This window comes from Elephantulus edwardii, unplaced genomic scaffold, assembly GCF_000299155.1.
Source record: "Elephantulus edwardii isolate Elephantulus edwardi_28Jun2011 unplaced genomic scaffold, EleEdw1.0 scaffold00094, whole genome shotgun sequence".
NCBI lineage: Eukaryota > Metazoa > Chordata > Mammalia > Macroscelidea > Macroscelididae > Elephantulus > Elephantulus edwardii.
Genome location: NW_006399844.1, coordinates 12278407 through 12348046, shown reverse-complemented (window position 1 = coordinate 12348046; position 69640 = coordinate 12278407). Strand labels below are relative to the sequence as shown.

General features: G+C 51.1%; 3 protein-coding genes across 4 annotated transcripts in view; 2 read left to right on the top strand and 1 right to left on the bottom strand.

The window, feature by feature from the left end:
* Positions 1-9866: 9866 nt before the first annotated feature.
* On the top strand, positions 9867-25381 carry MNT (MAX network transcriptional repressor). Its single transcript, XM_006891035.1, has 6 exons — positions 9867-10291; positions 15381-15960; positions 16594-16635; positions 16816-16927; positions 24180-24372; positions 24549-25381. Exons 1-6 carry the CDS (start codon positions 10219-10221, stop codon positions 25304-25306), a joined length of 1758 nt encoding a protein of 585 aa, XP_006891097.1. The 5' UTR covers positions 9867-10218; the 3' UTR covers positions 25307-25381.
* A 6548-nt stretch (positions 25382-31929) lies between these two features.
* Positions 31930-63607, bottom strand: SGSM2 (small G protein signaling modulator 2). Of its 2 annotated transcripts, XM_006891033.1 has the most exons (24): positions 63551-63607; positions 59614-59689; positions 48549-48711; positions 48123-48284; positions 47808-47875; positions 47563-47708; positions 47148-47282; positions 46517-46641; positions 46086-46153; positions 45708-45868; positions 45437-45563; positions 43759-43893; positions 39785-39938; positions 38570-38634; positions 38338-38483; positions 37777-37905; positions 37439-37621; positions 34536-34913; positions 34151-34275; positions 33591-33673; positions 33360-33469; positions 32865-32961; positions 32207-32374; positions 31930-32018 (listed from the first exon to the last, which is right to left on the bottom strand). In XM_006891033.1, exons 1-24 carry the CDS (start codon positions 63605-63607, stop codon positions 31930-31932), a joined length of 3150 nt encoding a protein of 1049 aa, XP_006891095.1. The 2 variants fall into 2 exon arrangements, with proteins under 2 accessions (XP_006891095.1, XP_006891096.1); XM_006891034.1 differs by lacking the exon at positions 43759-43893.
* A 4319-nt stretch (positions 63608-67926) lies between these two features.
* Positions 67927-69640, top strand: part of TSR1 (TSR1, 20S rRNA accumulation, homolog (S. cerevisiae)) — a 9786-nt gene continuing 8072 nt past the window's right edge. Inside the window, exons 1-4 of the mRNA XM_006891032.1 lie at positions 67927-68023; positions 68218-68321; positions 68584-68803; positions 68903-69037. Coding sequence (XP_006891094.1) covers positions 67927-68023; positions 68218-68321; positions 68584-68803; positions 68903-69037 — 556 coding nt within the window. The remainder of the gene's footprint in view (positions 68024-68217; positions 68322-68583; positions 68804-68902; positions 69038-69640) is intronic.

The window sequence follows — 69640 nt, the reverse complement described above, 5'->3', positions numbered from 1 at the left end:
CAAAGCATCAAAGAGTAGGCTTTCTTCAAGGGAAGGGAAGGTTCATGGATGCTCATTGTGAGCCAGGGAACAACGTAAGAGACCAGAAAGCACAGATAGACTTGGTAGAATTGGTTTCTATATGATGTTCTGAAAAGAGAAAAAAACTATATAAATTTAAGTTTTCTAACCCCTGAAGAAGGGGAGCAGCAAGCAGAGATGGCAGCTCATAGGATTTGGTTTAGATTCCAGTTCCACTTCTAACTTCCAATTTTACTAAGCCTTGGTTTTGCTCATATACAGTGTGAAAAATACTTATTTCACAGATTCCGAGTAACAGTTGAATCAGAAAAGTATTAAAATACTTGAAAGAATTTGTATACAGAATAGCCGTCTCAGTTTACACATACCTTCTTTATTTTAACGTCTGGTCAGAAAATTTTCTACTCAAACAAATGCCTTGAGTATTTGCTAGCAGGCAGAGAATTCTACCTTTTGACCAAGAGCTAAACGCAAACTTGCGTATTATAAAGGAGGGGCAAGGAGTCAATGTTGATTGGCCAGCTTCTACAGACGAGATTGTCCTGTTTCACATAACCCTGTGAGGAGTTGCTGGCCTGGTATGATAACCAACAGAAATGGAATCCCTCTAACTTGTACCCAGGTTATTCACAAGTCTCAGAAATTGAACTCTTCTTCAAGAATTCAAGATTATGTTCTTACACCAAATCTCAAGAATCTTTGCTACATTTAGGATGAAAATGGACTTCAAGTCACAGTTTGATTCACTTCTACCTAAGGAAACTTCAATTATATGACACAGAAAAGAATTCAGCCTATATTAAGCAACTTCACAATTTAACACTTTAGTATTTTCTAGTTTTGATGACTGAGCAAGATTTAGTAAGTGAAATTATGCATAATTAGTTCTTCATTTATGCCACCAAATCTTCACTTGATTTTGATTTGGCAGTAATGCAGATAATTAAGTAGTTAATGAAACCACAAAATATCTAGTGAAAGCACATGTTGGACCAGAATCAATGTAAAATAACTGATAATTAGCTAATGACTCTGACAATACATAATTGTATAATAATGGAAGGGAGATGTTTTAAATAGAGTGCTCCAAGTATTTCACTTATAGAACACCACAAAACTGATAGGCTTTTGCATTTACTGGATATTGTCAGAAAATCAGCAAGTGAGTCGGCTAGGTAGGTGTCTGGACTGGTGTAAAACGGGGAAAAGAAAAGGCTGCCTGCCATCTGTTGGAGACATTTAGGGAGTGTGGCCCAGGAATTCAGAAGCAACACAGAGCCAGGAAATCCCCAGCTGGGGGACTTGGCTGCCTCCAGCCTTTGGGGGAATGGCAGCTCGTGCTGTTGCTGCTGTCCAAAAAGAAGGCTATCCAGAGCTCAGGACAGAGCCAGGAGCCCTGCTGGGACAGAGTGGGGCAGCCAGGGGCCTGTTCCCATAGGTTTGTGAGTGGAGACGTGGCTCTCACTGGTATGACACAGAATCCTTATCTCAGGACCTATCTGTCCCAGGTTTCTTGCCTTCAGGGCTAATTGTGGGTATATTTCAGGGAGCTCTGGACAAACACAGATAATGCTTTTATTCCCCAAAGGCAAGTATTCCACCTTGCCCTTAGGGACCAAGAAAGAATTGTGAGTAAAAGTTTGTGTTTCAACTCAAAGTAAGTAGCTCTTACTCAATTCCTGCTGGTTATTGCCATGCAAACAGTAAGAGTCCAGTGTAATAGCAGAACATCCATTCAATTTCTACATGTACAGTTCAGTGACATTGATTACATTCTTCAAATTGTACAACAATGCTTACCTTCCTTGTTCAAATTGTTCCTGTCCCAAAGTTTCCTATCTAAGCTTTCAAATTGCTGTTAACAGTTTGAACCCATATTGATAGTTCTTCAGTGAACATACTAGTTAAGCTAAAGTGTTTAAGAGAAGTTCATCCAACTTCCTTGGCTCTAGAATGTTGAGTCCATGAGAATTTCAATTTCTGTTCTGCATTTTCTCCACTTTGATCAAGTGTCTCCTGTAGAATCTTTGGTCAGTACTACTTAGTTGGGCACCTGTTCTTAATACAGGGGAGAGAGTTACTCCATTTCCTCCTCCCATTCCCAACTGTTCTTCCTCTGTTGCTCCAGATAAATAGAAACAAATTACTGTATCTTGGATGTCTGTTTGCAAGCTTCCAGGTACTACTCAGTGAAGGAGGAGACAGAACAGAAGCGCTGTCAACACTGCAGTAGGCCAGGTAACTGATATCCCAGGAAACGATAATCCTACACCTCTGAACCAAGAAACAGCCCTATAAGGTGTTAGGTTTTACATGAGAAACTTCAGCAATCCTACTGTGTGTGTGTGTGTGTGTGTGTGTGTGTGTGTGTGTGTACACCATCAAATTGGGTCTGACTAGTACAGGAGGAGCTTGCCCCTCCTCCAGCAGAGCATCTGGTGGATTTGAACCACACACCTTTGGGATTGTAATGCAGCTTCTTGTCATTAGGCCACCAGAGCTCCCTCAGCAATCCTACTCTTAATGTGATTATTTTTTTCCATTGCAGGTCTTTGGTTTTTGTTTGGGAGGGAAGGCCAGAAATCAAGGTTTTATGATAAACTGACTTGTAAATCCTAGAAACTCACTAAATATTTTATTTCAAATACTTGTTGGGTCACCAGTTTATGAATATCCCTTCTGCTGCTGTTCCCTCCTTTCTTAACTCTTTTGTCTAAGCTCCAGTCTGGTTACTGCCCACCCCCATCCACTTCTTAGGGCATTCTTCTTCCTCAACTTTAAGTAGACAATCTCAAGGATTCTAATACACATGGACCCAATCTGTTCACTTTCTCCACTTCTGGGTGACCTCATCTACTACTCATTCATACATTCAAGAGACCGTGCATTCCGGACCTCTCTGGAACTTCCAGAGCCTTCATGCCAAATCACCCCTGGGACATCTCCACCAGGATCTGAACCATGCAAAACTCTGTTTCCTGCTTATCTTCCCGTATTCTTGATTCCCAAATGACAAAATTCTTTTTGCAGAATCAGAACTGACTCATGGCTCACCCACGCTGTAAATCACATAGGGAAATTGCTCATTTTGGTCCCAGGGCAGCTAGAGTATGGATTTGAACCTCCTGCCTGAGGGTTGGCAACACTACTCTTTACTAGAGCTCTTACCCAAGGCAAATCCTTCACTAAATCGGATAAATTCCACCCTTAGAAACATCATCCAAATCCAGTCCACCTCATACTCCCTTCATGTTTCTCATCTGGACCAGAGGATGCTGTTTTGTGGGGGATCTTCGGGGTTAAGTAGCAGAGGAAGCAGATTTCGATGCTCTGGAGAGGAAAGGGGTGAAGAAACCTGCTTGGGGGTGAAATGGAAACATTTCAAAAAAAAAGCTAAAATGGGAAATAGACACAGAGACAAAGTTAGTTGAGATAAACAAATATGAGGTATCCAATAATGGGATGCTCTTCCTAATAAAGCAAAGCCTAACATCCCACACCCTTTCCCCATTTAATTTCATAAAAGAGATGCATTTTTCATTATAAAATAAAAACTAGAATTCCACTACTCAATTGAAGTCATCTTACATTTTGTTGTCTTAGTATTTATTGATATCTACATTTTTAAGCAGCAACTACAATCATATTGTGCATCTATTGTTTTGTAATCTTTTCCCTCTACCCAGTACATTGTGGTAGCTTTTTTCTGGTAAGACCTGTATGTTTCACAAAACAATCCACAGTGCCCAAAGACAATGACTTGATATTCATTAACGGCTTTGCTTTCATCACATTTTATGTTGTGAGTATCACTTTACTAAAGTAATTGCTTCCAGTTAGAAATTTAGGTTCTGATTATGCTGTAGTTAAGCAATGCTTCGGTGACTATTCCTGCATAAAAACATTCATGCATTTCTTTTACTGCTTTAGGATAAATTTGTGGAATTACTGAATTGGGGGATATTACTTTTAAAGGCTTTTATAATATGAATCATCAGTTTGCCTACTAACAGGCTTAAACAGTTAAATTTCTTTGAGTGCCTTTTCTTACCCCACCTTTGATAGCTCTGGGAAGCTAATTACTAAAAATTCTTTCTATAAGTTGATCAGGAATTATTTCATTGTTTGAATTTTACTATAGTATTGGCAAGATCAAACATTTATAAATGTATAGATCTAAAAAAATACATGTTTATTGTTGATCTTCTGTGTTTACTTTTCTATCCAGATGCTCTTACCAAATTGCAAGGGCATATGTTGCCAGTATTTCTCTTCATGTGTCATTTACCTTCTGTTATCCATGGTGGAGTTTCTTTTTACAGTTAGGGACTTCTATAGAATCTAGGTAATCACAATATTGTACAGTGCCTTTTTTTATCTTCTTAAGTTTGCCCTTTTTACTAGAAAACTTACCATTCTTGACAGCTAAAAATTATTTACCTGCATTTTATTGTGGCTATTTTGGGGGTGGCTTTTTATGTTTAACACTTTACGTTAGTGTATAGTGTGGGGTTAAGGTCCTAACTGTGCATGACAAGTGGCTTGGAGTGGTCACAGAGTAAGTAATTCTTCAGAGAGAGGACTGCTGAGCTCCAGCACTCCCAGCAAGGTGTCTGAAGAGAAGTGGAGCAGGTTGGGTACTGGGGTCAGGGTAGTGTACTAACTCAGACTCCAGGACTGGCATATTGTTCTTATGCTCTGAAGAGGGTCTCCAGCACTGCTTGTTAGACTCCTGGTTGCTCCAGGAGCTATTACAGTAAAGATCTGACTGTGCCCACTGATCTGAGCTCTGAATTTCACTCCAGATCCTCCAGCTAGAACGCCCAGCAGGCTACTGCTGGGGACTGTTATTGGGGGCATCAGCTACTAGCACAGGCAGCAGATTCTTTGGGTTTGGAGGCTTGATTCTGCAGCCTTGCTTTCAGTTATGTGAGTTGGCTTGTACTGCTAGGACAGCAGACCTTAATACTGATTGTATTCCAACGCTTCTGCCCCCATCACGAGTGGCCTGTCCCTCCGCTATCATCCAGCTGGCTCTTAACTCCCAAAGCCAGACTCTGTCTCTCTTTACTGGTAATTTCTGCCTGCCTGATTCCCAGTACTTTCCTAACATCACCTGTCCTTTATTCCCTTTGGGGTATATCTCCAGTAGTGGATTTGCTGGGTCAAATGGTACCTCTATTTGCAGCTTTTTGAGAAAATGTCATACCGCCTTCCACAGGGGTTGCACCATTTTACACTCCCACCAACAATGAATAAGGGTTCCAGTTTCTCCACAACCTCGCCAGCATTTGTTACTTGCTGTTCTGTTAAATTTTGCTATTTTGACTGGGGTGAGATATCTCATAGTTGTATCCTTTTTTCCCCAGAAATAGCTCAAGTCCTCATCCTTTCCCTTTTACTTTTCCATTTTAAGCAGCCCCCTCCTTCCCAAGTTCCCAGCCCACTGTCCTCCTCAGTCTCCACTTCTCTAGCCGCATGGTCTGGCAAGCTAGCTTCTTTGGTTTCTCAAAAAGCCTCGGAATGTAACTCCTCCCTTTCTGCATGTGAACTGCCTGCCTTTCTTTACTTATTACTCACTGTCCACATCTAGGGTGTTTGTCTGAGTAAAGATCTGTCCCTTTCCCTAGTCAGCTTTACAAGTTGGACAAAGGGAACTACACAGGCCCAATTAGAAGTCTGATTTCTCAGAGTTGCCTGGGGCAGTCGAGTGTCCTCTGAGGTCATTTGAGATCCTGTATCCCAAGTCGTCTTCTCTTCCTGTGCCACCTCAGTCATCTGCTAAGCTTATTTACTGGGAACAACTAAACAAAGTTAATGACTAGTACCTATCAGGAGGGGAGACGTCTTCTACTCATCACCGCAAGGACTCTAGACCCCTTGCTAATAGCACTTAAACTGTCCTAGACAGCAGAGGACAGGCAGCTTTGTAAAGTAGACACCCTCTCTTGGTAGGCTAGACTGGGTGACCTCAGCTCTTCCAGCTATGACACTGTTGGTGGCAGTGAAGAAGGGAAAACAAGCTAGAACTTGATTTTACCTGTAGGCCTCTCACAACAACTACCTGGGGATGGGAGAGGTGAGTTTTTGTGGAAACTTCCGGTTCTGTGGAGTCGTCTTCACTGGGGACTGATTGGGATCACTATAGGATGTTGCAGGCAGCACTTCATTCTGTTGGATATGAATTTGGACCAACTTGATGGCAGCTGACAATGTAGACTACTTCTGCCCAAATAATAACGATCCTTTTCTTATTTAGACAGGGCTTGTCAAGATTCAAGGTCATCTTAAATCCATTTAATTTGGTTTTTTTATTATAAAAATATCTGGGAAGCCAGCTTTCTAAAAGGATACTATTGATACCCTGTGGTTCTCTGTAATTCTATTTGTTCTCATGCTGCATCTAGCATGGTGGTTGAGAGCAAAAGTAACCTTTCACCTAGCTCTGTTTACCAAAGGTTGCCTGGCCTTGGCTACTAGGATTCCCAGCCCAGTGCCTCACACATGTCAGGCACACAATAAATATTTGTTAAATGAATGTTGCCTGTTGTGTCCCTGCATGTCACAGTCATCTGTCTTCCCTTCCTTCCACAGCTCACAGTCTCCCTTTGGTCTTGTTTTCCTTTTGATAGATGAAAAACTTCATAAAACCACGTGTAAAAGATGAGAAGTCAGGCCTGAAGGAAAAGATGCCTTCTGGGATCCAGAGCAAATATAAGATAGTCTCACTTGGGGAACTTCTCTTGCTCAGTGTATTAAACATGGGGGGAGTGAGATTTGAGATTGGAATTAGGGTGCTCAAGACTTGAGATAGAGACTAGAAATCCTTTCCTGAGAAGGCCCACAATACCAATACACCCAATGCTACAGAGCACCCAGAAGCCATAAAAAACTTCAGAAGCCACTTTTTGGATTATTCCCAAAACATGTGCTAACCTTTCTGCTGAAACATTAAAAAGACTTCTGTCTCTTTCCCTTGAGTGAATGAAAACAATGGCCAGCTTTTTCCCCAGACCCACCCCCTTGGATCAAGAAGCTGAAATTAAAGTGAAAACATTGCATAGCACTATTTATCCCTTCTTCACCTTCATCCTCACCTTTTATATACTCCACCCACTCCACCCCATCCATCCCCAACTGGGAAAATCTTGGTTTATGAGAAATTGTTTGGTCACTTCCAGGCTCCAGTAAGCACTGATAGGCCCAGAACAAGCTTCCTTTTAAAACTTGCTTTTGCCTAGAATCCCCTGGCTGCTGTCCCCACATGACCCAAATAAACAGATGATCATGTGAAGCCACTAAGGCTGTTTGTTTTAAATAGCAAGCATCTCCACTAAGCTCTAGAGCAGATGGGATATTGGGGCAAGAGGGAGGCAGGCATTGGAGTCTTTCACCCCACTTTTATCTCGTGCTTCTCCATCCCTGAAAGAAAGGTTTCTTTAGAATTCTTTCAGAGATGTACCTACTTAATAGGCTTGGGCTTGTCCCTGACCAGAAGGGTTAAATTGGGCTTCAGCCTCCAGAAGAGAGTCCAGGACTATATGTGGACCTTTACCACTTGAGGAAAGCAGAACCTCACGGCCCACCTGCCTAAAGCTACAGTGCTGACCCCTGATTGATGATAGTGAGCACCTTGGGGTCACAGTTACGCATACTGTAGTGTCCCCCAGCCACCACCACCTCTAGGAGTGAAGAGGAGGCAGGGCCCAACCACAATGGCGGAAGGAGGCGGGCCATTTTAAAAGGCAATAAAAGTACCTGCACAGATCCAGCCTTTTCCCAAGAAAAGGGTATTCAATTGGAAAAGACCTGGGCTTTCCTGCCCCTTCACTTTCCTTCTCTTATAAAAAGCAAAGGTAAAGGTAATGGCATCTGGGGCAATTGTTTTGTGTTAATCGCCTCTTCATGCTCAGCTGCCCACTCACTGGGGCATTAGATCTTCCAGAATACAGTTTCTAAGCTGGTACTGGCAAGTAACACTCCTTTTCCATTTAGCAGATTTCCTGATTTTGAAGATCCGTGCAGCTTTTCTTTCCTTGGGAAGCACTATGCGCACAAAGAAAAGAAGAAACCCAGCAAACATCTGTGTTAGCTTTCTATGCATCTGGCTCTTTGCTAAAGGAGAAATAAGCATCTACTCCTGTGAGGGCCCAGTGGAAGTGGACTGGCAGGTGGCCTGCCGCTCATATGTCCTTATCAGGCCTGCTTTGTCTGTGTGATGGTGAAAATCCAGTCCATGGATCCTGAGCCCATTAGCATCACCCCACTTGGCGTAAGCGAAGCAAAGGACTCTGCTGTCCTCTGCTTTCGGGGACTTGAATTACGGAAGACTGGGTGTGCAGAATGGGAAGCCCTCTGAAATGTGTGCCTCCTGGCTTGAGCCCTGGATACCACCCATGGAACTTGTGTGGCTTATTGACAGTGCAACTGGGTTTTAAGTGAAGGAGTTAACAATGATAACCCTTTCAGTATGAACAGCCTGACATTCCTCATTGGCTTTTTTCTAATTTGAGGCCCTACACAGAACTGACTCCAAAGACTCCCCAGTGAAACCTTTAGCAGGACAGAGCCCCTCCCTACCCAAAGACATCAGTGCTGGCCACTCTTGACGTTATCCTCATCTACTGGCTAGTATATTAAGTGACCTTAGACAAGTCCCTTCTCTGATTAATTTGCTTTTCTGTAAAATGAGATGATTTGGGGAAGCTAGTTTTCGATTGTACCTCGCCAGCAAACACTAGCGCCAAGAGGTGAGAAAGCCCGCCTTCCCCGCAAACACGGGAAAAGGCAGCGCGGCCTCACTGGCTCAGACGTTGAGAGGGCCGAGCTTCCGCCCTCCACGTTGTTGTTCCCGATTTGGGCCACGCCCCCTTGGCCTGGGCATTGGACGCGTTACCTTAACTGTCCCCGCCCGGGCCCCAGAGCAAAGGGCAATCTATATGATGACACAGCCAGATTCTCCACTCTGATCAGACACAAATGGGCAACGATAAGAGTTCAGGAGAATAAAAGAGGGGAAACTTAGTTTTAAAGGGAAGGTGTCGAACAGTAAAAGGTTGGAAGAGGCAAAATAGTGGGATTCCCTTCTTGGCGTCTTGCCCTCAGCTCATCCAGAGGTTCCATCCGTACCCACAAATGTAATCCTGCAGACACTGGCCCTTTAAACAGAAGGCTGGCGGCGCGGGGTGTCCATGTGGAGCAGCTCCATGCCGTGTTGTCCTGCCCGCCCATTGGCCCACGGCCCGGTGACGTACCCTAATAGGATGCGAACGCACTGCGGGGGGAGGAACGGTGACAAAACATGGAAACGGAACGCCACTCCGCTTTCTGTCTGTTCTCTGGCTGCCTCCAGTCGTCAGCTCCGCCCAGGGGTGGATCCCAGGGGAATTGCGACAGCCAGGAGGTTGCGGGACTTGGGTCACGTGTGGGGAACAGAGACCCAGGGAGTCAAACCAGTTTTTACCATCCTAAGGCTTCCCTGACCTAAAATTATATGAGCTAATTTAAGCCTTATATTTTTCACTCTTCTTCCCAAAAAAGACATATCTCGATGTGACCCAAACACTCACCCCTAGCTCAACCAGTGGATTGCAGGCGAGGCGGGAAAGCGGAAATAGTGCGCGCGAACCCAGCTCGATCCTTCCCCACCCAGGCCACGTGTGCGCGCGCCGTCTGTAGTGGGCGGAACCAGCCCACGCAGGACCCCGCCCCTCCGTGAGACGCCGCGGCCCGGCGGGCGGGGGCTCCGGTCCGGGCTTTGGCTGCGGCCCCGGTGTAGTAGCGGGGGCGGCGGCCGGGGGCAGCGCGGCTCCTTCCCTTGTTGTGTGTGTCGGTGCCTCCTCGCCATCTTGTTGCAAAGCCCTTTCTTGTCGGCGGGACTCCCGGGGGCTGCAGGGCGGGAGGCAATCGGAAGGGAGGAAGAGAGGGAGGGAAAAGAAGGAGGTAGTGCCGCCCTTTTTTTTTTTTTTTAACATCACATTTTAAAAATTTGCGAATTTATATTTTGCAAATATTTTGGGAGACATTGACTTTTCCGTCCGTTGCTCCTCTGTTCCTCCCTGCGGAGTGCGCTGCGCAGCCCAGCCCTGTCGCCCACCGGAGGTGATCCCTCCCTCCTGACTGCCCGCCAGTCTGACCTGTGCCTGGCTCGCGGGCCGCAGCCTCGGCCCCGGCGCGCCCCCGGCAGCTCTCGGCGCGATGAGCATTGAGACTCTACTGGAGGCGGCCCGCTTCCTGGAATGGCAAGCACAGCAACAACAGAGAGCACGTGGTAAGCAGCCGGACTGGGCCCCCGAGGCACTGGGGAAGAGGAGGCGAGCGGCCCTGGCCCCCTAACTCATACAAAACTGCGGGCAGGACACCTCCCTGGCGATTTGCGAAGCCGGGCTTCCTGCAAGAGTCGCCGCCCGGAGAGAAGTGATGTGGGCAGTGAAATTAATTAATGAATTCATTAACATGCAGCTAGGGGTCCGACTCCTGCGGGCGCCACCCTAGTTGCCTGCCACCCATTTTCGCCTTCCGTAGGGGGTTCCTTTCGTGTGAGCTCTCGGCGCTGAGGATGTGTGAGCAGGAGAGGGGGGTGAGGAATGGTGTTTGGGGGGAAGCGGTGGCAGAGCCGCGTGTGCGTGCGTGTGTGCACGGGGAAGTGTGATGTGAGCCTGAGGGAGCTCGGATGAACGGATGTGTACACGGGCGTGCGTGTAGTGCACACGAGTGGGCGTGTGTGTAACAAAGTGGGGGTGGGAATTACTCTACGCGGAGCAGCTCCCCGGCTTCCCTGGCCCTGGGGGGATGGTTTGGGGAACGCTCCCGGCAGATCTACGCGCCGCTTGGGGCGGAGGCGGCCTTTGCAGAATGAAATGACATCGCGTGTCTTATGATCCTGGCCAGCCCAGCCTGACCCCGCCTCCCAGAGCCGGGCTGGATCGTGCGTCGGGTTTGGGTGAGAACTGGACGGATTGGATGTATGCGAACGGGCCCGCAAGTCGTAAGGGACGGCCTTCGGGCCCCCCTCGCTGTGTCCCGCTTTAGCCGGTGCGGAATGTGGCGTGTCTGCGCGTTCCAAACCCGCTCTGGGCTGGAATGTTGCGTGTATCTGCGTTCCAAGCCTGTTGGTTACACCGGGTGGTGACGTGGACCGGCCCCGCCCCCGACCACGTGCACGGGGGACACTCCCGCTGGGGACAGCGCAGCCCAGCCCATCCTGCTGCCTCGCGCTCAGCCGGGGGCGGGGCCTGGGCGGGGCTGGCAGGGGCCCCTGATCCGGGTTGGGCCCGGGCCGGGGCCCTGGCCATCCTCCCTGGGAGGGCCTTTGCCCCGGGAGAGAGGAATCTAACTCACCTGTCGATTCTCGCACTAACCTGTTTTTTTGTCTTGGGGTGAGCGAAACCATCAGAATCGCAGGGCGAGAAGACATTTAGAGTTTACATATTCTCATTGACCCCCAAAATTTTCGCACCAGAAACTTCTGGTAACCCCCCCCCAGCCATATTGCCTGGCGAGTTAAGCGGCGCAGAGACAAACTTTGGCGTTCCTTCTTGAAGGGGAAGAAGGGAAGAGTATTTCGAATACCTCCTATCCCCCCTGCGCCCTTGGTGGTGGCCCCGAGCTTCAGGGCGCAGCAGGAATGGGGACTCCGGGGAAGTTTGTTTTTCTGACTGCTGCGAAGCCATCAGCTTGTGTGTTCAGTAGCTAGAGACTCCTTCCCCCTCTTACCCACTGAAACCCCTCAGCCAGGTTGGCTGCGGTAAAGCTAGTGCTTCGCCCTCCTTTCCTTTCTCTGCCTATTGTTGCTTCGATGATGAGTCATGCAGGAGGTAGTAGTGTGTGTTGTGTGCGCGCGCGCGCGCGCCTGCAGCGTGTACAGCCGCCGCGGCGACGGGCGGGGGAGGGGAAGAGACGGCGGGCAAGGGGCGGGGGAGCTGCAGGTCCGCGGGCCTAGTCTGGCCGACCTGCCTCTCAAGGTCAAGTGTCACTTCAGTGACAGAAAACCTTGATGCATGGGTTTTACGGAACTGATGGGCCCAGACGTCCACCCGCACATCCCTTCCTCTTGTCTTCGGGGTCCAGAGCGATGTGGGCAGGGCTGATGGGGACCGGAAATGCCCTGTTTGCTTGCCGGGTGCAACGACAGTGCACACGATTTTTACCTGTTCTGGTCCTACTGTGCATAAGGCAGTGTGCTAGCTATTGCGCAGTCGATGATGGACCACTACAGGGACGGGGGTGGGGGGGAACCTCACTGTCATCCTTCACACCTTTCCCTAAATAAGAAGGCCAGAACTGACCTGGTAAGCAGTTGATCCTGTACCACACTCTAAAGGCTCCTGGTAATATTCAAACCCCCACCCCTCAGGACGTGGGGCAAGTTCACTGGGCCCACCTTCTTGGTAGTAGGGAAGGAAGATTTAGGGGTGAGTTGGTTCTAGAAAGCCAAGCCTATTCCAGAAACTCACACTGCAAGTGGCCAGATCTAGCCTCAGTATTTAATCACCAGAATTCATTTTCTTACCTCTGTTGAGATTCTGCTCCTTGTGGGAAGAATGAGAAGGGAGGTAGTTAAGTAAATATGCTACCAAAACGGCTTCCCTGGGGTACTTACAGAGGACCAACTCTGAACTGAGGTTCTTAGGTACGTCCCCCACAACCTCTGAGAGTCATTTTCCTGACCTTGTCCAGCCAGTTTGTTCATATGATGACCCTGAGAATGTGTGTACACGTGAGTGTATATGTTCAAACTGGAGAGGACAGGGACAGTTCATCCTGGTGGTCAGCAGGAGGCCCAGGCCTGGCCAGTCCCAGCATTCCAAGAGGTGGCATAAGTAGGCAGAGCTGGCAAGAATGTCCAGAAAGTCCTGACCCAAGTCCAGATGTGGGCCTGCCTTATGCTAAGATCCTTTTGTTACTTGAAGGGGAGGGTCCACATGTTGGACATACTGGGACAACATGATGCAACTTCTTCAGCCCCCTAGCCCTGCATGGGCCCTGAGAGAAGACTTCCTGACTTGGGAAGGCTGAGGGGAGCATGGTACTCCTGTTCTCTGTAGCTACATAGAGTCCTGGACCTGGCCATGCATTCTGAAACAATCTCGGAGCAAGGCCCAGGGAAGGTGTCAGAATATGTGTGTGTCTGTGTGTAAGGAAGAGCTCTAAAGAGCCTAAACAGATTGCTCCTGGCAGAGTCCCTCCCCTCCCATTTACTTCCCTCTTCTCTACTGCCAGGAGAGGTGATGAATCAAAGGTGGTGGGCAGTGCTCAGGAAGCCTTGGTAGACAGTTCTAGGTTGTGATACCTCCTCTTCGTCACCAATCAAGCTGTTCCACACTGGTTCAGGTGTGATAGTTTTGCTACCCACCTGGGCCCTTCCTAGCACCTGGCTCTGGAAGAGAGGCAGTAGGTGAGAAGGAGTTTGCCATCTGCCTAGTGTGCTCTGAAATTAAAGTACAGGAGAACTGAGGTTTGCCTTCCATCTGAGTGCCCCAGGTGCCAGACCTTGGGGCCCTTCGTCTTGCCTGTGGAGAGTGAACCCTTGTCCCAGAGCCAGTGAGAGTTCAGGTCCTGATCAATCCATGGTGGGAGGTGGGGCTGTTTTGGGTTTGTTTTTGTTTTTTGGTTTTTTTTTTATTTTTATTTTTATTTTGTGTACGTGTACCGTCAAATCAGATCTGACTGGTACAGGAGGATATTGCGCCTCCTTCTCCGGCAGAGCGTCTGGTGGCTGTTTTGGGTTTTGAACTAAGAAGCTTTGCCTTGCAGGGGAGGGAGAGCAGATGGGAATGTGTCTCAGTCTGGGCCTGAGACAGGCTCATAGCTGAAACTCTACAGACTTCTTTCTCTAGCATAGTTTGTGGAGAGTTGGAGCGCACAGCTGGTTTTCTCAGGGGCAGTAATATAAGCCACTTTTGGTGGTGAGAGGCCCAGGAGAGCCAATGAGGCCTTCTTTATCTGGAGGCAGAGGCTCCTACTGACCAGTCCAGTGTCTGAACTTTAGTAGCTGGGAAACCATTCAGTGCTTCCCCCTGTCACACTTCCCCCTCTACTTCCTCCTCCACTACTTCTCCCCTGCCGAGGAGGGAGGGGCCTGGAGCTTGCCTCCCTCCTACTGAAATTGTTGATTGGCCACAGGGACCAAAGCCTCAGGTTTTCTGGGGCCCCAGAGCAAGATGGGACTGTAGGGGGTTGATGCTTTCCTCCCCAGAGCAGATTGGCTCCTCCCCATGTAGGGTGGCGTGTTTGGGGTGTGTCTCTGGCCAGTACTGTCAGCTGTTAGTCAGCCTGTGGTGTATCCAGGGCAGGAAGGGAGGGCTGCTTGTCCAGCCAGCTCCCTGATGGTGGTGGAGCAGCAGCCACTCCCCAGCCCAGCCCTAATACCCAAGGGAACCGGAATGGTGGGCGTGAGAGGACAGGGTGGGTATAAGCTTCCTGGCAATGGAGAGGGGCATCAGGAAGGGCACTGTCCCCGTCTGGGTTCTCAGCCTGCTCCCAGACACGCCTCACCTTCCTGCTAGACTTGTAGAAGAAATGCTAAAGGGATGGGGTTGCAAGCTTACCTAAACTTTTTCAAGGGTTAAGACCCACAGAACGAGTAAGTATGTTTGTTATGTTGTCCCTGAGGAAACCAGAGACGCTGGGACTTAAAGTTTTGGGCATAATATCCTAATCTGAGAAATGAAAGCTGGGGTGGGATTTTTGTGGGATTCCAGAGGGGCACCAGGTTTGCAAATGTGGGCACAACAAGTAGAGGGGATGAAGCCAGGCTATCAAGACACTTGATTAGATCTAGCCCTGTGACTTGCTATGTGGCCTCAACAGATCACTTTGCCTCTCTGACCATCATTTTACCCCTGTGAAGAGAAAGTACTGCCTGTCCTCCAGGTGCTTGGGGAATAATGTTGAAGGCCTTCCCTGCCGGCTAATATCCAGACCCAGCAATGTGATACTCCAATCTGTCTCTGCCCACTTCTGCAGCCTCATTTCTTACCCCAGCCGCCTCACAGCCCACTTGCCCATGGTCTTCCAGGCTTATGATCATCAGCATTCAGGTTGCCTGCCCCAAGCATTCTCTGATAGCTCCTGCTGTGTTCCCACAGCCCTCTTTCCTGCCCCCACTACAGATGAGGTTGCTTTCCCCTTACCCCTGCTGCCACCACGCAGGCTATTAAGCTCTCCAAAGATCTGTTTTAATTTGTTCACTGTTGTGTCCTAGAGCTTCACTGGGCCCACTGAATTGTGGGTGAGTATGTGTGGAGTTCCAGGCTGAGGACACTGAGCATCCACTAGACAGGGCCAGGGGACAAGGGAAACTGGGGCCCTGAACCTTGGGAGCCTGCTTAGACCTGCCTTGTGTTCTCTCTGCATAGAGGAGCAGGAGCGGCTTCGCTTGGAACGGGAACGGGAGCAGGAGCAGAAGAAAGCCAGCAGTCTGGCCAGGCTGGCCCATACCCTCCCCGTGGATGAGCCCCGCATTGAGGCGCCACCCTTGCCTCTGTCGCCGCCAGCACCCCCTCCAGCACCCCCACCACCACTTGCCACCCCCACCCCATTAACTGTCATCCCCATCCCTGTAGTGACCAATTCCCCACAGCCATTGCCCCCACCTCCACCACTGCCCCCTACAGCTCAGTCTCTACCCCTGGCACCTCGACAGCCAGCACTGGTCAGCACCCCTGGACTCAGCATTAAAGAGCCTGCCCCTCTGCCCACCAGGCCACAGGTGCCCACTTCTGCCCCCCTACTGCCAGATTCGAAGACCACTGTTCCGCCCACTGGGAGCCCTAAACCGTTGCAGCCCCTCCCTACTCCCATCCTGACCATTGCACCACATCCAGGGGTCCAACCTCAGCTGGCCCCCCAGCAGCCACCTACATCCACACTTGGGACCCTGAAGTTGGCACCTGCTGAAGAAGTGAAATCCAATGAACAAAAGAAGAGGCCAGGGGGGTGAGTGAGGTGGGGCAGGGTGGGGACCAGTGAGTTGGAGTGAGCTATCCACTCTGTAGGCTGAGTATGAAAGAGATGCTAACCTCCCTGACAGCTAGCCTTTCTGAGGCCTTCTCTCTCCCCAGCCTATAATGCCCTCTGGTGTGTGGACAGGCTCACTGTGCGCGCGCGCACACACACACACACACACACACACACACACACACGCACACGCGCGCGCCCCCGCGCCCCCCCCCCCAGAATAGCACTTTTCCTCTGTCATTCTCAAACTTTTGAATTCATCTGTATTTCTTGATCACCAGAAGCTAGGCCTGTGGCCTTTTCAGGCCTGTAGACAGAGCATTGGTTACTGTTGTGGAGTAGAAGGCTGTGTGTGTCCACAGACTACTCCCCTAGAACTCTTCCGCCTCTTCACTTGCGCATGGGTGGGATGGGGACTAACAGAGTTGTGGGTTATGAATGTAGGTGTGCCCTGCAGGAGGGGTCCATGGCACCAACAGTCATCTATCTCCCTTTGCTTATTTATAGAGAATGTAGTGGGCAGCCTGTGATGTTTTGGGCGGGGGCTAAGGAGTAGGAAGGCCGCTTGATTGAGCCCTCCACCCCTGAGTCTCCTGTCTGTCTGGGTTTCAGGATCGGCACCAGAGAAGTCCACAACAAACTGGAGAAGAACAGGTGTGTGAGAGAGAGAGAGGGGGGCTGAGACTTTGGGCCCACCCTTCTCCATCCTGGGACTTGGTCTACCCCTGGCCGTCTACCTACCACCACTCCCTTTGGGCTTTCCTTTTTTCACCCCTAGTCCTCACCTAAACCATCTCCCTCACAAACCAACCTAAACCAGTTCCCTCTCCCCAGGAGGGCCCATCTAAAGGAATGCTTTGAGACCCTGAAACGCAACATTCCTAATGTGGACGACAAGAAGACTTCGAATCTGAGCGTGCTGCGGACAGCGCTGCGGTACATCCAGGTATGGGAGAGAGGAGGGAAGCAGGGGCCAGAAGAGGGTGGGCCAGGCCAGGCCAGGGTAGTGGTGGCGGCCTGAGCGCCTGCTTCCTCCCCACCTCCACCCGCCCTCCTTCACTGGCTGCGTCCCCGCCCCGCCCTCCCGCTCCCCAGCCGGCTCCCCCGCCCGCCTCCACGCGGGCGCTGAGCACATGGCCCAGCTGACGTCAGCGGGGCTCCCTGCCCAGGAGGAGGCAGAAGGAAGAAGGGCGCGCGCTCGCGCTGGGGAGGGTGGTGGTGCGTCCGTCGTCGTCGTCCCCCCCCCCCCGCCGCTCCGCGAAGCGCATCCCCCCCTTTGACGCCCCCCCCATCCCTCCTACCCCCGCCATCTGCACGTTCCTGCATCCCCGGTGTCCCAAGGTGGAAGCGCACTGCAGCCTGGTTCACTGTAAAACCCGGTGCCTGGATCGCGCTCTGTCCTTGCGGATACCGGGTGTGAATTATGTCGCGGTCTTGGGCGCCGCCGCCCCGCCCGCGGTGCCTGTGCGGGAACCCACTTCAGCCTAGTGTCTGTCTGTTGCGTGGTTAGCGATTGGCACGGCCAAGGGGGAGGGTACGGAGCCCACAGGGAACCCTTTAGGTGTAAGCTCAGGTTGTATTCCTGAACCCCTCCCCCTGCTTTTACCAAGGGGAGATTAAGCTTCTGCCGGTGAACACATTGGGGTGCTGAACTGGGATTAGGGGAACGGATTAGGCCAGAGAAGGTTGAGAGGGTGCTTGTCGATGACAAACAGCTCTGGGGTCACACAACCTTAAAAGATGACGCTTGCCTTGTGCCTGGCTTTCTTAGAAAAGCTGCTTTTATTTTATCGGGTCCGCTTGGCAGTGTGTCCCCTCCCTTTGGACACTGGCTCCCCGCTGCAGTATTGGGGGGGCGCTTGCCAGATAAGACAGTTGCCATGACGGCTCTGAGTTTCGGTTTCCCTGGAAACCAGTGGAGGGTTCCGCATGCCGCGGAGTCTGTGGGGGATGGGGCCAGTGGCCACGCTCTGCTGCCGAGGAGGACGGGGAGCTGTTGGCAGAATGGGAGGAACTTAGGTCTCCCTGCCCAACTGGGGCGGGATGAGCATTGGGGTCTCTCTGTCGGCCCACTTGGGAAGCTTTGGAGGGCTCGACCATCTCCCATGGGAAGGGCTGGCAAGGGAGGTGCGATGGGCCCCAGAGCCAATAGCGGGGCGCCACCCCTCCCCGCCAGCCTCAGCTGTGGGGTCACAGCCCTGAGGTAACCGGAGCCTGACTTGTTGAGGGGCGGGGGCACTGTTTCGCGACTGTTCCCAGCCGGCGGGCCCCGCCCCTCCTCTCCCGACTGCTCGCGCCCTTCTGCCCGCCCTCCCTGGCGAGTGGCTGGGGCTGGCACGCCTCCAGGCTGCTTCCCGGTACTTGGAAGGGGCGGAGCCAGAATTACTGATTGGCTGGCTCCGACGTGGAGGCGGGCGATCCTGAGTGCTTGGAGAGAGGGTGCGGCCAAGGGGGAGTGACGCAGCAAACCCAGGTCCGCGTGGGTGCGCGCGTGCTTCGGAGGGGCGGGGCCTTTCTTGCGGCTGGCAGGGAGCTGGCGCGGGGCGGGGGAGGGGAGGCGGCTACCCGGGAGACCTAGAGAGGCTGGGAAGGCTTGTTCCAGAGATGCATTTGCAGAACTTGGGCTTGGGTACAGTTTGCTGGTCCCGTCAGTCACGCCACTCGAGATCAGATCACTGTCTACATATTGTGACATCTCTGAATACTCATTTTCTCTTTTGTAAAGTTAAATAGGGGTTAAAATTGTAGGTAATAGTATCTTCTTCATAGGGATGCTAGATTTAGGTCGTATTATTTCTCTACTCAGTACTGGCACTAACTTAATGTCACTGTGTGCTGTCAGTGGGAGCCAACTCATAGCTAATCCTATAAACCAGTAAATCGAATGATTGCCCAGCTTTCTCCCACAGAGTAGCTGCTGGATTTGAACTGTGTGACACTGTTGGCAGCACAGTTCCTTACGACGAAGCCACCAGAGCTCTCCCTGCATTAACAACAGTTAATGTTGAAAGACAGTTATCATTTGATGGCAGGTTTCACTTTATATAAACACATATTTTGGGAGGAGAGCACTTGCTTAATGGGTAGATTTGACATCAGAAATAGACTACTGGAACCAGTAGAATAAACTGAAATGAGTAGGAAGCAGGATGAGCTCCAGGCTGTCCTGCCCCTGTCTGATAGTGGAAAAAAATTCTGCTGCTAATTCATGCAGCCCTGTAACTGCTCCATGACCTTTTCTTGGCTATAATCCTTACATAAGTATAGATATAAACTGGGTTTTTTTTCTCCTGGTTTTTGGGTTCAAACCAGCACACTTGTGGTTAAATAGATGAAAGCAAATGCTTTACATCAACCAAGGACCTTGGGAATGGAGATTGAAGCTATAGAATGATTCACAAGGCTTTCTCCAAATCCTTAACTTTTACTGTTCTGTATCCTTTTCGTTTGTTTTGTTAGCCAGGTGCTGTGTCTGACTCCTGAGGATAAAGTGGAGAGCAGCAAGTTAAAAAATGGGACTCTTGGGGGAGCTCTGGTGGCCTAGTGGCAAGAAGCTGCATGGCAATCCCAGAGATATGCGGTTCCAATCCACCAGATGCTCTGCCGGAGAAGGAGGGGCAGTCTCCTCCTGTACCAGTCAGATCCGATTTGACAGTACAGACACACACACAAAATTTAATAAAAATGAAAAAAAAAGAAGGCAATACTAAATAAAAGATAGCAAAGTATGTTAAGGAAAAAAAAAGGGACTCTTCCCTCACAGCTTCATGGTTGTGGTCTTGGGGGCCAGATTATAAAGTCAGCCTGCAGAGGGTTATGACATTAGGGCAGAGTTGTGCTTCATGGGGAGTAAGGGAAAGCATTTGCTGAGGAAAGAACATTTTGAGCTGAGACTGAAGGATGAGTTTGAGTGAACTAGGCCAAGTGGAAGACAGAGGGTTATGTGCAGGCCAGTGTTTCTCCAGTGGGATGGACTAGGAAAATAAAAGACTGTCACATAGGCTGCCAGCACAAGAGGGGCAGTGGTCCACTGGACAGTAGTTGAAAGGTGGTGCAGTGAGTCCACGTAGGGTTGTGTATACTGAGGGCTCTGGCTGTGAGCTGTGGAGATACTGTAATTTTCACCCTGACTCCAGAGTGGCTGGAGGTGGAACAGAATTTATAGAAAGCCACAAGGAAGAGGACAGATGAGCAGGTGAAGTAGCGAGTCTCAAACTGTGTCCACACAGTTAGAGAAAGGAAACAAAATGAAGCAGTGCAGACTACAAGTAGACTCTGGGACAATTTTTTGGGAGCTCCTATGCCTCTGCAGGACTGAGCTAGGTGAGAAAAGGGATTTGGGTCCCTGATGCTCTTTCTCTTCTCCCTGATCTACAAGCAGGTAAAATTCAAGGCAGCTGCTTCTAGGCCCCTGAAACCAGGTGTCAATGAGGGCTGTCTTGTCACAGGCCCTGCTATTGATGTGGCCCCACCTGGATATCATTTCTAGCCCTGGCCTCCCAGGGAAAGAGCCAGGTAAGAAGGCTGGCAGGTATGTGTAAGTGCACTACTTGCTGGAGGAGGGTCTGTCTGACCATCTTCCTGGCAGCGGTATGGGAAGAAGCAGATTAAACTTGGAGTCAGATACTAGGAGATGCTGTGACCTATAGCTGAAGGCTTAAAACCTCTCTCACTGATAAGGTCAGAAATGTAAGGAGTTCAGGGGTTGTAGCAGGGGAGCATGGGGCCATTGGGGGTGGTTGGTGTGTGGGTGAAGACAGGCTCCAGAAGGGTGGGCAGCAGTCATGAAAGGCTGCTGCAGAAGTACCCCTTGTAAATGGAACCAAAGAAACCCCAGTATAACAAGTTACTGTGGTTTTCTCTGGAGTGAAAGGCAGACAGGTGAAGATAGAATGAACAGGAAGCACCTTCCTTCCTCCCAAATCAGTTTCTCCACTGGAACCAAGTACACATTGTGCACAGCTCTGTCCTGGCCACTAGGAGGGTTGGAAGATAGAAAATAAACTGTTCTCTGGCTTCACAAATAGGGCTGTACAAGAACCATGTGTGTGGAAGTGGGAAGACAAAGTTCATACAAGTGAAATACTTAAATGACAGTGTAACAGTTTTCAACTAAATACTCAGATGAATGGTTGAGTGCCTGCAGGGTCTGGAAGGCAGGAGTAGTTTGAATGTGGTAAGAGGTGGGTGGGAAAGTCTGGAGGAAGTTGAGACATCAGTTGTGGTCTTAACAGAGTGAACAGAAGAGCCCTGAAGGGGTGAGAGACTTGGGAGCAGGAGGCCCATCAGTACTGACACAGCCAGCCATCTCAACCTCCTTGGTCCAGGGAGAAGCCAACAGATGATTCGATTCATGTGACTTAATAGAGTGTTGATATCAGGAGGTTATGAAGGCATGAAAAGATGTTTGGTGAGGAGCTGAATTAGGGTGTGAATTGGCTCTTTGGAGCTTTTCAGGCATTGTGTGCCCCCCCAAAATAGCCACTTGCTTAGACCATGATTGTCAATATAATGTAATTACCTTGTTGTTGTTTGTTGTTGTTATGTGCCGTCGAGTCGCTTGCGACTTATAGCGACCCTATGTACAAAAGCCCTAAACGCTTCTCTGTCCTGTGACAGTCACACTGTCTCTGACACTCCCATCCCGATTATCCCAGTCACTGAATCAATCCACCTCATAGAGGGCCTTCCCCCCTCCTGCGCTGTCCCTCCACCCTCCCAAGCATGATGTCCCTCTCCAAGGACCGGTCCCTCCTTACAACGTGTCCAAAGTATGTTAGACGAAGCCTCAGAATCCTTGCCTCCAAGGAGCCACCCGGTTTAACCTTTCCAGGATGAATCTGTTTGTGTTCCTAGCAGTCCATAGTGTTCTCAGTACTCTTCTCCAGCACCACAGCTCAAAGGCATCAATTCTCCTTCTATCCTCCTTGGTCATTGTCCAACTCTTTGATGCATAACAAGTGATTGCGAAGACCATGGCCTGTATCAGACGCACCTTAGTCTCCAGAGAGACACCATTGCTCTTCAGTACTTTGGAGAGGTCCCTAACAGCAGACTTTCCCATGGCAATGCACGTAAACCAAAGCTGTGTACAATCTCAATCTCTTCACCATCCATCCTGATGCTGCCAATTGGTCCAGTGGTGAGAATCTTTGTCTTCTTGACATTGAGCCTCAATGTATATTGGAGGGTGCAGTCCTTGACCCTCTGCAGCAGGTGCTTCAGGTCCTCTTCAGTTTCAGCAAGCAGGGTAATTACCTTATGGGATATAAATCCTAATCTCATTGATGTTAGTGAGGCTGGTGTAGAAGCAGCTTTGTAATGATGTAATCATCCTTCGTGATGTAATCAGCCAATCAGTTGTAAAAAGGATAAGATGGAGCACCCTTAATCAGGTCACATCCCTGATCAGATGAAAGGGAAGTTTCCCTGGGGTGTGGCCTATAAAAGCCTTCTCTCTCACAAGGGGGAACTTAAGAAGAGAGGGGGGCAGTCAGTAACACAAGAACAGAAGAGCCAGGAGTGGAGTCCAGCAGTTCCCTTAGAGGAAGGTCCCCGTGCGGGGACACTCCTTGACACTGAGGAAGGCCAGACATAAGGAGCGCTAGGCCTACAGATGCTGAAGGGAACAAAGATCGACTTCCAGAATGCTTTTCCTTTGAGCCAGCACCCGAATTTAAACTTGTCTCCTAAACTGTGAGAAACAAGCTTCTATTTGTTAAAGTCATCCATTTATGGTATCTCTGTTATAGCAGCACTTGTTAAGGGAGGCATAAGAGACTTAGACCTCCTATGGGATCCTGTGGTGCAACAGTTACGGGTGAGCTGCTAACAGAAAACTCATCTCGCAGTTCTGATTCTTCAGAGGAAAGACCCAGCAAACTACTTCTATAAATGATGTGTACTGTCGAGTCGGAACCGACCCATAGCTGGTGGTTTTTCAGAGGCAGTTAATCATATGGGAGGAAGTTTCCCATCCTTCTCCGGTGGAGCAGCTGATGGGTTTGAACTGCCTAAAAAAACTCTTTCACAGGGGGTCACTGTGAGTAAAAAATTGACCCTGTTTGCATGGGTTTGGATTTATGGCAGGCCTGTCCCCATGGGTCTCTCATAGTGTTCCATGTCAGAGCGAGCTGTAGCCTGGCCTCCTTTCTTACAGGCAGCAGGCACTGAAGCAGGTTGCACAGTGGAAAGGAAAAAGGAAAATTGACTCAGTGGTACTCATCAACATAGAAGGTGTAGCACTCTGTCTACAGAAGAGCGCAGCGTGAGAGGACTTGAGGCACAGAGGAGTCAAGGGGAGATGGCCATGGAGTTGAGGGTCCCCTTCTGAGGTTCTTAGGGAAATGAGCACTGTTGGCTCTTGATGAGGGGCTGCCTGGACCTCATGGGGAGGAAGAGAAGACAAAGCATGTACTGTCAGGCCACCCAAGAGTCCTAGCTCTTCAGTAAGTGCCACTCAGTAAGGTACAGGTGCAGAGAAGTAGGGTGTACTCTCAAGGGCTTGGAGCATGTGGGGGCAGCAGTCACAGTGCAAGGAAGAGAGGGGAGGGGGCAGTGAGAAAGCAAAGTTGAAAAGTGCATCTTGTGGAAATTGAGAGAAAATGTGGAACTCGGTGTCTCCTGGGGGAAAGGACCTCTCGGCATGGAGATAACATGGAGAGGTGTCTCTAGGGACAGTGAAGTTACCAGGGAGACAGCGATGAGGTGGAGAGAAAGGCAGGATCATCTGAGGCTGCTGTGGAGTGGGCTCTGTGGAGGGTGGTTGAGCAGAATCGTGGGAGTGGGGGCACCTTTTACCATTCTGTCTTCTTGGAAATGCAGGTAGCGGTTCCAGGAGGGTGGTTGGGGCAGAATATGTGAAAGCCTCACAGCCCAGAGTTGATGTGGGGGGATTGGGAGTGACTCCATCCCATACATAGGTCCAAGTAAGCTAGATCTGTGTTTCCTCTCAACCATTTTGCCCGAGAACCCCCAAATTTGCTGAGCTGCTAGTCCTCACAGGCTGAGGCTATGCCTGGAGGCAGGTGTGGTTTCCAGGAGCCCCCTATAGTCATCTAGCCTCATGGTCACTGCAGTTCTGTTCCTCTGGGTTGGGTGTCTGAAGGAGAGAGCCATGGGGAGGCGACTGAGATACCATGGACCCCACGGCTGCTGCTGCTGAAAGTATCCTTGTCCTCCTCTGTGCTGTCCCCTAGTCCTTGAAGAGGAAGGAGAAAGAGTATGAGCACGAGATGGAGCGGCTGGCCCGGGAGAAGATCGCTACGCAGCAGCGGCTGACAGATCTCAAGCATGAGCTGAGCCAGTGGATGGACGTGCTGGAGATCGACCGTGTACTGCGGCAGACAGGCCAGCCTGAGGATGACCAGGCTTCCACCTCCACCGCCTCAGGTGAGCTGGGCCCCGGCCCCTGCAGGGAGCCACACCCCCCAAGCCCAGGCCTCGGTCTGCTGGAAAACATGCCCCTCCCTGGCCACCCTAGAAATGTTCCAAAATGCCTAGGGTCATCTGTTCTCCAGCACCTTTTGACCTATTCCGTTCTCCTTGTCTGTGTCTCCCTTTCACAGAGGGTGAGGACAACATAGACGAGGAGATGGAGGAAGACAGGGCAAACCTGGGCCCCCCCAAGCTGAGCCATCGGCCCCAGCCGGAGCTGCTCAAGTCGGCCCTTCCGTTGCCCAGCACCGCGCCCCCACCCGCTCCCCCTCACCCACACCCTCATCCCGTAGCCCTCTCTCCTGCCCATCTCCCTGTGCAGCAGCAGCCACAACAGAAGACCCCTTTGGCAGCCCCTCCGCCCCCACCAGCTGCCCCCACCCAGACACTGGTGCCAGCCCCCGCCCACTTGCTGGCCTCTGCTGGAGGCAGCTCCACGGTCATTGCCCACACGGCCACCACCCATGCCTCAGTCATCCAGACTGTGAACCATGTTCTCCAGGGGCCAGGGGGCAAGCACATTGCCCATATCGCCCCCTCAGCCCCTAGTCCTGCTGTCCAGCTGGCACCCGCCACACCCCCCATCGGCCACATCACAGTGCACCCTGCCACCCTTAACCACGTGGCCCACCTCGGCTCCCAGCTGCCCCTGTATCCACAGCCTGTGGCGGTCAGCCAGCCTGTGGCGGTCAGCCACATCGCCCACACCCTCTCGCACCAGCAGGTGAACGGCACCGCCGGGTTAGGACCCCCAGCCACTGTCATGGCCAAGCCGGCTGTGGGGGCACAGGTGGTGCATCATCCCCAGCTGGTGGGCCAAACAGTGCTCAACCCTGTGACCATGGTCACCATGCCCTCCTTCCCGGTCAGCACACTGAAGCTGGCCTGAAGGTGAAGCCACTCAGAGGCCCCCAGTGGGGGCGGGGAGGGGGCCCTAGCCCCCACTCTCCCACCCACCAGCTCCACACATTCCAGCCTTGCCCAGGCCCACCCCACCCACACCCACCCCCAGGCCTCATAGGGGAAGGGGGTGACAAGACTCTGAGCCAGGGGAAAGAGGGGCCGCCCCAGGGAGCTGGACACAGGGCTCGGGGCTCCCCACTGCACTCGGACTTGATAGACTGATGAGAGAGATGCTGGTGAGCGTGCCGCCTGGCCGGCCTGGTGCCAGCTTCAGTTCCGTTCTGCCTCCCCACCCTGTCCTTCAAAATCAGCACGATGTGGACGTCGTGTTCTCCCAACTTCTCCCTGCATTCCTTCCCATCGTCCTGTGCTGCTGCTATGCTGACTGGTGAGGGGGCCAGTGTCCTGGGCCCTCCCCGAGGCTCATTGTTCTCTTCCCAGGCCTTTGACGGGAAGCAGGGGAGCAGAATTTAACCCAGAAGCCTGGATTTTGAGGCCCTGTCTGAGCGCACGTGTCAGGCCTCCCAGAAGTTTTTGGTCTGGGCATTCCACCCAGCCTGGGGCTGTGACCCAGCACAGCCACCGGTCCAAAGTGGTGGTCACTGATAAACCAAGCCCCACGCCGTAGCCAAGCTTCCGGCACCTGTCACTGAGAGTAAGAAGAGAAGGGGTGCTGACTCACTCCCCCTTCTTCCCCGGCCTTTGCTCAGCCTTATACTCCCTCCCCAAAGGATGGTGGGCCTGGGTATTTTGGTGCCTCTGCAACCTAAAAGACTTGAGTCAGCTTTTGGTCTTAGTCCTGGGAGCCTTGCTGCCCCACTGTCAAGGCATCTGACAGTAAAGTACAGAGGTTCTGCCAAAGCCCTGAACCCCTTCCCCTGTGGGCCCTGGAGGCCAGTAGGGAAGGGAACACCTGAGCTGTGGCTTTTAACTGCTGCCAGGGCTCCCCTTCCAACCTGTCTTCACCCCTCCTTTCTCCCTAATGCCCCATCTCTGGTGGGCTGTTTGTGTATCCTCCTGGTGAAGGGACAGTGGACCTTGCCTCCTCCAGAGGTGGCCAAGTGCAGCAGGAGTAGGGGCCTGTGTGTGGCAGTGCCGCTTCTCATCTCTGCTTTGGCTTTTTTATGTGGGTATTTATTACAAGTGGCCTTGTGTCAGACACACTCAGTCACACATGCACACTCAGCTCCCCCATGGACATTTCGGTGTGAGTTGGAAGTTAGCGTCCGTGAGTGGGCTGCCTTGCCTTGGCAAGGTGAGGGGCAGGACCGGAGGGGAGCGAGTGAGTGGTGGTCCTGAAGGCACCACTGTGGCCAGTAGAATATGGGATAAGTTCTCCCTTGAAATTACTCCATAGATACCTAAGTTCCCGGTCCTGGAGACCTCCCAGGGGACTAGTGCGGTTCTTTTTCATTGGTTTGCTTGGGCAAGGGATGGCTTACCCGCTGTTGGCCATTGAGGCCTCTGGCAGAAGGAGGCCAAGGCCCCACGGCCAGCCCAGGGCAGTAATCCCACCGCACCAGCTCGCTGCCTTCCTGTAGCTGCAGCTACCTTCACACACCTGACACTTAGGTTCTTGGGGGAGCTGGGGGACAGTTCTCCGGTGTGGTGACCATAAGAAAAGCAAGAGATGAGGCAGGACTGCCGCCCAGGGAACAGAAGCACTGGCGAACCCCCACAACTCCCTGCACCCCAGGCCCGTTCCAGAACTGAACTGTTGTGCCAGCCCCTCGGGCCTGCACAGATACCTCATCCGCCCCCACCCTACCCTCATCCCCTTCCAGGCCCCCCCCCCCCCCCCGTTGTGGGGCCTCTTAATCTAGTGCCGAATGACTATGTCCAGATTGGTGAAGATGGGTGTTGTTGCTGTTTTTGTTGTTTGTGAACGCTGTGACACCATGTGCCCAAGAGGGCCACCACTGCCCAGCCCTTCCTCCCCACTCCCCATCCTTCGGGACCACATCTGTCCTCCGCTCTGTGGGACCGCCTGCCCCTTCCCTCCCTCGCGCAACGCCCTCCCAGCCTGGGGACGCACAGACACATCTTACCTCTCATGCGTGTTTTACTTTTTGATGTTCAGAGTGACTCACTGGCTGGGGGTCTTTACCTCTGGGACAGGGGGAGGCTGTTTCCTTGGGGGGGCCAAAGAAGGGCAGGGAATGCCTGGAGGGTAGCTAGGGGGGATCTCATACTCCTGTTCCCTCCAGGAGCTGCTGCCTCTTTCCCCGTCCCAAGGTCTCACCCTCCCCTCTTCAAAGAGGTGGCCCTTGTTTACAGTGAGGACTCAATCACTGTGTCTCCGTTTCCTGAAACTATAAACTGTAGTGACCCCAGACTGTAGAGATTTTTATGTGTTTGGATACATCTGCTGCGTGGGGGGGGGAAACCTACAAAAACCCTAATTTTGTACATAATGTATTTTTACTATTGAACTGTACTCTAGTGGCTGTTCATGCTCCAAGACTTTAGGTATTGAGACATGAATACTATCCATGTAATAAGCACTTGCCTGGAATAAAATATAAAATGAAATAAACCTGCACTGAAACCTGAGATAGGAGTTACCAGCCTGCACCTTCTGGGTCATTTGTTACCAGGGGAGGAGGTGAGGTCTTAAGGGAAAGTTGAGTGGTAGGAGATGGCCTTTAATAACTTATGCAGGTCAATTTCAAGAAGGATCCCAACATTCTACTTGTCTTTATGATTGTTGTGCAACACTTTATTCTTCCTCAAGCCTTTTATAAACATTTTATGTCATCTCTTAACAGCACAGTGAAGTAATAAATATGCCAAGAACTAGCCCAATTTTAGCAAACAAGGAGTGTGTGGTTCCCTGGGACTTGGAGTCAGGACAGTTCTTCCCAGGAGGGTTGACCACCTCCAGCTGGGGGCCTGTGGTGGGTGCAGTGAGGAGGCCCTGAAGGGAAGAAAGCTCCAGTGGGAAATAGACGGGGGTTTTCCTCAGGGTTTGAGCAGAGGACAAGAGACTTCCCGAGCAGGTTGTGCTCCTGTGTTGATCATTATGAAACTCCTTTTAGGGGAAGGAACAAGGAAGCTGGAAGAGGCAGGTCAGTGGCATGCAGTCAGCTGAGTCTGGAAAACCCTTGCCCCTACTCTCTCTTCTCCCACAGCCCCGGAGGCCAGCAGGCTGGCTGAGGAGCGGTAAGGGAAGTGAGATCAGGCAGCATGTCAGCCAGACTGGTTTAAGTTGGCCTCACCTTTGTGAGTCCCTCACAGCACCTCCCTGACTCAGCTGCAGCTCGGGACCTAGGAGCTGACCAACTCCTCTTCCTGGGGTGAGTCTAGGGAAGGCTTTACTCTAGAGAAAGGGAGCAGCAGGCAGGAAAGCCTTGGGGTCCTGTCCCCTGAGGGAGATACAGCTTCTCACTGCTTTGGCTTTTTTTGTGTGTGAAACTCAGCCGCTCTGGCCATTGTCCCCCAGCACTGCTGCCCCTTTCACTTGTGAGATGCTTGCGCCCTCTGCCGGCCGCTCCAGGAAACTGCCGATCACTACCCGCGAGCGGCCCCACTTTGCTGTTAGATAGATACAAGGTGAAGCCCATATGACAAAGAAATACTGAGGGGTGCTATTTTCTTGGCTGTGATCTTTATGGAAGTAGATGGTCAGGTCTTTCTCCTGCAGGATGATTGGGTGGGTTTGAAACGACAATTTACGGTCAGTAGATGAACACTTAATTATTGCACTACCAGGACTCACTCACTCTAGCCCTTTTCAAGGGAAGGACTTGCATATCCTCATGACTCATAACCAGGTGCTGGTGAATTGGCATCTTCATCTAGACCTGGCTGTGGCTGTCATAACCTAGTATCATTGAAGAGTAGACAAGCTTCGCTTCCCTACATACGAAGAACAGTTCCCTCTGCTCAACTGGAACCTGTAAAAGAGGCCTCCCTGGTAAGGTGACAACAGCAAAGGCCCAAGTGTAAATTCAGGTGTTTCCACTTTCCAGCTCCTGCCCCGTGAAAAGGCCCTTGGACGGCACAGATGGCTTGCTTCACTAACTTCCTGGTCTGAATACATCTAGTAAGCCAGGAAGAAAGGCCTGCCAATCGGCTTCCATAAAGGCTGTGGTGAGATGCTGTTGCGGTAGTAACCGCCATGCAACAGAAAGAATCGCTGCTGGGTTTGAGCCTCTCACTACAGCCACTGCATCAACTCATCTCAAGGATCTTCCTCCTCATCACTTGACCAAGCATAATGTCCGCCTCCAGGGACTGGTTTGTCCTCTGGAAAGGTTATAGTCAAGAAAGCCCCATGGAGCAGTTCTGCTCTACAACCTAAGGTGTCTCAATGAGGCACATCCTGGCTCTGTGGAAGAGGAAAATTTACTTTCTAAGGCCATGCGTTAACCTGAGGTGGAATTTACAGCCTTTTGCTATCTCTTCCTACCCACATCCGACTGCTCCCTTCCTCTAGTGGACTCATTAGCCCGTGGGATTCTCTCTGGTCCTCCAGGTCTAGTTAATTCAAAGGTCCTGCACGAAACAACCCTCCTGGGGGATCAGGGGATGTGTGAACAAACTGGGTCACCACAGGCTAGTTCATCCAGGCCTTGCCTCAGTCTCTCAAGTGGAAAAACTGGCAGGGAATTGGTAGCACCAGGCAACAGTCAGCTGATGAGGAGCAAATTCCCTTGTAGGAGTTGTCGCCTGGCTCCAGAGCTCCCTGTCAACTGGTCAGTGGGCAGCTGTGGGCTACCAGTCAGACCCTTCCCACACCTTGGCCTAAATCCTCTCTGGTCCAGCAAGGCTTGACCCCTTCTGACTCTAGTACTCTGCACCCCCAACCTGAGGAGACACCTCAACAGTAGAGTTTAGCGGGTGGCATCTGAAGGGCAGAGGATGAGGAGGGTGGGGGATGTCCCACCACTGGCTGGAGAGTCCTGGTCAAGCCTGAAGCTCACAGCTCAGGTAAGATGGGCAGACGAGGGGGAAGGCTACAGGGGAGGCCCACATTTTGGTTCACCCAGAGACTAGAGAGACCACTGGCTAGTCTGAGGAAGGCCCATGATTTGGAGTGAGGTCACACATTGGGCTCTGCTTGCTACATCAGTCCGAGGGAAACGTCACTTCTCTTTCCCCCATCCTTGCCTTTTGGGGGTGGCCCTTGCCTCTGACTCAGGCTCACAGGATTCCCGGCACACAGTTACACGCTGTCCGTTACACGCTGTCCGTTACAGCTCCCATGCAGCCCCCAGAGCCTCACAACATTTGCCAAATGCTGTTTTTATTTGTCTGTTACACTGAAGAGTATAGTTTCTGAGCCAAAAAACATACATACTCTGCTCCTCACAAAACCAGAGTCACTAAGGCAGGCACACAGTGGCCACTCATATTTGGGGGAGGCCAAGGAGTCAGGATGACAGATGGGCAATGGGGTGGGCTGACCCCCAAAAAGGCCGTGCAGTGCCCAGGACAGGGGGCCTGGAGGCTGGGAGGGCTGTGCTGGATGCAAAAGGGCTGCTGGGCCTTTTCCATTCTCAGGTGCAGGTGACGGCTGGGCTGGCCACAGCCCCTGGCATTCGGGGCCTCGGGGCCTCGGGGCCTCAGGGTAAGGCCCAGCCTTTGTGTTGGGGTGGAAGGGGACAGAGTAACATAGCAAGCAGCATGCCTAGGCCTGGGGTCAGAGGCTGGACCCTTCCTAGCACCCCAGGAGTAAGGCTCCTCTAAGGGGGTTTCTGGTAAGGGTCCCTGGGCCTTGCAGAGGTCTGAGAAGCGAGCCAAAGGCAGAACCAGCCCTGCTTCCCACCAGGGACAAGCAGAGAGACCCAGGCGCCCCTGCTTTCCTCAGCCCCAGGGACACACAGATGCCTGGGCGAGGTGATGGGCCTGTCCCTGAGAGGAGACTGTCAGGCTCACTTCCCTACGGAACCATCCTGCCCTCCTGCTCCCACCACCTTCCAGATCACCCAGGTGGCAAAGTGTCACTTCAGTTTCCAGGGATGCAGCTAATGCATACAGCACAGGCAGAGTGGCAGAAGTACAGATGCACATAGGTGCACTGTACAGGTGGCAGAGTGCATGGGGTCACCCCCAGTGGCCAAAGGCAGTGGCAGTGCTGCTGAGGTGGCTGCACCCACCTAGGGCTGCAGGGCTGGGCCTAGAATCCAGCCCAGGTATCCTGTGCCCAGGAAAAGTAGGGGCAGTGGTTCTAAGCCACCCATTGGGCTGATGTGTGCCATGCTGGGCCCACACTAGGGTGGCCGTGGGAGTATGGCACAGAGCCCCTGCTCCCTAGCTAGGAGGCCCTGTGCATACGCAGCCCTTGCTAACTCCATAGGAGCCCAGATGACTAAGTAGAGTCAACAGGATGGTCCAGGCTATGGCTGCAAGGGCAGTGGACGTTGTCCCAGGTGTCCCCCAAGACAGCAGCTCCCTGAGGCCAAGCCCTCCCTATCCCAGCCCTGATCTGAGTGCATTCTGGTCCCAGCTTGCCCAGCAGAACCAGCGCTGCCCAGACACGGGTCCCAGGTTCACCATCACTTTGTTAGGAACACGGTCGGGCAGGCAGGGTCAGCTGGGGGTTGGGCCGTCTTGGCCAGGATGCTCCTGCCCCTTTCCCTCCTGGGGTCCATGGGTCTGCAGCCCTCATTTGTTGTCTATGAGCATCTGCACCTTGTAGACGAGGTCCCTGGCAATCCGCAGGATCTCCTGAGCATCATGCCGTTCAGCACGTTCTGAGGGAAACACAAAGGACTGTAAGAGGCCTGGGGGGACGACAGCAGGCTGACCACTCTGGCCTGTCCCCACCTGCTGCAGTCCTGACACCCTGCTACAAGGAAGGGGCCTGCGCCCCTTAAGAAGTCCTCCGAACCCCCCAGCTCCAGACTAGGAGTGCTAAAACGTGGCAGGAAGCAGCCTGTACCATTGAAGAACTTGATGATGTCAGTGAAGTCCATGTTGTTGTCGCGGATGATTTCACGGTAGGCCTCCACCAAGGCCAGGGCGATGAACGGGACAAAGTGCTCGGAGGAGATGTGTCGGGCAGCCCATATCACCTCCCACACGGCAAACACATCCTCATACAGCAGCTCTGGGGACAGCCAAGGGGCTAGGGTCAAGTCTGAGCCTGGCCACCCACAGTCCTCCACAGGACTCCAGGGGCCAAGGCCTAGGTTCTCGCCTTGATGCACATGGTTCGCCCCCATTGCACACAGCCAGATTCGAGTGGGTTTCCCCACCCTGGCCCAAGCCCCCCTCCCCTCCTGCTGACACTCAGCAGACCACGTGCTCCCCACCTCACTGGAGCAGCTCGGCTTGTCAGGGCCACATACCCTGGTGTTCAGGTGAGGTTCTGTGTGGACAAAGTCCTGAGAAACACTGCCTTCGGGCAGTACTTCTCAAGCCTGACTGTACTTTAGAATCACCAGGAAAGCTTTTGAAAACTGATGCTCAGGTTAGTAAGTCAGGGGTTGGGGAACTCTCTAGGTGATTCTAAAATGTGGTTCTGGTTGAGAATCAGCAAGTGCCTTCAGAGAAGGAAGACTCCACTGCCCGACCCCACAATCCAGCCCACCTCTTACCTCTCTTAAAATCTAGCAGGAACCATCGGTAGCAGAAGTAGAAGTGGGTGTAGTCTCCATTCTGATGCATCAGTTCAAACAGCTCTGAGTCCAGGATCTGTGTGGAGGCAGAAGGGAAGGGCTGCAGGGGTGCCACCTCTCCCCACAGCCCTTCACCTCCACACAGGAAGAGCTAGACCCCAGAGCCCGGCTGGTAACCTCTCTGTATCCTGGGCCTGACTGCCTGGTGCCTGCGTTCTCTCCCCCTCCAGTGCCCTGGGTGGGGCCACACTCTGCTGCCTGGTCCATTTCTCTGGGCATCTGATGTCTTCATCTCCCCAGCCATCACTAGAACTCTCATCGGCATGAATGTTCACATGCACATATTTCTCACAAACGTGTGCACACATGCGCGTGTGCTTTAACAGATATGCACCTACGTAAAGGGTATCCTTGTGGATGAAGAACAAACCCCATAGCGCTGGCTGACACACCCCCAGCAGCTGGCAACCTCACCTGGATGAGGGTGCGCATGTTGGCAAAGTGGCTGTCCATGGCACCCCCGTTGGGGAAATTCTGGCTCATCCTCTTCATGAGATGGCTGAAGCAGCTGTAGGCCAGCTGGTCTGAATGGAGACAGGAGTCACGTCAGCAGGGAGAGACACTGGCCCCTCAGGGCGGACTTCTTCCCATGGTGGGCACCCTGCTCTGGGGGTTGGGCCAAGGCCCCCCTAACCCATCCCTCACCATTGTCGAGGATGACCAGGAGAGGCGCCAGCAGGTCGCACATGCCCTGCACATAGCCCACGTCCAGGTGCTCCCACACGTAGCTGAAATGCCAGCAGAGTTATGGGACAGCCCCAGCCTCCTCTCTCCCCTAGGCCCTTTGGGATAGGCTGAGGGGGAGTGTAGGGGGGAAGCCCTAGAGCAGCCTGCTCCCCAGAAACCAGCCTTTCCACAGCCCTGACATACTTCCTCTGGTCCTTACAGTGAGAGGACATTGTGTACAACCCACATCGCCTCCTCCAGGCCTCAGGGACTTGGAGAGAGAGGTGATCAGAAGGCCAACATAATGGGCTTGCTGGGGTAGGGTAACCCCCAAGTGAGGGACATGGTTTCCTGAAGAAGGGGAGCAGGTGTGGGGGTAACAGGAAGGACAAAGTGGTTTAGACAGAGGGACAAATACAGGCACAGACGCCTTGCAGTGGTGGGGTGGGGGCTCTAACATATTACACAGAAGTGGCAGCAGGGGTGTGGGACAGGCCTGCCTCTCCCCACACCTGCCCAGCCCCGCCCCACGGGGGCACCTGCACATGATGTCTCTCAGCCGCTCAAGGTTGGGTGGTGTGAAGTACCAATAGTTGCGGTCGCATCTCTGCACATCCTTGTCTATGCGGTGCAGGTTTAAGGCCACGGTGTCTAGTAATTCTATCTGGAAGAGCAGAGGACTCTCAGAGGTGGGACAGTCCAGCCCCTTCAAAGCTGGGGGCAGGGGACGAGGCCCAAATAAAGGAATGCTGGGAAGAGACTCAAAGAATGGAGTCCTCTGGGGATGCTGAGAGGGCTTCAGCTCCCCTTCCTGCTCCGTCAGTATAGCCCCCCCCTTTCCCCCCGAAGCCCTTGCCCCTGAGCCTGGGATTTCCAGGGAGGCCTTCAGGCCAGCTGAGAACAGCACCTAGACCGTCCACGTACAGTGTAGGCAGCAGCGCACACGGCTGCCAGCTCCTCCCCCGCCTCCACCAGCTCGCAGGGCTGCAAGGCCTTCTGGCTGGAATCCTGGGGCTCGGAGAAAGCCATGGGGACTGGCCGGTCAGAGCCTTCCTCCCTGCTGCCATCATCCTCTTCAAAGCCCACACTCTGCCCCTCGTCAATGCTGGACTGGATGCCCGAGGCCACGGAGTAGTTGCGTGAGGATGGCAGTCCTGAATCCGGCGAGTCAAACTCCACTGACTGCTGCTCCACCATGGCAGTACCAGGGGTCCCTGCTCCCGGCTCCTGCTCGGTCTTGGGCACCGAACCTTCATGGCCCTGGGGTCCTGGGGGCTCCAGTTCATCCACAGAAATAAACACCTGGTGGGTGACACAGGTGGGGGGCTCACACCTGCACTCCAGTGCCTTCTCCAGCTTCCTGCCTCCTCCGAGGATCAGAATGGTGCTGTTCTCTCCACCCCACACACTCCCCTCTGAACTCGGGCTCTGGGCAAACATGAAGGTACTAGTTTTGACCCTATCTGAGGTCCTCCTCTCCTCAAGCGTCTTCCTGGAGTACGAGGACAATTGCAAGGGGCATACAGGGGGAATTGCAGGACTGGACACTTAACTTGGTGGCCAGTCTGAGTTAAGTCTTAGTCTACCAACTCCTCAAGTCCCATATTGCCTCAGCCTGGCAACATTTCATCATTGATATCCCGGTGTGGCTATAAGAACACTACTGGTTCAGTGATTAAACACTGGGCTAACTGAAATGCCACGTAGTTCAAATCCACAAGAGACAGAGGAGGTGGTCCGCTCTGTAAAGGTTTACAGCCTGGGATACCCAGTGGAACAGTTCGACTCTGCTCTCGAGGGCTGCCGTAAATCAGAATCAACTCCACAGCCACGGCTTTGGTTTCAGTTTGGGATGCAGCTAATGGGGCATGTAGGGGAAGGGGCAGCTGGTGGTTTTATAAAAAAAAGAAGAAGTTTATTCCTTATATGCAATACTGAATGCTCAGCAGAACAAAGCAGGGAACTCCTGGAACAAGTACCTAATTATTGGCATCTGTTTCAGACAAGCTGAAAAGAGGAAGTAAAGAGAAGCCTGTTTTTCTCATTGGAAATACTCTACCACATGGGCAATCACAGATCACTAGAGAGGTTTGCAGGCTGCTCTCTCCTCTCCTTTTATTCTAGTAGGGACCTCTGGTGGCCCAGTGGTAAGAAGCTGCACTACCAATCCTAAGGCATAGGATTCACATCCATTAGCTGCTCTTGCCAGAGGAAGATGGGGCGTCTCCTCCCACGCAATGTACTACCTCTGAAAACCGGCTGGAAGGTCAGCTGTGAGTCAGTTCTAACTTGATGGCATACACCAACTTTTTTTTACTTGGACTATGTAAGGAAGTCTATGTACGAACAGTGCTCAGGCTGTTCATTCATAGGGTCGCTATGAGTCGTCTACGACTCAACAGCACCAAACAACAACAACATGTAAGGAAAAGGATGCCAGAAGCAGTTTGCACTTTGAATAAAAAGTCTGAAGTGCTGGGTTAGTCAGAGGTAAAATCGCAGCTCTGAGGCACCGGAGAGCTTGGTGCGGTGAGGAGAAATTCTGTTGTCCTTGAGCTGGGCAGCTGGGGCATCTGAGCAGACTCAAGTTTTTACAGGATGCAATGTCAGAAAGACAGTGCAAGAGGCTGAGCATGAATAGAGGGTTGATAAAAGGCACACAGAGAGGGAGAGTGTGCCCTGGAGGTTATATTTGAGTCTTGCTTCAACTTGTATTTTCTATAAAGATTAGCAAGGATTTATTGATGTTAACAACATATAAAAGAAAGTCCTTAAAAATGAAATTTCTTAGAACAATCAACTAAACAAGATCAAGAGGGCAGCATTTGGCCAGGGATAGAAAGCCCAGAGGACAGGAAGAGAGAGAAGGACAAATGGAAATGCAGGGAGGTAAAGGGACAGTGCTGTCTCAGTGCAGGGATTGTAATTAATGTCACAAAACATAATGTACATGAGGGAGCTCTGGTGGCCTAGTGGCAAGAAGCTGCACTGCAATCCCAGAGGTGCGTGGTTCGAATCCACCAGACTCTCTGCTGGAGAAGGAGGGGCAATCTCCTCCTGTCCCAGTCAGATCCGATTTGACAGTGCATACACCCACACACACACACACACACACAAAATAATAAATAAAATAAACAAAACATAATGTATATAAATTGTTGAGTGGAAAACCAATTTTCTCGGCAAACTTTCACTTAAAACACAATTTTAAAAGATTTCTTATCACTGCAGCTTGGTCCAACCAGTCATAGTTCAGAAATTGCTGCAGAGCCTAAAGGAGGGGTGATACCAGGAAGAACTACCCAGGTCCGAAGTGGCCTCGCACAGCCAATCCCAGAAGTTCATATGATCCTAAAAGCAGCACTGTGGGGAGAGCGCCTTTGAGAGTAGCCCACAATGGGACTTTGCTGGGAGCTCCCTTGTTTTCTGGTCAACAGTTCTAGGTGACGTCTCTAGAATCTGAGGACACTTGAGCTGAAAGGGAAACTGAGGCTCAGAGAAAAAACTTGTCCAGAGATGCCTGTCTTGTAGATGGAGCATCTAAGAGTGGGACTGCTTCTTGCCTTGAGGTTTCTGTAGAGGTGAAAAGACTTCTCTAAACCTCTACAAGTCCTTATTTTCCTGCTAATTTATAGAAACAACCTAAACCTATAAACACATACAATTATCATCAATGTCTGTGTAACGTGTCCTTCTCAACACATGCCCACACTCGGTGCTACAGTCACTGCACTTTTCAGTTAATGAGAGGGGGACATGCCGAGCCACTGTGAGCACTTGGCACTCTGAGTCACATGCTGCCCCCACCCCACCCATGGGCTCCTCACGTCATTGCTGATGGTGGAGTCCCGGTGGATGAGGCGCTGCACGTGGCTGTCGATGCTGCTGCCTGAGGAGAACTTGGCCAGTGTGGTGGGGTGGGCCTCCCGCTCCCGCTGCCTCACCACCACCTCACAGGCTTTCCACTCCGCCAGCACGCGCTGGTACCTGGCCGCCACCACTGTGTCCACCTGCATTCAGATCATACCGTGACCACAGGGGGCTGGGCAGCTGGAGGTGATGGGAACACTCTGTTCACATCTTCCTCTCTCACGTTTCTCTCTGGGTGTGAGGGGATTCCTCTGGTTTCCTCCTCACACACTCTCATGCGAACCGGCTTCCCTACCTGTTCCATCTCTTTTTTGCTCATGCCAAACTTGTAGTGGCCAAGCAGGAAGGGCCAGACGTCCTTGCGGATTTCATGTTCCACTCCTCCATAGTATACCTGCCGCAGCAGCTCCAGCTCCTTGTAGTTCTAAGGGACCCAGGAAGCAAATGTTACAACCCCTGACTGCCGTGGAGATCCAGGCCTGGGGAGGGTGCCCCACCCACTCTGCCAAGGCTGAGACATGTCCAGCTGTGTGCCCCAGATGAGAGTGGGATGACATCTATGTCATCTCTCCTTCCCTAAAGGGCAGGAAACTGAGCCCAGAAAGATGCAGATTTTCCTAAGAGCACAGAGCAGCATTGAGAAGCACACTTTCCAGCCCAGCACCTCTCAAACAGATCCAGGGCCTGCGTCACCCCGTGGACACAGGTCCTGACCAGTTAACCCTCTGCTCTCTCAGTTTACCCCCAGTACACAGCCAGTGCGAGCTGCTATTCCTGTAGTCTCTCTGTACTCACCACTGCCTACCCCAGCCCTTCCACCTGGCCCTGGCCCTGGCCCCACCACCACAAGGTGCACCTTTTTATCCTTCTGGTATTTGCTCCATACATCCTTGGTGAGGCCCCCAGAAGCCCCTGGGGGCCGATCAGGTGGGATGATGTTGTGGTGCACCAGCGCTGACAGGTGGGTCCGGACCGTGGACAGGTGACGGCAGTACGCCAGCCCTGTAGTAGAGATCCAGGAAGCCATGGTCGCCGTGCCTCCCCTCACCAGTCCCCCAGCTCTGGCTGTCCTCTCACCCCATACTCACAGCCGTAGAAGGCCCGGGACACAATCTGCCTCTTCATGCTCTCACACAGTAGCCTGAGGGGCAGCCTGTGGACACAAGCTGGCTCAGGACCTGGCTGCTGAAGGACATGCCAGCTTGCGGACAGGCAGGGCGCTCAGGTGGGAGCAGGAGCCCCAGACGGCAGCACGTCATCGAGCTCCTCCCTACCTGCCACCTTGGACAGAACCCACATCACACAGGGGTTTGTGCACCATTAACTTAGCAGAAGATGGGTCTCATCTCTGTCTTCCTCACACAGAGCATGGCCAGCAACTCAGATCCCTGCTCCCTCGCCCTCCCCTGCCCTGAGCCTCTGGCTTCACAGGCACATATTAAGACCTGGGGGACAGGAGGATGGCTCAGGCACAGAAGGTGGGAGCTCAGGGGCTTCTTGGGAAATGGTGTCCAGGGTGACCAAAGGAAGCATCCTGGAGTTCTCGCCACTTACAAACTTCTTTGAGTACAGCCTGCCCAGCAGACTCCATGCCATTCCCACCCTCTCAGAGCCCTGAGGTCAAAGGGCAAAACACACAGTGAGTGACAAGGCTTCAGGGAGGTCAATGGATAAAGAAAGGCTCAGGAGACAGAAAAACGTGCAGGGCTTGGATCAGCATCTGGGCCTGTGCCCACCCAGGTGACTGGCCAGCTAACTTCATCTTAGAAAATTTTGGATTCCACATGAGAAAACAGAACTTCCTGAAGGTCATCAGGAAAACATACAAGAACTGAAGTAACATGTAAAAGAAAGCACTCCATAAAGGCACCAAGACCGGGTGCGCGCTGCTGCAACCTTGTGGCAGGTGCCCTGACGGCTGCTCAGCATCTTCGGACGAGTGGCCTGACAGCAGGCTCTGAGTCCGTATTGGGAAGTAGAGTTCCCCAGTGCTGAGCACTTCCTACCGCAGGGAAAATCTGGGTATTCACGTAAGTCCTCATTTTGTTCTCAAAAGGACTTTGGAAGCAGGTTATCTCCATTTTACAAATGAAGAGATTGAGGGTCATAAATGTAGAGATTCAATAAAGTCAGTACCTTGCCACAGTCACGTGATTAGTCATTATCAGAAGTGAAAGTGGAACCTAGGTGTGTCTAATCCCAGAGGCCACACTGTTTGACAGGTGACACAGGCCTTCAGGAGAGGCCCACATGAGTAGAGACATGGCACCAGGGAGGCAGGGTTCTGGGCCCTGTCCACTCACCGGTCGGGGACGCAGCTGCAGTGGCTGGGGGTGGCATACGGGGAGCTGCTGGAGGAGCAGGACAGGCAGGAGGAACCCTGGCCACACAGTGGCTCTAGGTGCCAGGCTGGCAGGCTGGGCCCGAAGCCCTGCATCTCGATCATGTCACCAGCATCTGAGGGCAGGAAAGGTGCCAGGGTCAGAGCCTGGAGGGCCTCCTCCCCCATCACCCGGCAGCACACCCACTCTGTACCCAAAGCTGCAGCATGAAGTCAGCAGAGATGGGAAACTACAGGGTGGTGCCTCCCTGGTCCAGAGCCCAAGATGGAAATGGTGGAGGGGCTCTGCCTCTTCCCAGCTTCCACTAAGCCTGAAGAGGGCCAGCAGGTGTCATTCGGTTTGTAAGAAAACACGTTGACTGGGTCGTGTATGGTGGTATTTTTCTACCTGTCTAACCTCTGGTGGCTTAGTAGTATGGAATTATGCTGCTAACCCAAAGATGTGCAGTTCAAATCCACAAGCTAACTCTGCCAGGAGAAAGATGGGTACTCTCCTCCTGTGCAATTGATTGCCTCTGAAACCTTGCTGGGGCATCAGCTACCAGTTGGCTCCCGCTTTATGGTCCACAACAAGTACTGGCAATGGAATAAACACTTTGTTTTTTGAGAGGAAGGGAAGGAACAACAAAAGCCCAAGCATCTTAAAATGCTGCCAACTAGCTTGGCCTTCAAACATCTGGTTTAGTCCTCTTTGGATAATGCCAAGATGAGTAGGAAGGTACTGGGAATGTTACCAATTCTAAACCCTCCAGTGCCAAAGAGGCATCACCAGTTAAAGCCCCCGAAGGGCCTCAGAGCAGCCTGTCTTGGCCCATGGGGCTCAGATGCCAAGCCTGCCCAGTCAGGACCCTGCTGCCAGACCATGTGGCTCCCTCGCTTCTCTCCATCTTGGCTCAGCCTAACTGCACTCAGCCTGGTGGGCTCCTGGAAATGCACAAGTGATCTGGAAGGAGGTCAAATTCTCAGGACTTTCGGGACACTGGAGGGGGAGGTAGGGTAGGGGGGCTGGGGACACAGCCCGGTCATCTGAGTGCCAGTCACAGTCGAGCTATGCCAGGTGCAGCCTCAGCTGAGACAGATCTTCCAACACACCCACACTCCCTTCGGGTGAAGCCTTCACAGCCGGCCCAGCTGGTTGGAATCAGAACTCAACCTGCTGGGGAGCTTCCAGGGAGTGGGACAGAGACTGCTCAGTGGGGGCCCTGGAGGATGAATGTCACCAACATGCTAAGTGAAGACAGGGAGGGAAAGGCCTAGGAGATGGTGCCAGGAGGAAGGGCGAAAGAGGTAAAGAGTAAATAAGAACCGGGAAAGAATTGTGTGTGTGGAGACCTCCTCCAGCACGGCTTTCCTCTGCCAGCCAGCGCGGGCCTGGTTCAGCCAGCCCTGTGAGCAAACCTCAGCCTGTTTGGTGTGTGCAGCCAGACTCTGCGTGTGCCTTGGGAGAGCTGAACTGAGCCCCCTCCAGGCCCCCCAGGCTGCCCTGCCTTGACCCCAGGACTCTCCCAGACTAGAGGCTGGGGTTTTTGGTAGCTGTCTGGCCCTTCAGCTCCACCCGGAGGCAAATTAAGGGAACATACTTGGTGAGGAAGGACTGTGGCTCTAGGAATTGGGGGTTGCAAGGCCATGCCTGAGACTGAGGGGAGGAGAGTGGGGACGGGAACAGGCAGGGGGGCAAGAGCCCAACTCATGCCCACAGCAGGCAGGAGAGAGGTGGAGGGAGGCCAGGGTGGGAGCAGGCCCAGCCAGTGGGCAGTGGGCAGCAGGCAGCAGGCGGACAGGCAGGGAACGTGATGGGGCAGAGGGTGAGGGAAACAAGCTCATGCCCAGAAAGCAGGGCCCGACTGGGGCGAGACTCCTGGGGCAATGCTCTTCACCTTAATTCTCCAGGAAGGAGCTGAAAAAGCCAGCATTACACTGTGTCTCTGACTGAACCCAGTGTGAGCGCTGGGGTGACTGGGCAAGGGGCAGCAGTCTGGACCGGGGAGTCTGCTGGGTCAGCTTGGACTCTGACTCTCTCCTTTGAGCAGGAGGAAAGTTTAAAGCAAACAACCAGGACAGTTGAACCCCACAGCCCCTAAGACTCCGAGTGAAAGGTGTCTGACCTGGAGCAGAATTAGAGTGAATAGCATCTCTGCTCAGTAGGGGGACTGGGGGGAGGCAGCAGGAAAGAGGGGAGGTGGAGTCTGGACACCCGCCACTTGAGTCACATGCACAAGTCAAGCATGTCGCAGGCTGGAAAAGCAATGGCTAGCAGAACGGACTCCACAGTGTTGTCATTAAGGACTGAGTGCATTGGGGAAGCTTCCCTCCCACCTCGCAGCCAAACTCTGGTTCTGCCCCTCTATCTATCTCCTCCCCTTTCCCCAAGAACTGCGGCTGCATATTGGGCTGGGCCTCCATGTTCCCCAAGAGACAACCCTGAAGCTCCATGTTCCCCAAGAGACAACCCTGAAGCTTCTGGACCCTGAGGGACTGGAGGTTTCCTTGACCCTAAAGGAACCCCAGCCCCTAGACTGGTTAGGAATACAGGGTTTCTATCACCAACTCTGCCAAGTCAAGAGCTCTAAGGGACACGCCTGGCCTGACTTCCATGTTCCTGGGAGGCGGCTGTCTGTGGGGTGGGAAGGGGCTCCTCGGCTCTCCCCTCAGAGCTCAGCATTCCCACCTGGCTCAAAGTCAGTTAACCTGTAAACTGTGCCAACCCTCAAGCCCAGTTTGCAAAAAGCCAGGGGGTGGGGTTGTGCAGGAAGTGAATGGGAAGTGAGATTCCTTGTCCCATCTGGGCCCACAGATTCTTATGAAAAGAGATGAGAGGGAGGGAAGGCCCTTGGCAGATGTGGGGGGACAGTGAGGGCAGCTGGAGAGCTGTGCTGAGCGTGTTCTATGGCACAAACCGGGCCGGGCTAAGGATTTGAGCTCTTTGGCAGAACTTTGTGGAAGCATACTGAGAGTGTTACTTATCTTTGGACGCCTTTTGCAGGGACCAACAAGGGGAAGGAGCAATTCACGTTGTGGCATGAGAATGTGTGGGAAGGGGAAGTGGAGCCTGAACTGGGGAAGCTCCCTCGACTACTGAACTCTGCCCTTCTTAACCTCCTCTGGAGCTCGCCTTTCTGGCTGATGACTCTCTCAAAAGGGTATGAGACCCCACCATTCCACTCTGTGATGACAGGAATGGTGTGGGCACCATGGGACCGGCGTTGTCCCGTTCACAGTGAAGAGGGTCCTGTAATCATGGAGAGGGAACCCCACTACCTGCACAGCATCTGCTACAGAGTTTTGGGGTGGTGGAAAGTGTGCTCAAATTCAGAGTTAAGCAGGGATATTTCTGGGACAAGAACTCCTGCTGTGATGGCTTGTGGCCCCTTCCTGAATGTTGTTGCTATTTCTACATTTCAGCCATGCTTGATGGGAAGATGGAGCCTGAGGTTCTCCCCATAGTGTCCCCAACCTTTCACCTGACCCACAAGACTGCACTCGTGACCTATCCAGCCCCTAGTCCTACATAGGAGAGCTGAACTCAGGGGTCCGGAGCACCAGGCTGGGCTTCCCAGAGGGAATGAGAAGGTACTGCATTGGGCCTGCGGCCAGCAGCGACAAGACCCTGGGGAGAAGTCACCCTCAGGAGAAGGGAACCTGTGAGGGTCCCAACAGGCAACCTGGAAATCACAGACCTTTCTGCCAGTGGGCCCTCTTCCCTCCCAGGTGTGAAAACCTCTCCTGACAGACTGGATTGGGTGCCCAGGGGCACCTGCTCTTCTACCATGCCTTCTTCTCGCATCTGACCTGCCTCCAGATGTAAAGGAACCAGGGTGGACCCGAGTCCCGTAATGCCAACACTGCCGTTCGAGCCCCTGCGGTGTGTGGCAGGTGGGCCCAGGGGGGTAGGGTAGGGGGTGAGTTGGGGGGCAGGAAGAGGGGGAGAATAAAAACCTTTCATCGGATTGGGAGCTGTGAGGTTCCGCGAGCAGATCATTGAGAGCATCGCGTGCAGTTTATCCTCCTCTTCCTCATCATCGTCCACCGAGGCCGCGCGGCTGGCCGCTAGGTGGTGGTAGTTAATAGTGACTGCTCAAAGAGAATAGCGAGAGAGGCAGAGGCATGAGGACCCTTGTCCCTGGGCAGGAGGGACCAGACTCCCTCCTCCAGGCTGGTGGAATGGAGAACCAGGTCACTTGGATCTTGCAGGACATGAAGGGGAGAACCTGAGAGTTCAGTTGGTAGCTTATTCGGGAATGTGAGGGGAAATGAGAGGATGGGAAACGCCAAGAGTTCCACGCTTGAGGAAGCTCCTCCGTGACGAGGAGAGGAGAGAACTGAGGAGGGGAACCAGGGCAGGGAAAGACAGGACCACCTGGGATAGGCCAGCAGCTCAGGACTCAGCAGCCTTGGTCAAGGCTGTGCTCAACCGCTGGGAGGCAATCATGTTTATTTTCCACCATCTCTCAGGTTGAGTTTGAACCACATCTGAGGATCACCCTCAATTCCTTTTTTTCTCCCATAAGCCCTTCCTTTTTTCTGAGTTGTTCTCCTCAAGTTGCTCACAAGGATCTTGAAGGACTCATCTGGTTTCCCGGGGGCCCTGGCTCACCCTCTGAGGGCATGGTCCTTGAGAAGGGACATGAACGGAACTGGGAAATGTCAAGGCTTTGAAGGGAGGAAGTGGAAACTGAATAAGCAAAGCTGAGAAACAGCCCTAGTTTTAAATGCCAGGTTTGCAAACATATTCTGGCAGAAGATATGTCTCCTTGTCAGGCACATCTGGGCGGGTGGGTGGGTGGGGTCTCAACATCTTGTGTCCTCTAAGCCTGCTTCTCCTGAGGGTAGGTACATGACCTGGGTTACCTGTCATCTAGTAAAGACAACTTAGGGATTATACTGACTTCCCTCTGAGTCAGTGCAAGTTAGAAAGTTTAGGCAGCTGGGCGGGTAGGTGGTCTGGCTGGCAATAAATGCACTTGGCTGGCAAACTCCTTTACTTCATCTGCAAGAAGGTAAATCTGCTTCGTGAGTAGCAGAAACACCCTGGGTAGGAAGGGAATGTTGGCGTTGGCAGATACCTACAGATATGTCGCCTTTGGTTCTGGAGAGTATGCAGGGGAGGACAGGGCCAGTAATGAACAAAGGATCCTAGCATCCATGAGAGCCAAGCTGACTCTGGGCCCCTAAACTCTTAAAGGCCACTGGGCTGTTCTAAGTCTCTGGTCTCCAGGGACGGCTCTCCACTGCAGCTGAAGCTCCTCTGGTCTAGCTGGTTCGTGTCAAGCTCAGACTCTAGCTCTCTCCCACATCACGCATCCAGGCCTCCCATGGTGACCAGGTGGCAGTCCAGAGGAATGGAGAGCTCTGTACCTTTTATATTCTAGTCTCTCCATATCCCCACTTCCCAAGACTGAACATGAAAGGATGACTAAGAGAACATTATACTCTGAAGTCTCAGTCTTAAGGTAAAGATGTGGGGGAGTGTAGGGAGTGAGATACAGCTAGATAAAGGGCTGCCTGCAGATAAAAGCATGGCCCATGATCCTCCACTCCCACCGACCCTGCGTACAGCCTTTCCTGGGTGCACTGCACTTTCCATCCTTTGCTATGTCAGGTTTGGGACACTCACTGTGCTCATGCCTGTGGCCAGGATAAATGATCCGGAACACACAATCCGTGGCCCGTCCCATGCCCATCTCTTCCACATCCACCGACCGCATGCTGCTGCGCTTCCGTAGCCTGGGGAACACCTTCCCCTGTGGAGGGAGGGGTACAGCAGGTGGTCAGCTGGTCCAGGGCAGTCTGACCAAGTCCCACCCATAGCTGCTCCAAAGATGAAGAGGGACAGACAACCCACCCCACATAGCCCTCACTCCCCAGCTTCCCAAGCTCTGTGGTACCTTCCCTTGCTGGGTCCAGAGTGGGGGCTCCAGCTGTCCACGAGGCAGGAGCCCATTTTCCAGACAGGACAGAAAGGATAAGAGGTGTCCCCCCTGAGGGAAGTGCAGGGGCGGCCTCTGGATGCCATCCTGACTCACCAGCACAAGTGTGCCACCACTCTCTGCGGGGTAAATATAGATGAGGAGACTGGGCCAGGCGGCCAGGCTCTCCTGGCTGGATGTGACAATGCCAGGCATGCCGAGGTGTGGCCAGGAGGTGTATTTAGAAGGGATGGCAGGGGCTGGAGAAGTCCCATGCACCCCAGACATAGTGCACAGCTGGGAGAAAAGGTGCCTTTCCTCTCCCACCCTCCTGCACCCAGAAGCAAAAGGACTTACTCTGCTGGTGACAGTGGATGCAGACAATCTGACTGAAGGGTACAACCAGGGCGTAGTCCCAGTAAACGCTGGAAGGAAACCCGTCTGGTGTCACGGTGTGCCAGAACCGTCCTCCTGTCCTAGTCCCACCAACCCCTAAAACGACCCCCAGGACAGGATGAGTGCAATTAAGCAGTGACTCCAGCCAGCCCATCTCTCTGGGCCCAGGCTGCCCTCCTGGCACAGAGCCTGGCAGTCTTAGCTGTCTAGGGCTTGGCTCAGGCAAACCCCTTCATGCCCTGGCCTGTCTCAACCTTAGAGAGTTTGGGAATCTCTCCAGGTGGCCTCCCCCTGCAAACCTTGGCACCTGGATAGCAGGCAGGCCTGCCTCCTGGAGCAGGCTAGCTCTCTCCATCCCCCGCGTGGGGATGATTCATTCCTAAAGCCCCCACCTCTTTTCTAGCTCGGAGTCCCCCAGAGTTCCATTCATGAGCTGGTTGGGGGTCCACTTCAGAGTGAGGTTCTCTGCAGATTGGTGCAGGGAGAGGTAGCCTGGGACCGCTTCCATGTCCTCTTTCTATGGAGAGAGACGCACCAGAAGGTGAGATGGTGAGGGACCTGTGGCTGAGGCTCAGGAGGGGGCAAGGGAGGCCCATCAGAAAGTGCTGGACTGGGGCTGGACAGGAGCCTAGGGAGAAAAAAAACCCCATGCCAAATCTGGGCATCTCCCTCCCCTGGCTGGCCTGGTCTCTTGGCTCTGTCCTCTTAGCCTCCTGGATGCCAGATGTGTCCTGGGCCAGCAACACTCAAGCCAGGTGTCCACTATGCCTGCTGGCAGTCACTCCCACCCATGGTTGGCCTTGCTCTCAGTTTGAAAGCACAGATGCCATGCCCAGCTCCCACCTGGCCAAGGCTGGCATGACTCTAATAAACCAGTGAGGTGGGGGTGGGACCTGTTCTCTTTTTTTTTCTGGCTCTAGCCTCCTGGAATCAGAATGAACACAGGTGGAGAGTCCTAGTTCTGAGACTCGGGAACTGGGTCATGAGGGGTGGAGAGGGCAGTGAGGTGTGAGGCTTTCCTACCGGCTGCACCAGCACATTGTTCTTGCCGTAGAGCAGCTGAGTCCGGGCGTTCTGGTGCAGGGACTCCACGTACTCACGGGCACAAGCAGCGAGCCTGTCCTCTGACGCGCTGCCACTTGAGTGCCGCTTCCGGATCTGCACAGAAAGGCAGGCTCAGCCCCCAGCCTCAGGGAATCAGTCTCAGGGGTTGAGAGCCCTCGGATGTCCATGCCAACCCTCTCTCGCTGCCCCTTTGGGTGTTCCTGCCCTCCACTCATAAACCAGCCTTGTGTTTCTACCATGTGCCAGTGGAGGGAGAAGGCTGTCTGGTGAGCCATCCTGTGACCATGAGAAGCACCAAGGCCTTGCTTCCCTCCCTGCAGACCTGTGGGCCTGGTAGGAGGAACATGCAAGGGATAAGAAGAAGGACACCTACTCCGAGGGCAGGGCGCTTTGCCGGAGAGTCCTGGCGACTGGGGGGCCCTCGAATCCGGTGCCTCTGGACCAGCTCATCAGCAGAGGGGTCGGTCCAGTAGTGATCGGCAGTCTTGAGCTTGGTGTACTCCAAAGCACAGGGTCCCACTGTAGAGACAGAAACAGCCCGCTCCCAACAGTGCTCCCTCTGCCCCTCTGCTCGGCCACCACAGGCCCAGCCCAGGCTTCTGGGGGGGCTCAGCTCACCTAGAAGAGAGGCCAAGATAGGGCCAAGCACAGGGTCTGCCAGCAACGCTTCCTTCTCATAGTATTTGCTGGAAGGAGAGACAGGGTGATTCTTGGGGCTCCCAGACATCACTGGGGAGGGATGTCCCCAAAAAAGACGAAATGTGTGTCAGTCACCATAAAGGGTCTAATGTGATCTTAAAAGGCGCTTAACAGGGAGAAGGGGTGTAGCTACAGGCTAACATGCAAGTCAGTCAAGCAGAGGAGGGTGGGCTGCAGGACTGAGCAGGAGATGGATCCAGAGGCAGGAGGGGCTGCTTGGGGTTGGGGAATTACCTGCAGTTCTCAACCAGGTACAGCACGACCCTGTCCAGCACCTTCTCCATGAGTGCTGTGCGCACCCATATGTGTTTCAAGGCCTGCGGGCTGAGGGCCAGGGCCTTCCCACTGACAGAGCATTGTCTCCGCAGTGCCTCCTGGCTGCCTGCTGAGGGTTTCCTGCAGAAACAGGGACTGCTTCAAGGGGAGGCCTGGCCTGAGGTTTCTGGACTGGTGGCACTGTGAGTGGGGCTAGGCACTACTAAGTGGCAACCCAGAGGACCAAGAAACTGGGCTCTTGGAGACAGGAGAGAGCATCTTCACTCAAGAGACTATTTGAGAAACCAGCTAGAAGTTAACCTTTAGGTAGGTGTTCCCAGGAATGAGCAAATAACAGATGGGAAAAGCAGAAGGGATGGGTGGGAGGGGCCAGGCCAGATTCACCTGCTCTCCACCTGCTGCTGTAGCTCCTGCACCTTGTGGCAAATCTCCCCCGTCACTGGGCATGTCTTGCCCACCTTGGTGAACAAGGCTGCCATCTTGTCCCTGCGCAGGAAGCCCGCAGCACGGCGCCTGAGCTGATGCAAGAGGCAAGCCTCCACTGCACCTGGACGGCAGAGGAAAGCACACCTGAGTCTGGGTAGGAGGACAAAACACCTCCTCTCTCCTCCACACCTGAGGAGAGGAAGAGGGACAGGGCAGGCCCCCTGTGCTAGAACTAGGGAGAGGGCTTCACAGACTCAGGCAGGTGCAGCATGTATGTACCGGGACAGCCTGGGATCTTTCCAAAGTTACCCTCATCATGCCTCTGTTCCTGCCCAGGGTGACCCTGCATGGAGCTCTGCCATGCCTCACTCTCCGTCTCCCACACCCAAAGTAGCACCAGCCCTGAGGCTGTGGGGCTCAAAGTTGCCCACTCCAGGTGGCAAGGGTGGCTCCATCTTAACCCGAGGGCAGGTGTAGACAGTACAGGCCGAGGGCAGGAGGAGAGCGTGGTCCAGCAGCCCTCTTGGAGAGCAGGGATGATGCGGTTGCTAAGGAACAGGCTCTGGAGAAGGAGCTGAAATATTGATGAAGCCACTGCAGAGATCAGCCCTGATGGCAGCCCCTGAATTATGGATGAGCCCAGCAGCTGAGAGGGAGAGGAGATTTCCATGCTGCGAGGGCTTCCCTTCATTCATTCATATTCTTAGGGTCCAGGGTTAAGCTCTCCCTCTGGATCCTGCTTACCGCAGTCAGACCCAGGAAGGAGCGCAAGAGCTGGGTGTGGAAGGTCGAGGGGTTGCCCTTGACACATACCATCTCTAGCATTATGAGTGTGTATTTATGGGGGGGGGGAGGAGAGGCTTGCCCACAACTGTGTTACAAGGGAAGCAGGAACGATCTTAAAAGGGGAGGGGGGAATTGTTCACAGTCACACAGTGACAGAGTAAGGACTAGGAGTCAGGACCCCAAACCTTGACCAGAGCCCCATTTGCCACCACACATAGCCACAGTGTATTTGGAGGGCAGAAATGGGAAAGGGCTCGCCCCTCACATTGTGGATACTCTGTTCACATAAAAGGGAAACAGTATTGAGCTGGAGAGAGCCAGGCTCTGAAGTCATACAGAAAAGGCTCTGAATCCTGAACCTTGTGGAAAACTTAGGGAATGACTTTATGCTCTGAGCCTTGGTTTATTCTATGTGAAACAGGGATAATGCTCCTTGGAATGGATATGATAAATGGAGTGAGATGAAGATGGGTGAGCCTAGCACCAGGTCAGGCTTCACACTGGTTGCTGACTCCTTCCGTGTTGTGCTTGGGTTTGATTCCACAGCTGACCTGTGAGAGGTGGGTTTCCACATGGCCTCTCCCTGGCAGGGAACAGAAGATGAGGCGTCACATTGAAGGTGGCTGGAGATGCAGCTTTCTTAAGAACAGAGAAGATGAAGTCACACCAAGTTTCTTTCCACTAGGGTTGTTAGAATATGTGACTTGGACTTAGAAGACAATTTTTGAAAGTAAACTTTCTCATCTGTTTTTACCTTTGTGTGCTGTCGAATCGGATCCGACTGGCACAAGAGGAGATTGCCTTTCCTTCTCCAGCAGAGCATCTAGTGAATTCGAACTGTACATCTTGAGGATTGCAGCGCGTCTTACCCACTAGGCCTCTCACTTGATTTTTGTCTTCATTTTAATAAGTGACAAAAAGCCATGGCCAGACTCTAAAGAAGTTTTATTTGGCCTCCCTTGGACTGGGGCCAGGATGTTGGAGAGTCCTTTGGCCCCTTGTGGAGGATGCCGGCTCAGTGAGCACACCCCAGGGGAGGGGACCCAGGAGGACCTTCTCTGAACAGGCTCCCATTGGAAGGTCCCAGTGAGTCTTAGAGGATTTGACTTTACAGAGCATGGCCTGCCATCTGAGTGTGCACATCTCTCTTTGCACACGTGTGTGCAGACATGTGCTTCCATACATGTATCATGCATGCCCAGGGCACCAGGGAATCTTTGGTTTAAGCATCATATGACCCTCACATGATCAGTCCCCTTGCCCCCTGGAGGGTCTATGTGATCCTGGGATGCATAAGACAGTGATTTTTGTTCCAATCCTTTCCTCTTGGTCTTGGGGCTGCTGCAACTCCAAGTCTGCATCTGTGGGGATGGGGGTGCCTATTTTCTGGGGTCCCATTATCCATCTAACGAAGAAGGAGAAGCAGCACAGCACAGGCCTAGAGTGGCAGCAGGTGGCACCAGTTCTGCAGGGAATCATGTGCCTCGGTGATGTGACTAATTGCCGGGATAATGAGTCATTAGCCTTCCCACCTTCCCCAGGCGACTGCAGGCACAGCCAGGCTGGAGGCAGGGACAGCAGGTGCAGGCACACCCATTCTGATGGCCTTGCCCACCTCCCCACTGGCCTGAGTACAGGCACTGAGGCTCTCTGGCGTGAGAGGAGGCATTCGTCGGTAATTAGTGCAGGCAGGGAGTACAAAGAGAGTCCTAAATATCACGCCCAGTCCCTGGAAGCTCACCCCATGGCCCCTAAATTCCTTCTGTGAAAACTTTGGCAAAGTGCCAGGCAGTGTCTGTGGAAGGAGGGATCACACTCAGCCCTCTACTTTCCAAGCGAAGTAAATGCCCATTTATGCCAACTATTCTTAGCCCATGGGTTCCTGGGCCTGTGACTATTCAAATCATGCCTGGCTTCCGTATTCCAACCAGGGAGCCCTCCACTGAGAATCACAAATGTGCAGTGAAACTGTTACTCTGCGCTGTGTGGGAACTCTGCGGAGGCAAAGAAAAGAAAAAAGGTAATAACTGCGAGTCACTCTTCTAAGGGGGTTTGTAGGTAGGCTGAAATTGCGTGCAAGCAAATTTGTTGCATTCTCCAGTATGCTTAGTGTTTTTCCCTAGATAGAGGATCCATAACTTTCAACTACCAGAAGGAGTCCCTGACCTCAAAAAGTGTAAGAACTCCTCTGCTCGAAGATTAGGTGGAAGAGAAATCCCACTGATTGAAATTTACAGAGACGCAAACACAAACAAGCAGACACACAGCCTTTCCCGTTCAGGCTTCGCCTCCTCTAGCTGCCCCACTTCAGGCAGTATTTCTAAGAACATTGTCTAGACAAGCTCACCTCACTTTATTGTGCTCTGCTTTTTTCTGATGCTTTACAGATCCTGAACTGGTGTGCTTGGTCTTTTACTCATGGAAGGATTATGGCTGCCCTTGCGGAGCAAGTCTCCAGATGCCATCTTTCTAACATCAAGTGCTCACTTCGTGTCTGCGTCATACACAACGTTACATTTTGGTTATTCACACAACATTTCAAATTTCCTCATAACACGATGCACTCATTCTAGACTGCATAACTTTCAAATGCACTGGGAAACAAAAGCATTCATGTGACTTGCTTTATGGGGGTGGTATAAAAACGAACCAGCTAATATCTCTCTGAGGTATGCCTGTCCCTACTATCATATCTCCTCATCTCCCGTTTTAAATGTCTTCATTATAGAGAACTAAAAACTGTACAAAAGGCATTCTAACAAACCCTCACATACCCCTCACTCAACTGAACGAATGATCAAATCATGACCAATCTTGTTCCAATCGTATCCCCTCCAGTCACTCTTTTGAAGCCAATGTTAGATCTGTATTTTTATCCATAAATATTTCTGCATGTATCTCTAAAAGATAAGGACTCTTAAAACCATCTATACAATTCCCTGTCATTCCTACAGAATAAGTAATAATTTCTTAACTGATTAAATAGTCAAACAGTCTTCAAGCTTCCCTTATTGTTTAGATGCTCCAAACTCCCAGAAATATTGATTCTCAGATGAGGTCCTGGAGTAGGGTCTAGGAAGCTAAAAGGGGATGGTTGTAAGGATACTTTTAAGAAGAAAGCAGAATGTCACTAGTGGTGATGCTGAAAGCAACCTTCATTGATGTGTCTTCTGTACACAAAGCTGCTGCTGTATGCTTTACCTGCCTGACTGTTTTAATTTCCTATCAGACAAATCTGGGGCCAAGGACCATTTAAAAAGTTGTAAAGAGCAAGGATATCGTTTTAAAGGTTAAAGCATGCCTGATTTATGCCATTTCAATGTGAAAGTTGAACAACGAATGAAGGAGGAAAAAAAAAAGAACTGATGTCTTTGAATTGTGTCGATGATAAAGAACACTGAATATACCACACACTGCCGGAAGAACAAACAAATCTCTCTTGGAAGAAGAGAAAGCAGAGCTTAGAAGCATGGATGGTGATACTTTGGGCATACTGTCAGGAGAGGTCTGTCCCTGGGGCAGGATAGCATGCTGAAAAAGTAGAGTGTCAGCAAAAGAAAGGAAGACCTTCAGAAAAATGGGTTGTTGCAGGGCCTAGAGCAGAGATGGTTGAGGATGGTGCAGGATTGGCCACGGTCGCAGTCTGCTGTATGAGTCAGAACGGACTGGATGGCACCTAACAACAACAGTTGTCTGGGGTTGGGCTTTGAGATGTTGAGATGGTCACATACTAGTGACATGCCTGGGTGTGAACCTGTGCCTTGTGACTCCAGGATCTGAGATATGAACCACTACCATCTACAGGTAAGGAACTGTGCTGTCAGTGCAAAGGTACATGGTTCAAATCACCAGCTGCTCTGAGGGAGAAAGATGGACAACACTCTCCTGTGCAGTGTACTGCCTCTGGAAACCCACTGGAGGATCAGCTGTAGGTCAGTTCTGACTTGACTGCCTGTGACAGCAAAGAACATAAACCCTTAGCCATGCCGCAAGACAGCCAAGGACACCAGTTCCCCAGACATCCCTCTTCCAAATGAATTACCTTTCCAATGAAAGGTGGTAGTCAGATATCCTTTATTCTGAAAAGAGCTAGGTTAAAAACCTCCCAGAGTCTGAATTTCAGAACGTGCTATAATAACTGACTGCAGTATCACAGGCCTTCACTAGCACCTGCTATGGTTCCAGCTCATTAGCATCTCCTTGCCATTCCCCGGAAGGCCTCACTGCAGGGCAGACCTTCCTGGCTAATGAAAGCTGCTTAGCAACAGGGAACTGGTTAATAAAGCCCTGATGTTACTCTGAGTCCACAGACCCCGCCCACATCTCCCATTCTGGGTCATCCAGGGCCTCAAACAACCTCAGGTTGACCTATCACGCAGGGGAAGAGGCAGGACTCACCCAGACAAGTCTGGGCCCTGCCTCCAATGTTCCTGGGGGACAGGAGCTCTTTATGAGTTTGGGATTTGGCTCTCTTTTCTGCATGCCTTCTAAACCCCTTCTACTTGGTTAAAATCTGAATAGAGCAAATAGACTTGAAGTGGATGCTCCCAGGCCCTGAGCAGAGTGGATCACAGAAACTGGTTTCTCCGATCCCTTGAAGGGGACTAGAGCAACTATGCCCTCCTTAAATTGGTCCATTACTATTAGGAATGCAGACTTCAAAGAACTCAGAACAATTGGGTGTTTAATTCTGCCCAAACCACAGTTAAAAGCACCGTGGGGAATGGCAGAAACGATTAGCCTACACCTAAGGGCCCATGGAGTCACAGAGAAGACAACAGGATGAATGTGATCCAACAAGTCTTTACATTAAAACAGAAACATCAAATTTGACGGTATACACATACAAAATAATAAAATTTAAAGAAGAAAACAACACAGAAACATTAAAGACCTATTATGGAGGAAAAGGTAAACTTTATATGACTTAAGACAAAAAGAACTATGTCCGAGAACCTTCTCCTGTAGTTTTGGGCCTATTCTCCAAGCTCCACTCTTGCCATGGGATGGAGTAGCCACACAGATCCTGGTTCTTCATCCTGGGGGTTCAGAGGTACCTTCACTGTAGGGGTACAGTGTGCAGAGACACCTCTTCCCTGCTTAGTCTGGTTTATCAGCAAAGCTTCCTCACAAGGTTTCTGCTTACAGGAGCCCAAATAGCAAACATACAGAAAGTACATATTTCTCACCATCCTGTGGAGCCTCGACCCTCCCTGTAGGTAAAAAGAACCAGGGCCAGCTACTACTTCCCTGGGATTGCTCAGATCTGGTCTTGACCCAAAGGTTCTTGCATTCCATCCCTAATGCTTAGATATGCTCATCTTGCCCAGACCCCATGCTCCTCTACCAAGAGCAAAGAAGTGTTTCCTAAAGCTCTAGGGAGTGTGGGCACCCCATGGTTAATCCACTCTCCACAGTCCCCTACTCTGTTCCCTGTCCCTGAGCACATTCTCTGTACTGCCATTTCATCCAGAACAAAGCTGAATTCGGCACATGGGTTGGACAAAAATGAAACCCAGCATAAAACCAAAATCCCATTTCAGGGTATTTTTCAAAGGGGTGAATTTGGCCTAGCAGAACTTCCAAACAGCCAAGGCATTGGCCTTTTCAATCAGTTTATATCTACTATCTCCCACTGTGCAAGAATATTGATTCCAACAGTCCACCGTATGACGTACTATGAACGGCTTTAAGGCAGGAGGAAAGGGTCTTAACAATCACTGCTTTTAACTAGCCATATTTTAAGCCCAAACTGGAGTCTAGTTAACTGCTGAACACTGATTTTGACAAAACTGGAGGATTCCTTTCTTATGGGTCTCAGATGCTGCAGCTTGACTGAGTTTTTAAATATTGACAGCCCCTCCTGCTAACAAATTCAGGAATTGAGCTCAGCTCCCAAGACAGCAGACTGGCAGTGGTTTGCAGACGCCTTTTGTTGGGTCCACACAATTTAAAAAAAATGGGAATTAGTTGTCATCATCATTTGAAAACTGGGAATTTCATATAACAACTCGGACTTCTGGCTTCTCTTAAAATTAAAATGTAGGCCACAGCAAGCCCAAGCCGGAATTCCTGTAGGGGCTGATGGGGCAGACAGGGTGAGCACTATTTGCTCATTCCAGACCCACCACTCCCTGCTGCTTACACCACCCAAGCCAGTTTCTCTTGTGGCTGACCCTGTAGGCATTTAAGTTTACACTGAGACCTAAAGCATCTCCCAAGAAGCACCAGAAATAGAAGACACAGTTCCCTGATACCCAGGGTTCCTTTCTGTTTCTGGGCTAGGTTTAGAACCTGCAGACTTTAGGGTCTTTGTTCTGTTTCAGCAGCTGAGACAGGCTAAAAGAAGAAAAACTCAAGTACCCTGCACATGTTAGCAGCAGTTATTAAGTAAAAAATCGTGTTATATGGGAAAATCCGCTGTCGAGGATCTCTTTAAAGTGCTAAAGAGCAAGGATATCTGTTTAAAGAGTAAGGTGTGTCTGATCCAAGCCAGATAGTATTTTCAGTTGCTTCCTATGAATCTAAAAGTAGGACAATGATAAGGAAGAAATATTTGAATTGTGGTGTTAGTGAAGAGTATTGACTATATAATGGATTTCCAAAAGAATAAACAAATCTGTCTTGGAGGAAATACAACCAGGGCCTTTCAAAGGCAAGGACGGTGAGACTTCGTCTCACATAGTCAAGTCTCACATAGTTTGGGCATGTTGTAAGGAGGGGCCAGTCCTTGGAAAAAGACAGCTTGCTTGGAAAGGTAGAAAGTCAGTGAAAAAGAAGACACCCCTCAATAGAGGGATGAACACAGTGACTACCACAGTGGACTTGAACCTGACAGAGATCGGGAGGATGGTGCAGGACAGGGCGAGGTTCAGATGTTATTCAAAGGGGCCACAGTTTACTTGATGGCACCTAATGACAACAGCAGCCCCACCCACTAGAAGGAGTTCTGAGTAGGAGACAAAAGCATGAGCCTCACTGCTTCCTGGGGGCTCCCTGACAGCTCAGAGGAGAGCTGACAGCTTTTTCTCACCCAACTGGTCTGAATATGGGACACCCACAGCTTTTCTACCTGCTTCTCTTCTTCCAGCCCCCTTTCCTCACTCCCCCAGAGCCACCCACATGTTGCACCCATGCACAAGCTGTATGCACGGTTTTATTCCAGTTTCTGAGTTTGGTGCATGTGCTTCCAGGCCTGTGTGGCTGTCAGACAGGGGATGGTGCTCTGGATGAAGCCAAGCACCAAGCTGTGCACAATTAGGCTTCCAGCAGAGTCCTTCTGGTGACAATGGCAGACACTGGCCGAAGTCAGAGAAACACAGCACAGATGGAAATGGTAGAGTTCTAGCACTCTTCAAAGCCACTTCCTGTGAAAGTAACATACTTTGCCCCCCCAATACAGACTGTGTCCAAGAAAAAGTGTGGTCAAGCTATTTAATCTTTTAAACCTGGGAATCACTCCACAATTTCAAAGAACTAGGGGAACTCATCTAACAAGGAGATAATAACAACATCCTTCAAATCTAGCTTCAGCTTCAGCTTCAACAGAAAAAGGAGGAGAGTACAAGACATTTTCTGAGCTCTTACAATGCTAGGAATACTCAGACACATTGTCTGAATCCCCACACAAGTTCTCTGAGGTGGGAATCATCGTCTTGTTTTTCCACAGAAGCAAACAGAGGAGTTAAAACCTTGTTCATGATGAATTGAGACAGGAGCAGGGACATCAGGATTCAAACCTGAGCTGGGCACGCAGGTTCTGCTCACACACCACTCCCTCCCCTAGACACCCTCCCACCACTGTTCCCCTTTCTGACTAGAATCAGACGGTCCAGGGTGGGTAACAGGTTGGAATGCACCAGGATCACCATAAGGCTGTTTTAACAAGCCTTTATTGTAATTCTTATGCATCTGTCACCAAATTATGCATTTGTTTGTACTTTTGGATTCTACCTGTCCCCCTAAAAGGATGGAAGCAAGGATTTTTGTCAGTCTTATCACTTCTGTGTCCCTAGAATAGCATTTGGCACATATTGGGCTTTCAAGGGGTAACTGATGACCCACAGATGGGAAGGGCAGCTAGCTGCCTCACCACATTAATTTGCTTTCCCCCAGAAATGCAGTCTCCCTTTCCCTGAACCCTAAACACTAGAAGACACAGAAAACAACATACAAATGCTCTGAGGCTCTTCGTCCCCACAGGAGTGTTGAAAGGAATGCTAAATACTTGAAAGTCCAGGAAGAGTCTGTGAGGGGTAGAGATAGACTTGCTCTTGCAAAAGCTGAGAAGGAAGTGGTGGTTTATCATGGATATTCTCTCCCTGGGACCAGAAGGCTTTGTCTATTGCTCTTATCCCACACTCCTGTTTATCTGCATCCAAGCAAGTGCTTGGTGAGTTGGGATGTGGAGAAAATACAAGCAGGATTAATCAGAAAGGAGTAAAAAGCATCTAAAAGGCACAAACCCTTCCTCAAAGTTCTGTTATGTCTAGCCCTAGCCTTCAGTGGGTTTTGAGAGGCATAAGTTCACAGGATGAAATTGCCAGAGCAGGCGAGCTCTGGTGGCCTAGTGGCAGGAAACTGCACTGCAATCCCAGAGGTGCACGGTTCAAATCCACCAGATGCTCTGCTGAAGAAGGAGGAACAATCGCCTCCTGTACCAGTCAGATCCGATTTGACGGTACACACACACACACACACACACACACACACACAAAATAAATAAATAAAAAAAAAAAAAAAAAAAAAAAAAAAAAAAAAAAAAAAAAAAAAAAGAAATTGCCAGAGCAGCTGGTGGATTCAAACCTTGTGCCTTTGGGTTGGTGATATAACTCCTTACCACAAAGCCACCAGAGCTCCCCAAAGTTAAAGTGAGAAGAAATCAAAGCAGTGGCTCTCAAATTCAAATCACCCAGGGTAGACATTCTCAAGCTGAGCTCTGGTAACCTAATCTGCAGGGTGTTCAGGCTGCTAACCAAAAGGCAATTCAAATCCACCAGCTGCTCCATGGAAGAGAGATGGGCAAACTGGCTCCCATTACAAGGACTCGATGGCAGTGAGATTGAGTTTGGAGTGGTTCTCATAGTGTGGTCCCCAGGAGAGCAGCATCAGAATCACCTGTGAACCCAATAAAAATCCAGATTCTCAGGCCTGACTGTAGACCAGCTGGAACCAGAAAGCCCATGTCGGGGGCAGGGAGGGGAGCTGAGGGAAGGGAGCTATGTTAACAAGGTGATTTTCATGCATGCTAAAATTTGAGAATTGCTGTCCTGAAAGCTGAAGACAGATTTAATACGGGTGATAGTAGCACAACAGGATTGCTGATACTTAATTGTACACCTATAATTAGTGTTATATTACAAAACATGGATGAATGATTGAGAAACTTACATAATTTGTAAACTTTAACTCAAATCCCAACAAAAGAAAAATAAAATAAGTGTCCACCTAAGGATGTTAGGGAGTTCTGTTGGCGTCGTGGTAAGAGGTTGCTCTGTCAACACAAAGGCATGCAATCGGAATCCCTCAGCTGCTCTGTGAAAGATGAGCGGTCTCCTCCTGGGTGATTTATTGCCTCTGAAAACCCACTGGAGGGCAGCCATGAGTCAATTCTGACTTGACAGTACAAAACAAAAAGGATTTTGAATTGGCTACTAAGTTACATGTATTTTTACTATCATTAAAAGGATATTATATATTTAAATATACATATCCCTGGGCCTGGAGATCCCAGTTTAGTAGCTGTTGGAGTGGGCCCAAGGAGATTCCAAAAGCTCCCCAGAGTTGATTCTGCCTTGCAGTCAGTTTTGAGAACTACTAAGCCTGAGTGCGCCATCAACTATCAAAAGAAAATGCAAGTCTGTGAAGGGCAGCCAGAGTGCTACTGAGAATCAAGGATGGCAAAATGTTCTCTCTGATACTTTGGGCATGTTATCAGGAGAGGCCGATTCCTGGAGAAAGACATCCCGTTTAGTTAAATGGTCGGTGAAAAGGGGAAAGACCCTCAACCAGACTGACCAGTGGCTGCAACAATGGACTAAAGCATATCAGCAATTACGAGAGCAGAACAGGACCTGGGAGTGTTTCGTTCTGTTACACACAAGGTCGCCATAAGTGGGAACCAACTCAGTGGCATTTAACAGCAGTAAACCTGAGGGTGCTTGCTCCAGGGAAGTGTTTTCAGTTGCAAACCCAGTGCCATCTCCCACTATCCTAAGTCACCGTGTCCCTCACTCACCACACAGAGCAAAGATGTGGCTACTATCTTCATGTACAAACTTCCTGGTGACGGCTTCCTCCATGATTTGCTTTATCTGTAGACAAATGGACAACGTTGTTATTATATACTTTTTTCCCCCCTTCTTGTTCAAGAGTTTTGTGTTGGCTCAGTCCTCCTGGTCTGGGTTCAAACATGTTCAGAATAAAATATAGAGATGGGAAGTAGGGCAGCAAAGTTACTTTAGCACAGATTGCTCCAGGCCTTTTGAAGAAGCATCCAGAAAAGATGTCATTAACCTGCCCACCATTTGTTACAAGTGTTCCAGCTCAGGAGGAAGGGCCACACTGAGGAGAACGAGGATGGGATGCTGTTTGCTCATGTGGACTCAGCTGGAGAAGGGCTTCTGGGTAGACATACTGTTCTTTACGGACAAATTGTCACAGTACATACTTCTGATAAACAACCTGCCCCTCCCCTTCTCTCCCTCCTGTGAGGTTAGGGGCTAGATTTGCTCAAGCTTTTGGGACACCTTCCATATGCTCCCAGCCTTGACTTTTTACCTAGGCTTTTAAAACCTGATGCTTGGAGCTCCTATCTTGGCATAAAATCTTCTAAATAATTTGTAAACAGTCATCGTTTTCTTCCTTCAAGTAATTAAAAAAAAAACAACCCACACACAAACAACAAACAACCGAAAATCAACACCCCAAACCAAGAAAAGCCTCCTGATGCAAAGTAAACATTTAGAATGGCCATCAAAGTGCCCTGCTGAAATCCTATGGACAGGGGAGAGCTGTCCTAAAAGAGAATCATTCACAATTGTACAGATCGTAATTTCCACAGACTGATCACGCTTTTGAAACCAGGATCCAGACCATGCAAAGCACCACCTGCTTCCCTCACACATTGTCACTCCCCCTCCTCCAGGGTACCCACTCTCCTGACTGCTCACACAAATCAGTCTCACTAGTTTTTGTACTTTTTATAAATGGACTTATGCAGCATGTAGGGTTTATGACTGGGTTCTGTTGGTTACCTGTGTGGCTGAGATGTGCTTATTTTGTCATCGATAACAATAGACTGTTGCCTCTCCTTGTATTCTATTAGGACTGCAACTGATGGGCCCTTAAGTGGTTTCCAGTTTGGGGCTGAGGAAATGGTATGTATGGTGATAGCTACAAGCGGACATGTTTTTGGTGTACACTATCATGCATTTCTTGTGATTATACTTGAAAGCATGAGGTTTCTGGCTCATGGTGCATTACATATTCAGCTCACTAGATAGTGCCAAATTGCCATCCAATGAGGCTGCACCAATTTATACTCCCATCAGCAGTGCATGAGGTTCTAGTTGCTACCAACATGTAAGCTGAGCACTTGTAAGATCCTGAGGGATCTGGGACAGAGATGCCAGGAGACAGATACTGATACTGGAGATTAGGAAGGTGACTACCTCAAGTCCAGCATAAAATATTACGGATAAAGTAAGCTCTAAGTAAAATTCATCTTTGCCATCATTCTGTTAAGACATCCTGTTCCCTGATACTGCCACAGCCCCCAAAGTCCTCGGCCAGAACCTTACAATTTGGACAGGTGGAAAAGCCCCTGATGCCTAGAGAGGAGAGAGGAAGAACCTAGAATCTCCTTTCTGCTGAACATGGCCCCTATTTGAGAATCAAATAGACTCATGTACTCCAAACTATTTCTTGTAGAGTCTGTGTTATTGTTGTGTGCCATTGAGTAAAAATCGACTAATAGCTCACCCTTCAGTGGATTTTCAGAGGCAGTAAATTACATGGGAAGAGAATGCCCATCTTTCTCCCAAGGAGCAACTGGTGGATTCAGACCATTTACCTTTGGGCTGGCGGTGCAATTCCTTACCACTAAGACACCAGAGCTCTATGAACTGTTAATAGCTTCCTAGACGGGCATCTGAAGCTGTCTGAAGGGTACATTTTTAGTTTAGGAAGACCTGCCAAGGTCCATCAAATTATACTAAGATCCTCTGAAAGAGGTCAGCTTTATTTTACTTATAGGAAAGGATGCTTCTCTTGAAGTCAGTTCTCCTAGGTGCTGAAGGGAAATACACTGAGTTCAGATCAGGTCAACCTTTGCCAGTTACATCTCAAAGGTAACTCATTGGTGTTGAATGGATTCGAAGTTTTAGTGACCCTATGGGTCAGAGTAGAACTGATGCGATAGCATTTCCAAGGCTGTCAATCTTTATATGGCTCATCTTTCAGTTAGAAGTCTAGCACTTAATTCATTATACCACCAGTCCCCTGGAAAGATGCATAGTTGATGCATATTCCTTACGGTTAAAATAACTTTTGAAGCAGTGTAGGCAATTTTTCACGCCAACAATCCTAGCATCTGTCCTATAAACAGGTACAGCGACAGCTCCTTTATTGTTCTTACTTGTATAAGTCTCTGACACTAGACTGTTTGCTTCCTGAGGACTAACACCAACATTTCTCTTTTCCTTAGAGAGGGCAAAGTTGAGGCTTAAAAGTTGGGGTTTACATCCCTGGGCTAAGAAACTTTTCTTGGCCACTCCACATCAAAGACACAAGTTGGAGGAACAACACATTCAGGGAGAGGGAAGGGAACAAGTGAAGGGGTTCTTAGACCATGGCTGAAAATGAACCATCTGAAGTCCACAGGATTTTATTAAAACCCAGAGTTTTCCCACAACACTGAGACTCTAGGAAGGAATAAAATAAACAACATGGTAAACTTTCCTACATGAAGTAGATAATATTTTCCTATTTTAGAGATGAAGTACTTGACCCTCAAAAAGGTTAAGTAATTTACTCAAGTGCTGGGTCCAGCCTTTTTAAGAAGTTTACGTTTTTCTCATCAGAGTTTAGGGAGCTCTGGTGACCTAAGGGTAAGGAGTTGCGCTCATGGTTCGAATCTATCAGACACTCCACAGGAGAAAGAGGGGCAATCTCCCCCCCTGCGATTCATAGTCTCTAAAAACCTGCTAGAGAGTTGGCTATGAGTTAGTTCTTCTCCACAGCACATGACATCATGGTTTAGAGCCTCTGAAAACCCTATGAAGGCACTATGAATTGGAACCAACTTGATGACAGTGGGTTTATCATGTTTTGCAGTAGCCAAGATTAGCATACTGTGTGCCAGACACTGTATGCACGTGGAAAAAGCATTTCGTTTACACAACTGGCCAAAGAAGCCAGTGGTGGAAAACGCTCATGGCTCCAGAGGCCTAATCCATTCTAATGAACTCCGCTGGTTTGAGCTCCCGAGCTCTCATATGGGGGTGAGTCATTCATGGGCAACTTCCTCTCCTCTGAAATGAGGTTTTGGGCTGGGTCGAGGTAAAAAGGGTTAGGAGGAAGAATTCTGTATGACCTGGGAGCCTCCTTCCACAGGGGTGGGGGAATCGAATCCTGAAAACCGTTCTTTGAAAGAACTGGTCCCTGGATAAGGAGGTGGGCGTGGAAGGAGAAGCTGCGAGGTGTGCCGCAAATCCTTCGGCAGCCACGACTCAGTTCCCAGAAGGATACTGGAGAGGGTGGTATAAGGAAATGGGGCTCCGAGACTCCAAACCTCTCGCGGGTCTCCGCAGGAGCAAGCGAGGGACCCCGCCCCTTGGCCCCCTGACCGGGTAGATGGAGTAATGAATGGGCAGTTCTCCAGAAATCACCGCCACCCCTCCCCCGACCTCGGTCTTTCAGCATTGCTGCCGTCACAGGGTGGGGAGCTGCGGGATCGCAGAGCAAACAAATCCCCGAGCTCCAGCCTGGCCCCTGGGACCGGAGGGCGCTGGCTCCAATTCTGAAAAAGGGGCATGAGGCGCACTGGTCTCGAACCCCGCCCCCGCCCGGCTCACGCCAAGCCCACGGGTGTCAGCCGCCCGGGTGGGTGCGGACCTTCCTGCCCCCTGGGCCCTGGGGGCGCGAGCCCCCTGGGGCCCGTGTCCCGACTTTACCTCCTTTTTCACGTTCCACAGCAGTTTCTCTTTGACTGCGTCCTCCGCGCTGCCCATGGTGCGGCGGGTGGCAGGGAGGCGGCGCCGAGCGACCCTCCAAGTCTCCCGCGCGCCCTCGCCGCCTCCGCGCCGCTCAGCTCAGCGCCCCACGCGCAAGGCGGAGCCCCCGCTCGCCGCACTCCCCTCCCGCCGCCGCCGCCGCCGCCGCAGCCACTGCCCGGTGCTCTGCTCCGCAGCCATCTCCCGAGCCCCGCACAGACGTCAGGCGGCTGCCATGGTAACGCGCCCGCTCCCGCCTGAGGGCGCGAATCCGCATTGTGAGCGCCCGCCGCCAACCAGGCAGAGTGCCGGGTGGGGCGTCCAGGAGGGTCCTGCACCCGGTTGAGGAGAAACTCGACCGCCCGAGGTTAGAAGCAACTCAGCTAGGCGACCCCTGACTTCTGCCCGCGGCTTTTCCCGACCGGAAGGAAAAGAGCGCCGGCGCTGTGAGGGCTGGTGACAAGACCCTGGACTACCGAGGGAGAGTTCTGGCCACTGAGCCGCCAGCCTTAGTCCCCCGGCCGCAAGCTGCATGTGTTCCTGAGCCTCCCTGCCAAGCCAGTTGCCCTCAGTTGCAAAGCTTGTGGGACGAGTGGCCTCTAGCCAGCGAAGGCTTAGCTGATCCTGAGAGGATGCCTGTCACAGCCAGTCCTCTCCACCTCCCTTAGGATCGCTGCGTCCAGTCTGGCCCTTCCTGGGGGGATGTGGGATGTGGGGGCTCAAGTTGGGGTAACAGGGTCTAGCGGGAGCTTGTATGGAGCTGATGCCAATGACATGCGCCTTCGACATGAAACTTGGAAACTTCACCCTTCCTAGGAAATAGAGAAGGTTGTTCAAAGTGACAAAGAACACCTGCTGCTGCAAACTGAAAGGCGGGTGTGCACAAATCTAAGTTCTCAACTGATTGTTGAGTCAGAATCCTTGACTGGGTTTCTGAGACTATAAACTGCATGGGAGAAGATGATTCTCTCTCCCTCCCTTCCTCCCTCCCTCTCTCCCTCCCTTCCTCCTTCCGTCCCACCCTCCCTCCCCTTTCTTTTTTCTTTTCTTTTTTTTCCACGTCAGAAGGGTAATGTGCCCATGTTGTAACAAGGTTTAAATGGTGGCACATGTCATACAGGAGCATGAACACCCAATCATCATGTTTATGAGATGGAGAAGGATTGGTTTTGCTTTCTCCTGTCGAGCCGCTGGTGGATTCAAACCGCCAGAGACGTGCGATTTGTGGATTAACAGCGCAATTCCCTATACTCAACGCCTCTAAACTCATTGCGGAAGAGTTGAAACCAACTCCTAGCTGACACTCGTTTGCATTTCGAAGACTAGAAATAATCTCTGGAACTGTGGTGGCCCTGTGGCAAGAAGCTGCGTTGCGACCCCAAAGACATGCGGTTCGAGGCCTTCTCTCCGCGGGAGAAGGCTGTGCAATCTCCTCCCCTGCGATTAACTGCCTCTGAAAACCCGCAGAAGGGTCAGCTATGGGTCGGTTTTGACTCTACAGTACGCAGGTGCACAACAAAGTCTTTAGAGATTGTTCCATTTCTCTCCGCTGAGAGGCTGATGGATTAGAACTACCAAAGAAGCGAAGCCTTTGAGTTAGAGACTACGCCACTTGTTGTTATGTGCCATTGAGTCATTTGCGACTCATAGCGACTCTATGTACAACAGCCCTAAACCCTGCTCTATCCTGTGCCAATCTCATTGCCTCTGACACACCCATCCTGATTACCCCAGTCACTGAATCAATCCACCTCATAGAGAGTCTTCCCCTCCTGCGCTGTCCCTCTACTCTACCCAGCATGATGTCCCTCTCTAAAGACCTGTCTCTCCTTACAACATGTCCAAAGTATGTCAGACAAAGCCCCAGAATCCTTGCCTTCAAGGAGCAGCCTGGTTTAACCCTCTCTACGATGAATCTGTTTGTTTTCTTGGCAGTCCATGGTACATTCAATACTCTTCTCCAGCACCACAGCTCAAAGGCGTCAATTCTCCTTCTATCCTCCCTAGTCATTGTCCAACTCTCTGATGCATAACAAGTGATTGCAAAAACCATGGCCTGTATCAGGCGCACCTTAGTCTCCAGAGAGACACCGTTGCTCTTGAGTACTTTAGAGAGGTCCCTAACAGCAGACTTTCCCATCGCAATACGTTTTTTGATTTCCTGGCTACTGGTGCCAAGAGTGTTGACCGTGGCGTCGAGCAAACTGAAGCTGTGAACAATCTCAATCTCTTCGCCATCCATCCTGATGCTACCGGTTGGTCCAGTGGTGAGAATTTTTGTCTTCTTGACATTGAGCCTCAGTCCATATTGAAGGCTGCAGTCCTTGACCCTCTGCAGTAAGTGCATGAGGTCCTCAGTTTCATTGAGCAGGGTTGTGTCATCTGCATAATGCAGATTGTTGATAGATCGTCCACCAATCCCAATGCCGCGCTTCTCCTCATAGAGCCCAGCCTCTCGGACAATCTGCTCTGCATACAGGTTGAAAAGGTCTGGAGATAGGACACATCCCTGACATACACTCTTCCCAATTTTGAACCATGCAGTGTTGCCCTGCTCTGTTCTGACGACTGCCTCGTGGTCCAAGTATAGGTTTCGCATTAGCACGATTAAATGTTCTGGGATTCCCATTCTTTTTTTTTTTTTCCCATTCTTCTCGGAGTCAGCCACAGTTTGTTATGATCCACGCAGTCAAATGCTTTTGCATAATCAATGAAGCACAGATAGACATTCTTCTGGTACTCCCTTTCAGCTAAGATCCATCTAACATCAGCTACAATATCCCTAGTACCACCACCCCTTCTAAACCCAGCCTGGACTTCTGGCAGTTTTCTGCTGATGTATTGTTCCAGTCGTTTTCGGATAATCTTCAGTAGAATCTTGCTTGCATGTGAAATCAATGATATTGTTCTGTAGTTTCCACATTCGGTTGGGTCACCCTTCTTTGGGATGGGAACAAATATAGACCTCTTCCAGTCAGTTGGCCAAGTGGTTGTTCTCCAGATTTCTTGGCACAACTTGGTGAGCACATCCACGGCAGTATCTGTTATGCATAGGAATCAGATCGATTACATCTGTAGAAAAAACCGCTGGAGAAGCTCAGTATCAGCTGTGAAAACTAGGCCAGGAGCTGATTGTGAACCAGACCACCAACTACTCATATGCAAGTTCAAGCTGAAGCTGAGGAAAATTAAACCGAATCCACAGGAGCCAAAATATGACTTTAATTTCATACCACCTGAATTTCAGAATCATCTCAGGAGCAGGTTTGAGGCCTTGAACACTAATGAGCGAAGACCAGATGAGTTGTGGGAGGATATTAAATGTATCATCCAAGAAGAGTGCAAACGGTCATTACAAAGACGGAAGAGGAAGAACAGACCAAAATGGATGTCAGAGGAAACTCTGAAGATTGCACTGGAACGTAGAGAAGTCAAAGCACAAGGAAGAATCCAAGACACTAAAGAGCTGAACAGAAGATTCCAACAGGCAGCACGGAATGACAAAGCAAAATATTACAATGAAATGTGTGAGGAGCTAGAGTCGGAAAATCAAAAGGGCAGAACTCGTTCAGCATTTCTTAAGCTCAAGGAACTGAAGAACAAATTCAAACCTCGAGTTGCTATAATCAAGGATGCTTTTGGGCGGATTTTTAAATGATCCAGGAGGTATCAAAAGAAGATGGAAGGAATATACTGAGTCATTGTATCGAAAGGAATTGGCAGATACAGAAGAATTTAATGAAATAGCATTTGAGCCAGAGCCTATGGTGATGAAGGCAGAAGTTCAAGCTGCTTTGAAGGAAATAGCAAAAAATAAGGCCCCCGAAATAGATGGTATACCAATTGACATATTTCAGCTAACAGATGCTGCCGTGGATGTGCTCACCAAGTTGTGCCAAGAAGAACGCCACTAGAACACCGTAATTTCTAATTTTAGCTAGGGTTTTAAGTTTTCTCAGCATTTAGGGAGGGAGTCTCATCCGGCATTTTCTTACAATATGCAAATCTTATCAAAAAAGAAAATACCAGTCAGATCTGATTTGACGGTACACGTAAAAACAATACAATAAAAATTTAAAAAAAAAGAAAATAGGAGAGAGCAGAAATCCGAACTTCAAGAGTCTATATCCGTCATTTCAAAGCTTCCAATTGCAGACCGTCGAGTGGGAAATGTTAACAGAGGCTTAGCGGTGATACAGTCACAAGGAACAGGAAAAATTGTAGGCAAATAGCCCCTCCTCTGACAGGTCCCACCCCTGGCCCGCCCCCGGAGTACGAACCGGAAGTGATCCGTCCGGTCCGGAAGTGCTGTTGACGTGGTACACGTGAGCGGCAGCATGGTGGTCCACCGCTCCGGCCCTCTCAAGCAGCAGAATAAAGCCCATAAAGGCGGGCGACATCGGGGTCGGGGATCTTCGCAGCGAGACAGCAAAGGTGAGAATAAAGGGTAGGAGAAAGAACGGCTATCTGGGTGATCTGTGATGCTTTCCCCAGGCCCAAACTGAGCTACTACTGTTTCTAACCAGGGTCCCTGGTAAAAGTTCTTGCTAAGGTGGGAAGAGATAGGTCACCTTTCTTGGCCTTTTTCTGGTGCCAAGCATGAGAATCCGTGCTGATCTTCCCTCCAGGTCGCCTAGGAGTGAAAGCGCTGAGCAAGAAAGTGAGAAAAGAACTCAGCCGAGTAGACCAGCGGCATCGTGCCAGCCAGCTCCGGAAGCAGAAGAAAGAGGCGGTGAGAGGAGCAGGAGTTTGCAGAACGGTCTTTTTTGCAAACTGGTCCAGGCGGAAAAGCCGCGCACTAAAAAACGTGACACCGGGAAGGGGCCAGGGACATGTGGTTTGGAATTATTCCTAGCTTTCATCCTCATTCCAGCCACTCTCCTGGCACGCTGCAGTTTACAAGACATGCTGTTCAGTTGGTGCACTGTTGGGAATGCAGTACTAGAGTGAAATACCGAAACATTGGGATTCTCACTGATCTTTTCAATCCTCAGGTTCTGGCGGAAAAGAGACATCTGGGCAGCAGGGATGGCCCTCCCCATCACGTACTCATTGTCCCTCTGCACAACAATATTTCCCTGCCAGAGGCCTTGCGACTGCTTCAGGATTGTGATACTGGGACTGTGCACCAGAGTGAATGGGGAGGCACCCTGAATTTTATGCTGCTCTGCCCCCGGTTGAAACATCGGTGGTTTTTTACATCTGCGAAGCCAGGTTAGGATATTTATATTGTGTTTGAATAGTAGTAATGTTCTTTAAAAACACAATAAATAGTGTCAACCACTTTTTACTGACTTTTCCTTCTCTCTCCAGGGGATCTGCACACTGTGTTAGACATGGCTAAAGTGGCTGATACCATACTATTCCTCCTTGATCCAATAGAAGGCTGGGACAGCACTGCGGATTATTGCCTCTCCTGCCTTTTTGCACAGGGCCTTCCTACCTATAGTAAGTGACTTAAAAGAGTATTGACAGTCATGGAAAGGTGTGAATGAGTGTTTATAAAGCCCCTGTAATCTGTCTGGGTTTAGCCTGGCTCTTGGTATAGGGGTGATTATAACCTGTGATCGGTTATTTTTTAATTTTTTTTTAAATTTTATTTTATTTTTTTTTGTGTGTGTACTGTCAAATCAGATCTGACTGGTACAGGAGCAGATTGTTCCTTCTTCTCCAGCAGAGCATCTGGTGGATTTGAACTGTGCACCTCTTGGATAGCTGTGCAGCTTCTTGCCACTAGGCCACCAGAGCTCGCCTATTTTTTAATTTCTTTTTCTTGTGTCCCAAATTGGATCCGCCTGGCACAGGAGGAGATTGCCCCTCCTTCTACAGCAGAGCATTTGGTGGATTCCAACCACACACTTTTGAGATTGTAGCATAGCTTCTTGCCACTAGGCCACCAGAGCTCCCTCAGTGATTAGTTATTTATATATATCTTAAACTTGTTCTCTTATTTACAGATTTTATGCCAGTGCACCTTTTCATATTTAGGGCAGCTTATTTTTGGATTAGGGGCCTTTGGTAGCCTAGGGGTAGGGAGTTGTGCAGACAACC

What these genes read in the sequence shown, in the direction of transcription:
- MNT (XM_006891035.1), top strand. Translation starts at nt 10,219, where the DNA reads ATGAGCATTGAGACTCTACTGGAGGCGGCCCGCTTCCTGGAATGGCAA. An exon ending in CAAAAGAAGAGGCCAGGGGG is followed by an intron (nt 15,961 to 16,593) that starts GTGAGTGAGGTG and finishes TCTGGGTTTCAG; the next exon opens with GATCGGCACCAGAGAAGTCC. An exon ending in TTCCACCTCCACCGCCTCAG is followed by an intron (nt 24,373 to 24,548) that starts GTGAGCTGGGCC and finishes TCCCTTTCACAG; the next exon opens with AGGGTGAGGACAACATAGAC.
- SGSM2 (XM_006891033.1), bottom strand. Translation starts at nt 63,607, where the DNA reads ATGGGCAGCGCGGAGGACGCAGTCAAAGAGAAACTGCTGTGGAACGTG. An exon ending in TACCTGGTTGAGAACTGCAG is followed by an intron (nt 47,876 to 48,122) that starts GTAATTCCCCAA and finishes CTCTCCTTCCAG; the next exon opens with CAAATACTATGAGAAGGAAG. An exon ending in TGCAGCTGCGTCCCCGACCG is followed by an intron (nt 38,635 to 39,784) that starts GTGAGTGGACAG and finishes TTGTGTCCACAG; the next exon opens with GCTGCCCCTCAGGCTACTGT.